Here is a 72,089-nt window from a genome sequence, read left to right on the forward strand (position 1 = left end):
AAAATTATTCGCAATTACAAGATAAATTAACCCCACAGTAAATAATTAATTAAATACATAAATTATCAACTCTGGCTGTTATTATCAGCAAAATTAATCAATCAAATGAATCAATCATATTTATTCTTTTATAAAATAATAAAAATAATAAACTGCACTTTCAGATGTATACTTACTGACATGTTATTTAACGTCATGAAACAATTAGTTGTCATTTTTTAAATCGAACAATTATTAGTCTGGCACTCCTGCGCGTATAAACAAGCATTATCCACTATCCTGCGAGATCAATCAGTCCAGTATAAAATAAATAAAATAAAATAATGTAATATCGACTGCTGTTGCTATTACACACACCATATATATCATAATACATATGTGCACATATAAATTGTGATTGTATCTATAAATCTGAGTCCAGCACTATTTGATTCGATCTAAAATTTTCGTGCCGAAGGCAGCAATTAATGATTGCACGGTAACGCATGCCCACATTGGCAAATTTATGCGACAACATAATAGTATTTCTATACTTATCTATTACCTATCCATACACTGTAAAAAAAACCGGTGTGAGTAGTCCATGCGGTGTACGGTGTTAAAAATTCCGATGTTAAATTCAACACCGAAATCGGTGTAGCAGTAACACCGTTCGCGGTGTAAATATTTTTTTTCGGTGTTAAATCGGTGTTATAAATTTTCCGGTATTGATAATATTTTAACTAACACAATTTTTATAATTAAACTTTTTATGCTTAATAATTAAAAATAAATAATCAAAAAAAGTTCATATTTAATTTAGAAAGTTTAAAATAATAAAATATTCAGTCGATAAATAATGAAATAATGGTGTGAAATTCTCTCGATGTAAATTTTCGATCCGTGTTACTTTAACACCATTATTAAAGGACAATTTTAGAACATCATATAAATAATCGTAAACTCCAAAATAGTGCATTTTAGTAATTATTTCATAACTTTTAAGTATTTTTTTTAAGATTTTCGGAATACTTCTAAAATAATTTTAGAATCAATGCAATTTATTTGAAATTTTGTCCATAAATCTTATGTGGAACCTTTTTTGAATAATCTTAAAACATTTTCTTAACTATTTGAGATCAAATTTTGAATACTTTTGAGACATTTTTCGGATATATTTGAGATAATTTTGGAACATTTCTTGGACAGTTATAGAGTGTTTTTACAACAAATTTGAAACATTTTTAGAACAATTTTACGACAATTTTGAACGTTTTTTAAATGATTTTCATAGAGATAATTTATTTTTGCACAGTTGTATATTTGTCTCGAAATTAATGGATGAAAAATTTTTTGTACAATTTCAGGACGTTTTTAGGACAATTTAAGAATTTACGAATTACCCATTTACGGTGAAATTCAAAGAATTTTCTTTTATAATGATAATATAATGCTGTTGTGTAAGCTATGGGAGATTATGTGTTACAATATGAGTTTATGTGCAAATGAAATATCTGAAAAAAAAAAAGCAAAGTTATCATGTTATTAATTTATCATGTTTAAAACATCCATTATATTGTGAGAAACATCATGGTTACGATAAAAATAATTATTATATTGTTCCCAAACATTTAATATTGTAAATATTATTTAACTTGTTGTATAACATTCATCAAATCGATTTCTGCGTAATTTTATAAATCGAAAATTCTTAAATAAATTTTACTTGTCTCATTTTGATAAATATTGAATATTAATTGTGTTTTATGGATCATGTAATATTCATACTCCGATACGGTGTAAATTTATTCTACTGATACACTGATATTACACCTTTTTCACGCCGGATTTTTAACACTACAAAAGAGCACCGCTACACCGGTGTTAATACACAGGTGTTACATAGCGGTGTTAAAATGAGTCCATTTTAACACCGCTTTTTTTACAGTGTAAACACACAGTTACTATTGCATACTTACATACGTACATGTACATTTAAATATGAAGGTATTCATGAAAGTAAAAGATGAATATTCATGAGTAGAGCGGATTGATATGAATGCATCGGTGCATGTCAAACGAGCTAGCCTCTGTGGCATATGTATCATCTGCTCAAAACACTTATGCTGCATTAATCATTTATTAAATCTAAAATCTGATCTCAAGTATGAGGATGAATATTATAAAGTCTCAAGTCTCAGACATATATGCCTTACGAAAAATATCCCCACGGGTTCTATACGCGGAAACGACGTGCGAAATATCTAATTATCTAGCCCTGGCTCATTAACGAGCGTTAACCTCGGCCTCGGCGTGGATCATCCACGCCTACGGCGACGCTCTTGATTAACGTCGCTAAAACTGTGACCAAAGTCTGACAGCAGAGACAACTATGTCTATAACTTTCCTAATGATATAATGAGATTAAAGTTCCCAAAAATCGGAGCATTTTTGAAAAAATTTTTTTTTCAATATCTTTTAAAAATCAGTTTAGTTAGTCCTTTATTTTACCATAAATACGATTCGATAGTGATTATATTTTGGAAATAATAATGAGGCTAATTTTAAATGTATTAGTCTAGAGGTCTAAAAAAAATTAAAGAGGTGATTTTTATCTGAGGAATTTTTTCAGCACACGCGTGGGAGAATATAAATTCTTTGATTATTTTTTCCTCTTTCAACAATTTATTATATCTAAGATAAATATATTCAATGTTTTCTTAAACACTCCATCATCTCAGCCTTTTAATCTCAATCAATTTTTTATTTTTGTTAAAATAAAAATTTCATTATCAAAAAAATTTGATCGAGAAAAATTTATCTTTATTAAATTATTTAAATGAAATATTTAATATATAAACGGTAATTTTTTCGCTAATTAACACGGTAGAAAAATCTTTTAAATAAAATACAAGGTTTACGATCGATGTAAAATCATTGCGAGTAAAAATCGATAGTACATACAATCGAAAGATAATGCGCCGTACTATTGAGAGATATGAAGTTCAGTCAGCGGCAGCTGAGCGATAAAATCTTCCTTAAAGGTATATTATACACTTATAAAAATTTTTATACCGACTATGCTTGCGATATACAACCTTCACAATAAATATATAAAGATTATATTATATTATATACGTATATATAGCAATCGATAGTAACTTTAAGAGAGCAGCTGCCTCCCACCATCGCTCTAAAAATTTATCAGCCCACAGGATCGCTGTTTAGAACCCTTACACCTTTTTCTTTAACCTTCTAAGAGATTTCTACTGCAGCTATTTGTTCAATTGCTTTGGTAGCAAAACGTTAGATGGCTAAAATAGTTATATTGGATTTTTTATTTGATAGTTAAGATCTCCAATGTCAATTTATAGTCGTATGATAATAAATGCTATTTTTTAGAAAATTAATAAAAAAAAAAATTTTTATCGATTTATTTGTATGTAAAAAAATGTAAATGTATAAAAAATACCAGGACTCGATGGACGAGATTCTCATTACTTTACACTTACGCTCGAGTCTTGTGTGTATGTTTCATACTGCGTATACTTGTTCACTGCATTCCTTACAAAGCGAGTGGATATGATATCTAATTATCGAGAAAATTGTTCGATAGCACTTGCGATAAACTCGCAAACTTAAGACAACTTAACACGTGTTGTACCTCGGGATCTTGTGTGACTGGATTCTCAGTACGCCTTTATAACTTTATTTACCCCTTCGCATTTCAGTGTGTGCGCAAATAAATTGTAAGGAGATTTAAGAGAAGCCTCGAAGAGACGCGAAAAATAAAATAAAATATTGAAAACTATTAATGATTAATATCCCAGCGATTATCGACACTCAGCCTCGGTGATTTATCACGAGTCCAAGTTTAGATCGCGTCTCAACTGAAGATCTACACAAGATAAATAATAAAATATTTTATTTTTAAAAATAAAATCAAAAAAGTAACATTATTCTCACGTTTTATATTTTGCCGGAGGTAAAACTGGCAGCGAGCTCAAGAAGGTTTGCTGAGACGTCAGGATATTTTTTCTACTCTTATTCCGATTCTGCATGGACATATAAATGTGTGTGTATAATTTTGCGGTCGGCGGGAACGTCAAAACATTTGGGGTTAGTGGGGTAAAAAAAATATTATATACAGCAACAGCAACTGCACCCTCGTCATTCGGAGTTGAAATAAAGAGTAAAAGATTTCTTCGGGTCACGAAGTTTTTTTTTAGCGCCAAGAGCCTTCGGGGCTCATCTATGGTAAGAGCTACGTCAGTAATAGCTTAAAGTCAGGGCTGTTATTAAAGGGTTTTTTATTTTATCTTCCGCGATATCTCTTTGTACGTCTGCAGTTGTGATAGGACGCTTAGTTAATCTTGTGTCATAATCTCTTTGTTTTTATGTTGGAATAAATAATGTTTATTATAAAAAAAAATTAAAACTTATTCTTACCTGGCAATTAACTTGTTAATCATAAAATACAAATGCAGTCATACGTATTTTTTCACGAATTATGATCGCTATTAAAGATGAAAATTTCACAATCTTTTTACTAAAAAAACTAATTTGGTCAAAAAAAAAATTTTTTTTAATCAAGGAAAATTTACTTTAATTAATAAAAATTTTGTTTTTAATTCAAGAATTTTTTTTTTTTAATTAAGTTATCTTTTTGTCAATGTAAGAAAATTTTATATAAAAGAAAAATAAAAATTATAAAATTATTTGTGAAGCAAAATTACCAGTAAAACATTATACAATTTGATATTAATTGATTAAAAATTGTTATTAAGCATTTAAGGGGTTATTGACGTTTATTTTTTATATTTAACGCGAGTGTGAGCATAGAAGTTGAAGAGAATTAATTGAAAGACGAGATGAAAAAGCGTATGATAATAATAATGACGTTGATGATAATGATGATGAAGATGATGATGATGAAGAAACAGTCGCGGAAGAAAGAAACCGAGAATTCAGTGTTGTGAACGAGAGAAGTGTACCGAGAATGAATGGACGTGGTAACGTTATACCTAGCCCGGTAATTATGACTCCTCTAATCACCGACAATTACAGCAGTTACCGGCTTTGAAGCGTTATATCGAGCGGTCCATCCCGGATCTCGTTACGATGGGTGACATCTCCAGTTTAAGTTCGGAAAACCTTAAAGCCGAAAAAATAACAATATATTCAGAGTAATTGATTATTTACCTAATTATAAACATTTGGTTGAAAAGTAAATGTTGATTGTTATTTAATAAGAGGGTAATTGAGATTTAAATGTTTAATAGAGTGTTATAACGAAATTAATCACTCAGAACTTACAAAATTTAAATTAATGAGAAACGGGCTAAGAGGGTGGATAGATGCCGGGAAGACTGAGACTGAAGACGAATATAATAAGACTGAGAAAAAGAGATATGGGCGTTACGCTGAAAATACAAATGTTTTTCTCTCTATATCTCTTTAAGCCATTTCTGATGATCCTTGCGAGTTTTGTGCAAGAGCCTACACACTTGTGCTCTATTTTGTTTTCTTATGTGATTCTCTACTTCGTACTACTCTATATCTATATCTATAATACTGCTAACGTCCAACGCATATCGTACACTTCTCATGACGGCCGGCACAGCCCAACAATTAAATCTCTCCCGAACAGACGCGGTCTGCTATTATTATTGCTGAGTTATAGTTTCTCAACGTTGGAATATTATTTATTCACAAAAATAAAAATTATTTCGAAAAAAAAAAAATATTTATATATAACGAATCTATGTTTTGGTTATAATATAAATAGTAACATTTGTTAGAGTAACTATAATAAATTTTTTGTGTTCTTTAATTTGATAAGAATAAATCAATGTAGAATAAGAAATTTAAACTGCATGCACGGAAAAAAGAAAACAGTAATAATTACAGTATAAAATGTAAAATCGGTCCTGTCGTAATCAAAACTAGAAAAATTACAGTTTGAAATAACATTTTTCTAAATTCAATTTTTGAATTTAATTTTCAGAGCTTTCAATGTAAATATTACATTCTACAATGTAATTCTTATAAAATCGGTAATAATTACAATCTGAAACTTTAATTTTTCCAGTATTCATCACGAAGCGCCACGTTACATTATATACTGTAATTTTTTCGAGTTTTTTTTTCCGTGTGGATTGGATCAGAGTTTGTAATTACAGCAAAATTCAACTCTGAGCTAGGTTAGGATTCTCCATAAGTTACGCGAAAAAGTTACACTTGAAGGCCCACCAAAATATGTTGTCATGAAAATTTCTCTGGAACTCTGTAAATCCAAGTGTTTTAATAAAATACACATAAAGTGTTTTGTTCCTATCTTGAAGCATTGTAGTCACTTTTAAAACACTTCCACGTGTTTTAATTTTCTATGTTAAATGCCCATTTGTAATCACTTTTAAAACACTATGATTTAGAGTGAAATTAATGTCAATATTCTCAAACCTTCTTATCAAGACTTTAGCACGGCAGAAAATTATTATATTAGCCAAAATTTTCAGTTTAATTTTTCAGTGCATCAAAGGCACATCCAATTGTTTAATTTCCCTGAAATTTTCCGAACATTTCTGTTATTTTTGGTGATGATTTTCCATAATTCGATCCAATGGCGATTGTACAATACAATCGTTGTCTCTCAATTGACGTGGAATAAAACGAATTAGATGGGTTCAATTGTCATTCTCCATCAGCTATCAGACAATATAGAAATATGGGGGGAGTTTTGTAATGAATAATGATGCTAGTGGAAATAATGCAATTGCATTAATCTGAATTGGCTGATGGTGACTTACAATCAGTTATTGTGGCCTCGGGGCAAACTCTAATTAACCACGCATTCGTCGTTAATTCTTTATTGTTGTCTGTGAGAAAATTTTTTTGCTGCATTTAAGTTATTTTTATTTATTAAAAATTTGATATTGTTAACACTTGGTACCGAGTGTTGTTGACCTGCCGTAGGACGTTTTTAAAGGTCAACAACTTTTCATCCGGTGTTTTTTTTTGTTCCGAAACGAAAGTCATAACACTCATAACATATTCAAGCGCCACATTCTCTTATATGTAAATGCTGTGAGTCGTAAGAAGGACGTGAATGTAAGAGATACGCGGTACATTATGAGGATATTACCAGCTGCTAACGCGCCGGCTAAATCGCTATTTAATAGCGCTTGAAAACCGCACACACCACTCAAGGAGGTCTACGACATTGCGTTGGTAATCAGTCTCTCTGTTGTGTTGTATATATAGCGTATTCTTTGCATCGCTCTGCAGAGTAATCTGTATTGTAGGTATAGAGTAATATACATGAGTGCTAGTGGTTTTCTTATAATACGTCTTACATAGCTATCCACGTGGAACTGTTATTTTATCTCAGCTTAATATCTAAATTCCACTATTAATTCTTATTTTACCTTTATTATTATATCTTTAACTTCATTTATAATCGCAATCTTTCATTACAATTACTTTTTTCCACATTCATTTATAAACGATAAAAAATAATAACTGCTATTTTATACTTTTATAAATATCTTATACAGTCCTACAAAAAAATTATCTTTTATTAATACATACATTTATATTATCCTAATAACACTTATAATTTTTTTATTCATAAATAAAATTGTCCCATCTCATTTATTAAGTCCAACATTTTGACTTAAAAATAATCAAAAATTTTGTTTTTAACCTAAATATTTAATTCAATTATTAAATCTCGAGCTGAAATATTTTTGACTCACTTTTTTTTTAATCATAAAATTAAAATAATAATTTGAGTTCCAATACTAAATAAATTATTATTTTTATTTCTGTATCAGATTGATAACCGAACTTATAAATTTTATTCATTCAAACAATCATAAAAATTAGCATACAAATTTTCTTGATTAAGAAAAAAAACTTAAAAAATTACGATAAAGTTTTCTTTAATTGAACAAAAAAAAACTTTTAAAATTACGATAAAATAAAATGAATAAAAGCATAACAAGTATAACGAGAATAGTTTTATCATACAAAATCGTTGGGAATCTACTGTTACAATGCGGCTTGACGAGGGTACTTTTCAACTACATTTATACAGTTGTAATTCCGCTATATATAATAATACGAGTAAAAGATCCATAGAAAGTGGAGATAGAGTGTACGAGTTCACCCCAGCCGATTTACTTGTGGTAGTGCCAATATAGCGGTGGTAGTTGAGCACATCGATGTCCTCGTTGATGACAGGCCAAAGGTAATAATTATTCCCGCGCGACTCACGATTACAGAGCAACAGTCGTACTACTGTTCTCGACGTTGGTGACAGTATATAGCTGTATAAAGGTTGATACCTGCGTCACTCACCTATACCTTCATTTTCTTCAATATCCAAACGTTCAAGTCTTCACCAATTATTTTATTTTTATTCTCGATATAATATAAAGTTAATTAAAGCGGGAAATTTTTATCCATTATAATTTTATAATTTTATTTAAATAAAAACAAAAAAATAAAATTAAGCATTTTAGAATTAAAATTTTAAGAGCTTTTTCTCGCTTAATGGGTGCATAATGTTTTTAGTTAACCAGACATTTCTGTACTAATTGTATGAATTATTTATGTGATGTCTTTTTGCTTGCACGTGTCGACATCCAGAGTATTATACTCTAATGCACACTAACTATTTTTTTTACTCAAGTAAATACATTTGATATAAAAAAAAAAGAATTTTTCTGTTTATAAATTTTAAACAATTTATTTCTAATTACTCTGGTGATTAGAAAGAAAATTTTCAATTGATTAATGATTAATAATTATTAAAAAAAAAAATCAAGGAAAATCGAAAAATAAATTAAAGGGGTTGTGATTTCTTTGTAATGAGAGAAGAAAAAAAAATTCAGATTGTTGAACAAAAGCTAAAACAAAAAAGGCCTTTGGAGCAAAAAATGGGAATAAAAGTATTGGAGTGAAAGTAAAGAAAGAAACGGCTGAAAAAGGGTGAGTTAAAACGCGTTGTCGTGTAACCCCGAGTAGAGAAATAGGGAGAAAAGGAAATTTCAGTTCGTGAATTTACGACTTGGATTTCCGCTTTTCGCGAACATTATTGAGATTAACTTCTGGGTTCTTGACTACTACTACTCGAATGCTTTTGAATAGAATGGTTTTTCGATCGGATTCTGAGTAATGCTGAAAGACAAATAGTCTCGCCATAAAAAACGTTAAGAAAAATAAACAAATAAATAAACAAAAATACTTGTACAGAATTATCTTGGGGAGGCTGTTTGCGAAATAAAACTAAACTACACGGTCCATAATTTAGTGAGTATTTTTCCTTATACACCAAGGCATTATTTTCTAATTATCAACCCGTTAAAAATTTAAACGAGCATCTCTGAACTCTGAATGACAATAATTTACAGGGCGTTGAAGTTTAAAGTGAACTTTACTCTGATGTTCTCGTATATACATACATATTAGTAGCCTTTATGTTTATCTTTATTTCAGTTCTTATTGTTGATGTTAATGTTACTGTTGTGTTATGTTTCATTAAATGACTTAAGTAGTGCACATACACCTTGGAAATAAGAGGCGAGAGACTACTAAGTAAAACTGAAGACTGAAAACACGAATGGTGCTCAGCAGTAGCGAGTTAAATTTGTTCTTAAAAGAATACCCAGTTTATATTTCTCCTCTTTACCCAGAGCTCTCCTCTCTTGTTCTCAATGGATATTACCTTATACATAATACAGTACTCGTGCTGTAATTGACACACTCGAATAAGTGCCGGGTTATTATTTCGTTATTGTATGTAATTTCAAATAGAATACTTACACGTGAGGCACAAGTCTGGCTCAACTTTTATGATCTTGTCTTAAATATTTACCGAGCAGAAGAGTTAAGAAGTTAGAGACACGTAATATTGTTTGTAATAAGAATAAGCCTCACTTATACATTAGTTATTCAAAAAAACAGTTAAATTTATTCCAGTAATTTTTTAAAAATATTTTTTCACATTACGGCGATACATTTTAAATAATTATCTTTTTAGTGCATCGTATTTAAATAGTTAACAATTATGTATCTCTGTAAATATTTTACTTGGAAAAATATTAAACAAATTCTTTGTTATCACATAATCTGTAATAAAAATAATAACATAATTGATTCGAGTCGGCTGTTTTCGATGGAAAAAGATATTAAAATATTAAAAACTATTGCAGGTGTTCATTTTGATCAAATCGTTGTATTATAACGTGTCACGAACATCAACATAATAAAAGTACACAATAATATAAATTTAATATTTATAAATATGTAAATACATTTGTATATGTATGTATGCGTGAAAGTATCCAACACTTCCATTAGATATTTACTTATAATGTCGAGGGCATGGTCTGCAGTATTGCACCGCAATTGCAAAGCATATCCAGTAATCCGCAATCGAATATAATACAACAGACGGCTTAAATTTACGCACGGAGCGAAATAATAACGCGTCGACGGTCTCGACCGAGGGAATAGAAATTTATACTAAAATTACCCCGAGGTATTAGTGCTAGTGTTAGTAGAACTTTGTAACCTGGGTAGTGTGTGGGTGTATGTAGATATTTATATGTACACTTTAACAGTGATGGAAATAGTACACGAGCATGTATGTCGGTAAATACGGACAATCCGTATACACTACAGTGGTCACATCCGAGTGGATGATTTATCAGCCAGCCGCGTGTGCCGGTAAAATGATACAAAATGATTCAGACCATTATATTTTCCACTAGCATTACCCTCGCCCGCCATTATTCAAATAAAACTTCTCTATACACTGATAGAAGGATTTATTTGAATCAAAAAATATTTGTTAATAGTTAACAAATCATTTATAGGGCAAACCAATGAGGGCCCAATAGGTCTCACATAAAAATTTCTAGTCGGGTTGTTAGAGACCACTTTTTAGTATTAAACAAATATTTCTTAGTATTTAAAATGATTTGTTTGTATTTAATAAATCTGATATTCATTTATTAAATGTTAATAAATCTTTTTAAATACTAAGAAATATTTGTTAAGGACTAAAAAGTGGTCTCTAATAAATGATTTGTTAAATATTAATAAATATTTTTAACTATAAACAAATCCTTCTATCAGTGTACTAATAGATTTATACTAAAAATCAAAGTTTAATTTTCGTTAAAAAAATATTAATTCATACTTTAAATTTATCAATTCTATAATAAATTACCTTGAAAAAAAGTCATGCAAGCAAAGCATTTGATGCGTAATTATAAAACCCCGATTGGAGTAAGTTTCACCCTTAAGGTTAGCTCAGCTCGTCCAATGATTCACCCGGGTAATGGAGACGAATGCGGTCATAATTCTCAGACAAGACGCGTATATGTATATATATTAAGCGTATTATGAAATATATTTTATCCATAATACCCTCAAGTTTTTCCTCGAGAGCCCTTTTTTTATTCAACTTAAGAATTTTTATTTAATCTTCGTCAAACTTTCTTAACCACGCAATCTCATCTATATTTTTTATCACCTTATAATTATAATTAAAATAACCTTTTCATATTCACAATTCCATTTGATTTCCGTGTATGCAAAATGATAATAATAATATATAAATATTTTTTTATTTTATTCATTAATTTAACTTTTGAACATCATAATTATTATCTGATACCTTTGATACACGCCTTTAAATTAAATCGAGGTCAAAAAACCCATCGACAGTTAGTACAAACTCTCATTCAACATCCACTATCGATTTCTTATTATTTTATCTCTTTTTATTTTTTATATCACTATACATACATGTATACATATCAGGGCAACTAGTACGCGGTTATTTTAAAATAAAGAAGCCGTACGCGATGATGAACTTTCTTCGAATAGGTATCGACAGCCTGTACAGAGAGTGGGCAAAAATAATAGCGAGAGAGTGAGATAGAGAGAATTTATATCGCGGTGCAGAAACAGCGAGTAAGTTAAGCTGTGTCTGGTGTGCATGTGCATCAAGTGGTGTAAATCTTAGCAGGGGGATGGAGAGGGGAGGACGAGCAGAATGTAGAAGAAGATGAGAATGAAAGAGTGTAGAAGCGATTGCACGCTGAGGCATTACCGGATAATGGGACGCAATTTCTGGGCTCTTTGCTTTCGAGTGGTTTCACACCTTACGGCTGGATGGCTCTCCGCTGACTTGGTCAGCAGTGTAGCCGCAGACTTCTTGCTCGCGGGATATCCAACAACCAAAGGGTTAACTTGATAACCACGTGGTAACCGCGAGTAGACTCTAACTGCATGCCTGTACTTTACTCTCTGAAGCGGAGAGAGGAGCGAGTTCATGCCGCGTGATATGTATTACTATATATATATATGAGACGGTCCCGCCAGATACCAGATATATTGTATATTATATATTTTATGTGAGATAGACGAGGAGAAAAGTCGGATGGATTTCAAATAACCGAGCTTCGAGAGTAACTGCCTGATAGAGGAGAGGAGTCGATCATACGCGCTCTTACTCTGGGACGAAATGGTGTACAAAGTTTATACTTGTATGTTGTGTGGATTATAAGTGCCACGTCGTTAACACCCTGATACTTTAGTTGCTTATCGCAATCATTATCTTCATTTTCTCTTTCTCCAAAGACGACCATATTCAACTTCATTCGTCGTCATTACACAGTATTAAATATTTTTTTTATACTGAATATTTATTTTTTTTTTAATATTTAGGCGAGCAAATTATTTGAAACACTTATATATTTTTCAGAATATAGCCGTATATTTTTTCTAAATTAAGTTTTATAAATTGCAAAAAATTTTAACAATAAATTACACGATATTGAAAATTAATTTATATTTTTATTATTTTAAAACGATATTAATTGAACAGTTCCATAAATTATTTTAAAGCGTTTCATTTAATTTTTTTATATAATACAATCTTAATTAAAAAATATTGGAAAGTTTAACTTGAGTAAAAATAACAGCAGTACAATAACTTCCAATTAACAGTTTCACAATAAAAACCCTCGGAAATAAATTAAAAATTTCTATTTAAAGAACTTTTGTCATCTGTTTCGGGAAAATCCGGGCAAAGGATCTTTTGTTGAATTTCTGAGAAAATTCAAGCACTATAAAATTTATAAGTGCTCGAGACAAAATAGGACACTTGTACATTTGTGTTAGGAAACAAAAAGTCTTTTATTCCAAAAAAATTTTTATTTACAGTTATTTTGTTTTGTTCATTTTTTTAGAGTTTTTCTTTGAAATAGAAAACTTTAATTTATTATTTCGATTTCTCTAGTAATGAATCATGTCATTAGTCAATATTCAATCAAAATTTTAATTTACTTTTTTTATTAAATAACATATTGTTAATTTTTTCTGTTAAAGTTTTAAATTTAGTAAAAATAATGATACGAATTTACGCAACTTAATCTGAGTGAGAAATCTGAAATTCAAATACCAGCTCCGCAAAAGCATTACCTGAAGTGAGTCGTAAAACCTCGAACCTCACATTACATTACATAAAAATTTTTTTTCACACTTGTAAGTGCACACGACATCGCGTCAACACACGTGGAATACATTATTAGTTAGCCTATTTGTAAAGTCGTTAACACCCGGAGCTCAATAATATGTCACGGAGGTGTGTGGCGAAGGTTATCTCACAGCGTGCGATCGCAGCGGGCACCTCTCCACACGGGACTTTTTATTTTCTTTACCCTCCTCATCTCTACTTGCTTCTCATCCACTACTATACAGTACATAACAGCGACCCCGTGGCGCGTTTATTCCAAGACTCGTGACTGTGACGTCGAGATCCTGAGCATGAGACCAAAATTAAGTACAAGACCAAGTGAATAAAGCCAAGACTAGACGGAAAAAAGCACAACCAAATACTAAAAATCTCAAGTGGATCCACTAACCTCTCGATACAATTTCAACCGCTTAAAAATCCCGCTGATCGTCACCCCAGGCAACATTTTATTCACTGAATAAAAAAAGACACTCGCCAGCAAAACATTTATGTACAACTAAAAATTCCTTCCACCAGTCAGAAAAAATTAGTACACTGATAAAAAAATTAACTTGATTGAAAAGAAAATATCTTTGACCAAAAAATGTATTTTTTTTTTTTTTTTACATTATTTTCTTGGTTCAAAATTATTTTCTCTTCAATGAATTAATACTTAAACTAAGTGAGCTGAGTCAGAATACTTGACTCCATGACTTTATTAACATTATTAATTAAAGTTAAAATAATCTTTTTAATTTCACATTTTTTAATCACAACCCGAGGCATAATAAAAGTATTTAATTTAAAATAAAGGGTTTTATCTTGGCACGAGAGTTGTTGGGTTATATTATACAGAGGAAGCATGTTAAAACTTTTTGCAATTAACTTTGTATAATTAACGTAGTTTATAACCGTCGAGTAAACGTGATAGGAAGCGATAATACTTGCTTATACATATATCTTACGTATACATGTTTAATCATTGAGTGAATTGAAGTAGCGTCTGAGCTAGCTCTTGGCAAACGCGATAGGTTATCGATTTAAATGGGAAATATTTGTGTAATATATATATGAGCCTGAGTTTGAATGTAAAATATACAGACCGAAAGGTTAACTTAATCAATAAATTTACAAATGTTTAATTGAGCTCAAAAGTTAAGAGAATAAGTCCCTTTACTCAATATATAGGTATATGTGTATAAGTATCGACTTGACTTTTAAATTTAAAATTTATTACTGAGAAGATGCACGCATTATTGCTCCCATATATGAAGAGAATCAATTAATTCACCGTCCAGTTGCGTTAAAGAGAGAGTAATCGACAAGATGAGCCTTAACTTGCATCACGCGTTTTCTAACCCTCAGAGTCTGCTCTGAGGCTTACTTATATTTTTTCAGTGTATCGTAAAATATAAAACATTGCAGATTAGTTTAGATTGAAGCTGCCGCGAGCAAGATCCATTAACGCTCATGAATCCACGGGTATCATGATACACTTGTGTAAGAGTAGGTTACTGTAAACTACACAGGTTATTCGAGTTAGAGATGTTACTTTTAGATAATCGGTGATTGAAGACACGTTACGTTAATTATAAAATTAAATTGTTTGCCTCTAATCATCTCTTTCCATGTATGTTACCGATAGTGTAGAATAAAAAAATTTGATGTAATTTGTAAGTAGCTATTTAATTTTAAATTATATATATTCTATATATTTTAGATCTTCTCTGCAATTAGTATTCGCAAAAAGGTTAATACTTTTTTATTATTTAATTACAGAGTACTTTGATATACTTAGATTTTAAAATATATTAATTAAAAAAAAATGTTTTGACAAATTTTTTTTTTGCTCGAACAATTAGTTTCTCATTTTAATTTATGTCTTCATTATTTGTGATTATTTAATTGCAGGTGTTTAGAAAAAATTTTTATGTTTAATAGCATGCAAATTATTGTTGTTAGTACTGATGAGGAATAATTAGATTCTTATTACGTGAAATTGAATATTATTTATTAATATTCATTTATTCAAATTTATTGACGGTGTACTTTGGACAAGCTACTTAAGTTTTTTTTTTCTTGATTAGAGATATCATCAGGTCAAGCTTGAGTAAATATTTTTATTGACAAATAATACAGAAATTAATTTTTTATTTGAAAAAAATTTTTAACTGGTATGCAGTTAGAGCTTGTATCTTTACATTGATAAAAAAATTAACTTAATTTGCAAGAAAAAAATCTTAAATCAAGAATATGATTTTAAAGAATTTGAAAAATTCTTAAATTATAAAAATCGTTCTTGACTCCACTGAATTTGACTTTATTCAAAAATTTTTCTACTTCACTCAAGATATTTTCTCTTATATCAAGTTAATTTTTTTATCGGTTTAGTAAAAAAAGTCTACCAAAGATTGTAACGGTGATGAGCCTAAAAAATAGCCGCGAAATAAGTGGGAGGGTGATTTAACTGAAAGGCAAAGAGAATGTGGAGAGCAGGGGATGATATTTTAATACGGTGAGGAGCGTGATGCTCGGCCATCCATCTCACTCCTTAGCTGGTCCTTTTTTCCCTCTCGCCTTCTGATAGCACCAAAACCTCAACTGGTAAGCCCCCTTATTTCACTCACTCTTGATCCAGCTCACCCTCGTACTGTCTTGCTATCTGCGGGTGCGTGCGCACGTTCAATTTTGCATACGGAAATCACGATGCATCGCGACCAAGAAGGCCTCCCATCCCTTTCGTACAAGAAATAAAGGTTAAGGGCCCCTTCCTCCACTCGGACGTTCTGTTCAGGAAGGAAGACGGTTTGTTACCATTATCTTCAATCGTGTCCGCCACTACATGCATACACAATCAACCATTTGACTACGAAGTAAGCTGAATCCAAAGTTGTTTCTTCTTCGGTTAGCATACATGCATCCACTCTTTACTCAGGCACGAATACCCGGCCGTTCAACTCTTTAAGCACCGTTTACACTTTTACCTCTTACAACCATCAAATATGACATGTTTTTATTTTTTTTTTTTTTTTTTTTTCTTTAATATCACTCCACATTTTTATTTCATTCTAATATAAAAAAAAAGTTGTGAGAAAGTTGGAGAAAAAAAATTTATTTCGGCAGATCAAATTAAAAAATATAAAGGAACAATCCTTTTAGATTTGAGAAGGATTTTTTGTAAAAGAAAATAAAAATACTATATATGAAAATTTTTTTTTAGCAAACTACGAGAACATCTAATGCATTTCGATCAGGTTCCCACATGTAACTAAGCCACCCCCGCGAGACTTACATACATGTATAAATGTATAAATGTGAATATGTGTGTGTGTGTGAAGGTAAAGTTTAAGACCTACTCGGCTCTTGTAGCAGTGAGTAAAGGAGTAAAGCCGTGTGTTGTGGGATATAAGCAGCGTTCGGACGTTGTTTTTTGTGTCTGGCGGGCCCTTCTCGATGGGTCCAGGGCCCGCCACGATTTAGTGGCCCTAATTGCAGGGTTCAGCTATTTAATTACCGGGTTTGAGAGCCCTCTCTACGTCCTCGCAGTTCCTCTTTTCTCTTTTCTCCGCCAGAGAACGGATACCGGGGACCAGGTACTGCAGGGACCAGAGACTTTTTACCCGCTCCGCTGTACATATTTTTTACACACATGTATTCTTATTTATTCGCATCCATATATATATAAACAAAAATCGAATGCAAGTACATAATATACGTAATAGCATTCATGGACTTTTATAACGCAATATTTTTACTTTCATCTCGTTGTCACTTGCCCAATTTTATTAAACATTAATTTATGATATTTTAATGCATTAAATTTGTTTTTTCCTGAAAATATCTCTCTCATGTGTGTCATCTTCTTCATTTTCGTGCTCTTCAGGATCAGCATAAATATAAGCAGAAAGCATATAAACATAAATAAATTACGACTATTTGTCATACATTTTTTCTGTCGTAAATTTTCTCCATATTAATTTATGTTATTAATTAAAAATAAATCTATTTTAAATATTTTGATTTTATCAAAATTGACAGAATATTTATTCTATAACATACATTATCTACTTCATAGATATCGCGAATATATACCCACCATTTTATTTCTCACCCACGCAATATTTTACGCGTTTCTTCTCCCACTTACACCGAGCTCTTGACGGCTCACACAAGTATGCTCGTATAGTAGTATATATACCGGTATAAAGGCACGAACGAAGCATATATCACCTTGGTAGGCTGCAGCCCACCTTCTCCGATCCGCGACTGGCGAATCCGCCATGTTGGTACCTCGATAATCTTATCTTAAAAATCAAAATGCATCTTCCGTAAAACATTGCTAAATAAATCATTTACCCTTACAAACATGTTTATTCCCACACATACACATACTCACATTATTCACAACTTGTTTGTATGCACTACTATCACATCGTACAGGAAAAAAAACAATAATTTAAAAACATACATATCAATGTAAAATGAGTCGATAAATCATGAATCCTTTTCATCAATGTTTACGTTTGTTTTTGTTTAATTCGCTAGAGTCAAAGGTCACTTGTAAATAAACTTATTATTTTTATTATTATTAACAGCATCATGCAATAATCGTGATGCATGTATGGTAATTTAGTATAATATAATACAATCTTACCGTTCTTCATTATCTTTATTATTATTATTACTATTTATTACTTAGTGCAATAAATAGTCAGCCCATCTCAACGCAAGGTTCGCGATAATGACTCTTATCGTGAGCATTTCTTCCATCTACCCCTAATTCTCCTCTCGCTTATAATACGCTCGTAAATTTAGTCAATGAAGCGAATCAAAAATCTGTTCTTCTAAAGTAAAACTATTTTTCATGCTCAAATGTTCACGGAAAAAAAGATGATTTAAAATTTACACCAAAAATGATGTAAAAATCCGATTGTACGAGTGATATAATTTTTGGTTTGAGGTGATACAAATATTGTCTCACCGTGGTGTAGATTTTACATTACAGTAGAGTAAATTATTCATGCCCTACACGCATGCGCCTGAATATTATATAGGTTATATTTGTTGTTGATGTTTCGTGTCGTATGTATTTTTTTATTTATTAAGAATTTGTTATAAAAAAACGTGAAAATAACATGGCCGATGATTTTGTATGTTCAATGCTAAAAGAATATTGCCTTGAAAAATTTATTTCAATGTTTGAGGGTCGCATATCACCGTCAAGTTAGTCCCACACAGAAAAAAAATTAACTTGATTCAAGAGAAAAATTCTTGAATTAAGTAAAATTTTCTTAAATCAAGAATTTTTCTACTCAAACCAAGAATATTGAGCTCTTCAAAAATATATACTTGATTCAAGAAAATTTTTTTTCTGTGCATTTAAAATACGTTAGATACAAAAATTGTATTACCGGGTGATGTAAATTTAGGTTCAGTACCTCTGTTGATTTCACAGGTGACACAATTTTTGTATCACCTGATGAGATTTTAAAGCTACTTTTTTTCCGTGTTGTTACTCGGTTCTTGTAAGAGGCTAATTAAAAGAGATTTAAAAAATCATTCAAAACAATTTATCTGAATGTGAAAACTTTTTTTAATTGCAGCGTATAAGCTCAGCCTCCCCCTCAAGCAAAGCTCATTCTTTCTCTGCAGTATGGTGTGTAATATGTATGTATGTATGTATGTATGTATATGTATATATATCCTCTTTTAGGAGTCTTACCCACTACAGTCCTCTCACGTCTCTCGGAATCTTTTAATCGTCGCTAATAACAGGCTGCATCGGTAAGAACGTACCACGGTCTCAAAAGCGGCTACCAAATGATTGATAAGTCCATAAACCATTCGTTCCTTTTTTGGCGGGTATCCGCATCATCGACTCTTATACACTGTCGGTATTCAGTATAGTATATTTAATGTATACAATACACTGTAAGGAAGACAGAGACACTAATATCTTATACCTCATTCCTATGAAAAATAGTCCGAGTGTAATATACTTCACATTAACTCGAGTCAAATGCCCGTTTGACGTTTTCCTTTCCTTTTCCTCCGCCTGGATTTTTATTTTTGGTCCACATTTGTTATGTTTTGACGTTGAATTATATGTATGTATTTATAAGTCTAAATGTATATGTTTATGTTTGTGTATGACAGGGTCAGGGTGTAATCCCATGGTCCGTACGCCTCTAGCCTTAGGTGACGTAGTGACGAGATGATGACCCATCTGAAGAGTTTGAATCATCGTGATTACCCCGCCTGCGTAACCCGTAATGCCAGTTCAGCCACTGCCACCGTTGGCATCGCACCCTCATCTTCTTCTGCCCTTATACATGTATTTATACATACATACATACATATATTCACATTACTAATAGTCTGTTGTTAAAACCTACCATTTTTATTTCGGATAAAAACATTTATGCATTCCCCGTTTAATCAGTAGTTTCTTCATGATCAGTAATTCCCATGTAACATGTTATGACTACGATGTTTAGTTACATTTTTTTATCACTTTTGGTTACGGCATTTCAATGCTTCAAATTCTTTCGAGTAATTAACAAATGCAATTGTCTCTTAAAACTTTAAAATTTTAAAAATTATCACATCTTATATTAGTTTAATTTCAAAGATCATATTGTTTATTGAAAAAAATTAACTTGATTGAAAATAATTTTAATCAAATAAAGTTTATTTGGACCGAGAACAATTTTTTAGATTAAGAATTTTTCTACTTGATTCAAAATGGTCTCTTTGGTTTAAAATTCTTCTCTTAAATTGAGCTAATTTTTTATTAGTATTGAGTTAGAAAGGATAGTCGATTAAATCAATGTATAATAATAAATGAGAACGATTATTTGGATAAAGATTGTACGAGAAAAGTGTATAATAGGTAGAAGATTTGTATTATGATTTTTTGAATAAAATCGGAATAATATCAAACGAAACGTTGAAAGATGTCGTTTATGGAGCATTACGTCCGCACATTGTGCGTTTTAGCTCACCCTTTCCACCCTTGGACAAAATTTTATCTCCTACATTTCCGGAAAGCAGAACAGAAGTAAAAAACATTTCCCCGTCCGGCCGGTCCGGAAAAAGGGACTACTGACTACTTTGTAGCAGATAATAGTACAAAAACTAGTAAAAAATCTACAAAAAGCTCAGAAAAGTAAAAAAGCGACAAGGGAAATAATCTGCTCGAGATTCTGGATCCTGAGGGCACTTACACTTTCGCTTATTCTCTCAAGTCTCAGCGAAGATTATCGGCACGTGCCGAAGTGAAGGCGCGAATGAAGAACTCTCAAGTATTATTATATACACATCAGCGTGAGTATAAAGAGTGCTGGGAAGAATTTCCAGAGCAACTGAATTTATGACACTTTGTTCAACAGTTTTTATTTTATTTTAAATACCGCCATTTTCTCAAGATCTTTTTTTTTAATCATTACTTCTTCTGGTTCTCCTCCATCCCGACCTATTATATATATTTTCAGCTCTTATAACTAAAGTATCTCCACGCAGGCACCACGACCTTTTATCTTTTTCTTTATTACAAATTTTTCTCGCGAGTTAAATCGATTAGACAGAGTGAAACAAAACAGCTCGCTTTGCTCTGAGCTCTTCTTTGGTCTTTGGTCTTTAGTTCTTCAGCAAGCCCGCGGTGTACGAGGCTGCAGCGGCGCATGATGGCCGCTTACTCCACAAGAGAACCCCAAGAGTATACAACTTTTGAGTTTTAATTGCAGGCTGCGTAGGGGGAGGCTATTATTCTTTCTCTTCTTTCGCGAATGAGCGCGTAACAGCCCGACTTCTCAACTATCTTGCGTTTAATTCTCTTTCTCTAAACATCTACATGCATATACCCTTCTGCTCCAACATACCTACAGAGCATTACCAACTTCCACTTCTCTGGCCGTCAAATAACACGACCAACAGACGAAGAAAGAACACGAGAAAGATATATGTATAATAACAGAGCGCGTTCATCTAAGAGCTCAAAGAAAACGGCCGTTCTTTTCCTTTTCTTTCTCAACATTTCTGATGCACAACGCTGACCGTCTCATTCGCAGCCGTCGTCCATCCAATTTTTTTTTCTCAAGTTCTCACATCTTGAAAACACGAGCCACTATATAAAATATAGCACACACAGAATTCTTTAATTTTTTCCGCCGCCTCTTTCTTATTATTTTTCCTCGCTTCACTTATTATCCAAAATTCTCCACCTCCTAATTTCGATTTTTGGTCGCGCCTGCATCAGCCTATTATATATATAGTAGTTGCAGTTCTTATTCTTATATAGACCGGCTGTATACATAAGCCACAACTTATTTGGCCTACAATTAGACCTCAAGTCATTTATCTTAACGTTAACTAGTCACGTGCGATAACCGCACCCACTTTTACCGATTTCGGCCTTTTTCCAAAAGAAAAACCTTCTTTTCATCTGCACCTGGCTTCTTACTATTTTTGGGTTAGGTGTTTATCAGAAGATCGATCTCATTGGGCACCCGGCAAGGTTTCTCCTCGGTAAAAGTTCAGTAAAAAAATTGTATTATGCTAAATATATACACTACGCATTATTTATATATAAACCAACTGCTCTTGCCTTGCTGTTCCTTCCGACTGGCGACGAGATCTAATATAATGAGAATGCAATTAACGGGCGAAGGTTTCGTTTCAAGGAAATTTTTTAGACGCGCATTAGTATTACTCAAATTATGATAATTTTAGGGCGTAAATTTCTCGTCCTTATTTTCGAGATAATTAATTTAGAAGAATTTTTAATGAGTTTATTTTCAAGTTTAACGTGACGGTAAGGAATTTTTCTTGTCGCTTAACTTTTTTAAAGTGTGTCGTTGAACAAATTAAATATTTTTTTTTCAGAATTCATCTATCATTAGTATAACGTTAACGGATACTTTTTTAAATATTTTTTTATTCTAAACTTTTTAGTTCCAACATGAAAATATTTAACTTAGTAATTGTCTAATGATTGATATTAAATTCGACGATTAAGAACAAAAAATAGAGAATTTTATTTATAATCATTTCCGGTAGAGGTAGAAATGAATGAAAAAATAAATGATTAATAATGTTAGAGACTCATAAACACAAACTCGAAATAGATGAATGAGAATGGGCTGCGTAGGTTCCCAGTGCATCGAGTTACAGTCTATTTGAAGAAAGCTCGACTATTATACGCTCGTTTCTAATAACAATTCACATCCCATTCATTCATTTATTTACCCGTTCACTCTCTACTAAAACTAAATTCTTAAACCCACATCCATCCATTCACACACACAAATGTGGATACACAAGTTAAGAGACATAAGATGAAGTAGAAACGACTAGTTTGTTCTTAAACTCGTGCGTTCATTCATCGCTTCACTGACGAATCATAAAAGACAAATTGTTTTCTATTAACCATCATCAAACATGGAGAACGAGCACCGTAATCGTGGGCGTTACCAATTGCGACATTTGAACATTTAAAATTGGATTTTAACGATTGTATTATTTATTTAGAAATTTTGAAGAGTGGATACGGATTGTTTAATGTATATTGAAAAAAAAGGAAAAAAAAATTAACGGGATCCAAGTAGATGAAATGATTACCTATTAAATCTACTAGAAAATGAACTAGCTTGTTATATTAGATGAAACTTCAAATACACTAACTAATAATTTCAAGTTGGAAAAATTTTTCAATTTTCATTTCATTATTTTCATCTTTGGTCAATAATTTGGTCTTATACCGAAAAATTCAAGTGATCTTTAATAAGCTCACTATTCTTTTGATGAGCAATTAATTTTAAAAATATCAATAAATTTTTTTTCTAGCGTAACGGTAGATAACGACGAAATTATACTTGGGTTAAAAGTTAAAAGAATGTTAAAATGTTTAAGCACTCACACAAATAGTAAAATAGTTAAATAATACATGATTTGTGGTAATATAGTTAATAACTTAATTATGCGTCCTTGCGCGTAACAGGCACGCGTATCGTGTACTTTAAGGTCGTTAGATTTTCCACGTCGGTACCTGAGAATATTCTACACTCATTTACTTGTATACAAGTACTCTTGTTCTTCATACTATTGTACTTGTATATTATTCGTATACATACTCATCGTACTCATCGTCACACTGGACAACTCCAATCAGATATCATACAGTAAACTTATAATGGCTCCTCATTTTCACGGTGAACGAATTAAATACCTTCCATTGAGCATCATCATCATTATAATTATTATTATCATCATGATCATTAGGTCATTGATAATGATTATTACTCAAATTAATTTTCATACAAGGAAAGCAAGGTAATTAAATGATAATACACTGTACATATGTACCGCACTAGTTCATAAATCCAACATTTTATTATGTATTAACTTAACAAGTAATAAATCGTCATGTGATATATGTGCGATTTATTACCGATCTAGACTTTGTTAATATGTACGTCATTTTCGTAACAAGCATTCTGAGTTCTGGTAACAAAGTATGTTCGAAGTTTTAAAGCTAAAACCGTCTACGGCCTGTATAACGTGTTATGTTTTTATCTAAAACCTTTAAACTCAAATTAACTTATTGTAGATACTATTTTATTTTTTATTATTATATGTTGAGTTACTTTTATTTGAAATGTCTTGGCTAATCACGCGTGGCTTTTTGTACCAGTCTGACATTTTATGCTTGACTAAACGAATTATGAAATATCACTTGCCGATATATAATAGCTAATAGCATACATAATGTCTTTGATGTATAAACGAGATTCTGTTTGCCTATTTCAGAAAAGTTAATGCGCCGTATAAATTGTAGTATTATGACTTTTTTATCAATCCATCATTTTTGTTACGATTTTAATCTGAAGCTTTGAGACTTTTATAAATGTTAAGGTTAATAATAAGTTTCTTTCCATTAAAGCTTAATATTTTCTAATCTAAAAAAAACTTTAAAGCATAAACCTTCGTTGACTTAAAGAAAAAAGCGGTATATGAAAAGTAAAAACTAAAACATGTAATTAAGAAAAATTATGCTGACTTTAAAATAAAATTTAACCTTTTTAGAATTTTTTTAAACATCTGCTTTTTTTAAAAAAAGATTTCTAAAATTAATAGATAACCATAAAGCTAAAAAAACAAAGTGAAAGTTAGTTTTTAATCGTTTTTTTATTTTAATCAACCGAAATTACCGACGACAAATTCCTTCGAGTATAATATATGAATTCATTATTATCTATAAATATTTCAAGCTTGTAATTTATCGAAGGTTATTACATATTTGTATTATAATGACAATGGCAATGAAGACCAAACTCAGCCGCTGTTGCATTAATCATACACCGATTACCGATTTAATTAACAGATCTTTAAACACTTTAACATAAACGACTTACTTAAAAAAATTTTCCAAAACATCTGTCAGTATAATTACAGGAGCTGACCTTTTGAAAATTTCTTAACAGTTGAAAAACAATTCCTTTAAAAATAATCTTATCCAATTTTATAATAAAATAACTCGATTAAAATATAAGTCTCTAAATATATTAACGAGAATACTTGACCTAAAAAAAAACCGCGATATGGAAAAAAAAACTAAATATCCCACGTGGTTTGCTTGACTTTTAATTGGTGGAGATCAGACTCACGGTTGAGATAGTTGGAGGTAAAAAAGGGGTAGAGGATATGAAAGGGGTACAAAAAGGGAAGACGGGAAGACGAAGACGGGTTAGAGGGCGGTCTGAGACCCCACCAGTACAACAGCAACACCTTCCCCTGCATAAAAGCTCATATATATTAATATATAACACAAACATGTGTGGAGTTAAAGATTCGTTAAGCGTTCGCGGGTATTAGTGCCCAGTCGTACCGTAACCGGGCCCACGCATCACTTCGCGGATGAATACAAGGCGAGGAACCGGCAAGTGTCCTATCCCGCGCACACGCAACCGCGAATGAGAAATACTGATAGAGTGAAAGAGCAAAAGAGTCTGGTGTATAGCTAAGCACCATGCTGGAAAAAGAGTAGTAAGAGAGAGTTAAATCCTCTACTCGAGTAGTGAACACACGCGAGTCGCGGGAATGATCCGCCTCCGCGCGAGCGAACGACCGCTCAGCTCTCTTCTCTCCGTCTCTCTCTCTCTCTCTCTTCTGAGCTCTGCAGCCCCCGACACCCGGCGCCGTTCGAAAAACCTCAGTTATAATTGTTCCTTGATGAGTGCCGCATCGATATCCAATCTTTTGCTTGCTTTGTTCGCTCGAGATATTGTAATAGGCCCCATTACTGCTCTAATCACCGATTATTAATACGTATCATTAAACTCTTAGTTTCGTACATTGTTATTACACTTAACAACACACGTGCTGGAGCAAAGTGAATTTATTTTTAAATTAAATACTATCAGTGATTTTATTTAATTTTATCATGTAATTTTAAAGGAATTTATTGACAATAAGGGTGATCGAAGCTTAAGTGAATAATAAAAATAAAAATAAAAGTGGATTTATTTAAATTTCTATTTATTATTAAATTGATTTTATAAAAAAAAAATCAGACAGTAATTTATTAAAATGAATTGTGCGTATCAGTATCCTCAGCCGACTCACCCCCAGAGTGTGGTAATGACGCAAATGTCACAGTCGAACCATCTCTCGTCAACAGACACGGAATATCTTGAGGTAAATTTATAAGCAAAGTACATATTTATTTTAAAAACTAAAAAATTAATAAACAAAGCATGGAAAAAAGAAAATAATAAAGTCTGAAGTATTAGTTAAAATCTTGAAAAAATAATTTAGACCGAGAGTTTTGCAATGAAACCGTCAAGATTTACTTAAGACCCGGTACGGTGTTATCAGAGCAGTGAGTAGTGAGAGTGGCCCAAGTATATTTAAATTCTCGCATGCTGTAAAACATTTTTCAATGCACACCCGGTAATTAGTGGCACGATGAGCTGTAAGCCATGCAAATGATTTTATCACGCGTTATAAAGTCTCTAGGGCCGCGTATAAATAATACATATATACGGTGATAGGTTGTAAGACGCAGTATGTAGTATAATATATAGGACGCAGGACGTCCAGTCAATGAGTATTACTTCTCGAGCAAGAAAGAGGTTTTCATGAAAATTTAACCCGATAAGAATCCAATTTTCCACTCGACGAAATTGCTGTTAACACTGCACTCTGCATCGTTGTACCTTACTCCAATTTTTTTTTTCTTTCATGCAGCTTTATTTTTTTTTTCCTCATCATCATGACGCGAATTCTCCTGAGGTTGTTGTTTATAGAAAATTTACGAGGTTAGCGTGTGACTTTAATCACATACGACTCTCTTAACAAAATACCACAGTCATCTTGAGTGAGATATAATATGCGCTCATTATTGTTGTTAATAGTAACTAACGACACTTGAATATAAAAAAAAAATAATAATAACATAAAAATAGCCTGAAACAATAATTAAATCGAGTCAATAATTTACCCGTCAAAGTCGACTCTTATTTAGCGAAATATTTAGACACCCTCGCTTCGAACAAGACAGGCCTTGATAGAAATATCCACGCACACCAGTCGAGCAAGTGCCTTTTGGGGATGGTGTCGACAGACGCCTTCCGCAATTTAAACTTGTAAAGCGTGAGTCCCTAACAATATTTGACAAGATCAACCGATGATCGACTGAATGAGTCCTAGAGCGACGGCGTTCGGGGCGTTACAGAACCACCCCTTCATTAATTGTTCATCTCCCGGCATCCATAACGGCCAATACCGGCATAACTACGTATCATCTAATTCTCCTCTTAGTCCTTCCAGTCTAGCCTTGGTAGGTACGCAGTTTATATGCTGCAAAGCAATGAAAAATCATCCCGGACTTACGTATCGAATCGAACTAGCTGTCGTTTTATTTCGACTACGCATTCTGCCAATTCGCCAATGGAAATTCAATTTATCGGGCAATTTTACAGCTCTAGAGCTGTGTACTCATCGCTATACCTTTTACCTCAACCATCACATGTACACGCATACATATGTGTATATATTGGATAAAAGCTTATATTTATAACTACCGGAAACTTTTACAACTGTGCCTTTATATATAATATGCCTTTTACATTTGTATTCAATCAATTTGTCCAGTTAATACTTTTTTGTTTAACTTCAGTCGACTTTAACTTTTAGCTTATATTTTACAGAATTAAAAATTTAATTTTACAAAGTTAAATTGTTTGCTACATTGAGAAAAAAAAATTGCCCAAAAATTTCTTGACTACAATTTGTTGAAATAAACAATTCAGTATATTAATTTTTTAACGGAGAAATATATTGATGTGTTTTTATTATTTGAATTAAATAGAAATTTTTTAATCAATTTAACCAATTTTTTTATTTCAAGAACATAAATATTCTTGATACAAGTATTTTTTTTCTCAATATAATTTAAAAAAATGTTAATAATTTAAAAAATGGATAATCCACTTAAATTTAATATTTTCCTGAAGACATTATGCGGCTAAGGATAACAGCTCTTTAATACAGATGAATATATATTAAAAAAAATAATATTTAACAATGTTGTAAAAGTAAAATGGACCATAAAAATATACAAGCAGCAGGAGCAGCAGAAGCAACATGGACGTTTACGTAAAATGGATATTGCGGTGTGGAAATGTCGGTCATAAATGCCGAGATGTTGTTCATATAATATTGTATATTGTATGTATTATAAATATGTATCTCTATAGATGTATACCAAGTTGAACCACTAAATCTGGGTTGATAGGTTCGCGTGAAAGGTTGTGAAGAAGTAGCTTTCACGAAGAAAGGCGAATGAACGTCGATGAGGACGAAATCGACAAGGAAAAGAGATGTTGCTGGGGGATATTAATATAAGGGCTCGATACGTAATTATAGTGATTACCGCATTGCCAGGGGGCGGACGAGGGCGTCCCTCAGTTTGCACGTCATTCTGCAATCTCAACTTATTCCCTCAGCCAGGCCTAGGTACATGCGCGTTAATTTAACGCCAGCTTTTTTTTCTTATTTTAACCGTCATTTACCCAATTTTAAGGACACATTATATTCATAAATATAAATAATTATTATTAGCGGCTCGTGTCACCACCACACCGCAAATATTACCGGTAAATATTCAATTTATCGGGCCAGACCCAAACCCAAACCCAACTTCTCATCACCTCGCTAAATAACATACCAATCAAATTTTATAATACCCATTCTGTTATTTTATGTTATTATCATTATTTATTTAACAGTAATTTTATTCAACGATATACCAGATAAATAAACTCATAAATATGTTAATCAACACACCAGAACACATAGTCGCAAGTGCTGAAAGCTAATCTTTAAATATGTCATCACGCTTTTCATTTTATTGGTGTCTTTTAACGTCCTCATGACCTGAGTAAGTAAATAAGTGCAGTAATGCATAAAACCGCGGTTAGTATTTCTTAACTATGTGCGATTTATATATTAAATGAAAAATATAATAATAATAATCATAAATAATGATAATAATACCAACAAGACGGGAGTGTAGAATAAGTGTTGCTGAAAAAAAGTGACAATGAGTTATGGAGTATTCCCCGAGAAGATCTCATAAATCTAAGCGTCTAGTGTGTCCCATCCCCATTACAGCACGACCGTCATCCTGCTCCGGTATGAACGTGAATATATCCGTATGGTACATAGTAGTTTGCCGAGGAGGACGAGACAAGACTCAAGACTCAAGACTCGAGTGTACGTACGTTCGTAGCTGACGAAATCATTGCTGGGCGTTATTATGAGCGCGTAAATCAACCGCGAACGAGTTTTTCCTTTTTTGTTTTATTTTTTGTCAACGTTTGCACATGCTAAAAGTCAAACGAATTTTTTCCAATTTTCTTATCCGCGTTAACGAACGTGGATATTACTTATTTAAAATTTTAATATTGCTTTTTAAAAATATTATAATATAATCAAGACTTGAGATCGAATTTATATTTATAAGATCGAGAGCTTTTAGCGAAACTAAAAAAATGGATAAATTATGAACTGGATGATGGATCTTATATTGGATCTTCAGAGAGGGTGTTTCAGTTAATTATGACCGAGACCAGATCAGCATCTCTCTCGATGACCACATGGCAATGAAAAAACACCAGAGCAAAAAGTCTTTATAAAGCATCAGCATATAGCTCGGATCGGATCTTTATCCTCAGCTAAAAACGTATGTGTGTGTATGCTCTGTCTTTTTCGTGGTAGAGAGATGAATCCTCGGGCGTCTTTGTCTCCGCTCTAAGCTCTACTCAGGTCCTTTCGTCGCCGCTCTGTTATTATCCGCCCCCGTAGCCCATTTCCCTTTCAACCCCGAAGTCTCTGTCTGCCAATCAACGATCCATCATTGAAAGTCGATCACAGCCCGAGTAGTCGATCCATACTCACAGAAGCCGATAAGTATAGATTACGTCGTCCTCCAGAGTGAGTGAATCGGCGAGAATCCTCCGAGCTCCGGAAGAATATTTATTATGTATAACAATAATAGAAAAAACAAGTAAAGGAATTAGTAAATGGATGATGAAGGAAAAAAAGTTATCGAGGGAGACACATTAACTGTGTAAATCTGTCAGCTACTTTACTTCTATGCATTTTTTTTTTCGTCACGTCATTTGCCTTTCTAATATAGGCATAGACAACTTTTATCTTTGCCACTAATTAGTCACTTGTTCCATGTCATTATTTTACACTTAAAATTTTTTTAAATACCCACTATTATTTATAATTTAATACTTACTGGTTAAAACAACCATTACATACTTATTTTAATTATTGTTATTAATTTAAGGTTTTTAAAAATTTTTTTTCAAATCCCTTAAAGATTCAGTTCATTATTTTTTTCCGTTAAGTATGTACTTAACTACTAATTAATTATTTAAAAAATTAAATACTCGATAATTTTTTCATCTTATTAAATTGATCTTAGTTTTTTTTTGCTTATTATTTATTAAAAAGTTAAAATGATAGTTTCTAATAAGAAGAAACTATTGAAATAAATTAAAAAAAATTAAAAAGCATGACAGTAGTCATAAATCGACATAATAAGAGAATAAAAGCGTGAAATAAAAAACATATTTCAATAATAGAAAACTGGAGTTAATAAATCACAAAAAACGAGCTACTATATATTAGTTAGCCTTTCAAATCAGGAACGAGATATCTGTTACACAAAAGAGCCATTTATTTGATACGTTTTTTACCAGTAGACTATTATTGTTATATGTACAGCTATCGTTTATCTGTTAATCCTGTCACGCATCTTTACTCATCGCGTCAAAAATTCACGGTTCTGAAGTAGGTGCGTGGGCTAATATCTATCAGAGAGAGAAGATCATGCGAGTCATTGTAAAACATCCCTTTTCTCGCGCGCAACGACGCCTCGTGTTCGCCGCCCCCTCGTATCCGACGGCGGCTATGCATACCAGGAACAAGCTTCTATCAGCTCGCCCGGCTATCGAACACTACACCTTTTGTGGCAGGATGGCACGCGATGTCCAAATTCATCGCCTTTGCCACCGTCGCTCTACTTGAGGGTGGTTAGATAATGTGATTAATGCATCAAATTTGCTGTAGTTTTCACAGTTTTTGATTTATTCTTCATACATCATTTTTAGTCTCATATATTTTTTATTTTTTTCGTAGCCATAATTGACAGAAAAAATTTATTAGTTTTAAATTAATTAAAAGATAAATTTTTACAAAAATTTTTACCAAATTTTTTTGAATAACTTTAATAATATCTTTAGAGAAAATTATTTTGAGTAATTATATTTCGACGGTCTAATTAGCAATTGTCTAACTCCTTATTTTTTAGAAGGTGATTTTTTAACATTTTGATGTGGCCATAATCAAATTATAAATTATTTGAATGATTCAAATCTAAATATTATATCTCTATTAGATAATAATGATATTAAATTGTTTTTTAAAGTGATAATAAATTTTGAACTAATTGTTTTTTTCGTACAAATAGAATATTATCTAAAATTGAGTTAGACAATTTGCTAATTAGAACGTCGATTTGAAATATAAATATTTTATAATTTATAAAATTATATTTTTTATTTTGATTGGTAAATTTTATTAAATAAAATTGACGGAATATGATCAATAATTATTTTAATTAATCCGAGAATTTAAAACACAAATAGCATCAAACATATTCAAGGTACTTGATTACGTCAGACCAGAAGTACTCAATAGCACCTATCGTTAAGGCAAGAGAGCTTATAATTGACCCTTACTCTTCCTCTAACATTATTACATAGAGCACATCACCATAAGCTCCGTTTTATTACACAGAGTCCAAGTTGAGTCGATAATATTTGAAATTCAAACTCTCCGATTAAAATCATATTAAAACGCTAGTATCCATGTGAGGACATGCAATCTTTTGGGTGACTTCCAAACATATGCATAACATTTTATGTATAATTAAAATTATAATCATCATTATTATGTACATACATAAATATTCTCAACACATACTTCATGTGTCACTTTTTTGGACCAACTGAGTGTAGAAAAATATAATTACAGTTTTCTTCAATGAAAATAACTTAACTACTCCTAAAAAAATTAATCTTGACAAAACTAAATAGCTAACATTTAAAAGTAAAAAATATTAAATTTAAAAGTTAAAAAAAATTTTGAACATAAACTCGAAAAACATAAAACACTTAAGTGTCCATAAAAAATTCCTAGTCGCCTCAAACTCGAGCATAAAAAAAATTACCATACAGCTAAAGCAAATTCTCTTATTTGCATCCTTCAAAAGTTCTCGTACTCTTCGATTTAAGGATCCAAACTCCGGGCCATAAATCCCGAAAGGAGCCAAAAAAATCAAACAGCATGCACATTTATATATAGGTATACATATATCTACAGCAAAAAATTATCCGATCATAAAATTGAGTTTAGGCAGCCGCAGAGGCATCTTGAAGTTATCCAGTTAAGTAGTAGAGTCTACCTATCGCGACACTGTGCAGTAGAAAGGGTAATTCATAGCACGACCACCTTACTTCTCATACAATATCAGCGCAGCAACTGATACAAACCGCGTGAGTATATCTGCGCGCGCATTTCACGGTTTACATCAGCAGACTCTCCTCCACTCTCAATTCCATTTTCCATCCTTGTCAATCCTGTTGTACAGGATCTGGTATAGCTACAAGTCCTTCTCACTCTACACTACCGGTTCTAGCACAAAGCCGTTGATAATCCCCAACATAGTCCGCGTACCACCGTACAGTGGATGTGTGACAATAGTGGGGACTCTATTCGCGGCGACAATCCTATCCCTATCCTCGCTGCCACACCAAACACAGCAAATCCTAGCACGGATAGAAACAGATAGAGATACAGATACACCCAAAACAGACAACAGCTGAACGAGTGGAGTAAATACAGCGTTATCTTATCCACGGGGAGAAAGAGCCTCAGTATTGTGTGTAATCCTGGTGAAGAGTAGTATATAGCCCCACCAGCAAAAGTTGAAGTGGATTTTGCTCGTAGGCGGTCGAGGGCGGGCACCAGATCTACGTTAATTCCGCCCTCCTTGTACAGCCCCCTTTTTCCCGGGCTCACGTGAAGGGGAAAAGATCCACAGTCGGGTGTGCCTGTCCACGGTGTGCCCTTACTCCAAGCTCTATAGTTTGTACACCACCGTACCACCGTACAGTACAGTATGTGGTGTAAAGTGTACAGTCCACATATAGAGAGTGTATAGCATTCCCTACTCTAGTAGCTCGGCATTCCCCAGCTCTTGTGGCGTATCACCGTCGACTCCAAACCCCGATCGGTTCGCCGGCCAGTCTGTCACCGCGCGAACAACGAGAACCACACGTTGCTTGTTTAACCGGTTCTCACCTTCTTTATTTTACAATCTTCTATTGTATTGTGTTGTACGCACCGAACAACTGCTACAATAGGTTCTCAAGTTTTACATCCCGAGCACCGCGGACCGATCGCGGCCGCAAGGCTCAGAGTTACGGCATTAGTTGTTCTACATTTAATTAATTATTATTAGTATTTTTTATTATTATTATTGATATTATCATTCATGATAACGGTGACGTGATTGGAGTGAAATAATTTTTAAATTATTGCCAATTAGTAAAAGTACGAAAACTCAAGGTGTTTTAGTTAGTTAATTATTTATTAATATTTTTTTTTTTACGAGTGTGTATTAATTATTTGACAATAATTAACATAAAAAGCGAGTTCCTCGAGGTCTGTGTGAAGCAAGAACGCACAGATACTATCGAGATGCTGACGGACATGACACCAGCCGCGGCTGGTCAGCTTTATCCGCAGCTTCAGTCCATCTCTAAGTCGCCCGCTCATCACATGGTGAGTGTCAATACAGATAAGTCTAAAAATTCGGTATGGTCAAGGTAAAGATAGAGATAAAGATAAATTAGGAGACTTTAACTCAAAAATAATACTAAAATTGGAGTAAAAATGGTACTTAAATTGACAATTGGCAGTCTCACGCGATAAAAATCTTAATCCGGCAGCTACATTCACCACTTTGGATCTTATAATCTCTGATCAGGTGCTACTGAGGCTTGTCCCGTGGGTTATGCCTTAAATGTTGAGTAATGTAAGGCAACGTCGAGTAAGTAGTAGAGCTCTGAAGTAGCAGCCCTGGTATGACTACGGTCTTACTAGTCTTGGTAGTAAAAAAGCTTACACCCGCGTTGTCATCATCAGATAACATCGCAAGATCTTGTCATTTAAACGACTAAATTAGTCTTCGTTTTGACAATTCATTTCGGTCCTTTGTTCTCTCTCTCTATCTTTATCTCAAGATCGTCATCGGCTAAGTCAACAAATTTTATCTTCACTTTATTTAATTTATTTATTGCTCGTAATTTTTATACTCATCAAACATCAATCATATTCTTTATTTATTTATTTTCAACGATATTCATACATTTAATATTTTTGTATAAATAAATTTACTTCCGGCTATTTATACTCCGTAAATAAAATTTAGTAAGGCTAGAATATAGAGATCCCGGTAATCTCCTATTGTCGAGGATTAGCCGGCGGATCATCCGGGCTTTTCTGGTCTCTGTTTTGACAGCCAAAATACTCTTATACATTTAAATGCCCACACTTACTCATATAAATACATCATACATACTGTGCTAGTTGATGTATACATATATATTTTTTTTTATTTTATTAAATTAAATTAAATACATCCACTCACAAGGACAAATAGTAAAGTTTTTGCCCATGACAGCACGTGGGCCAAAAAATTTTTTACCCGTCGCCAGCTCACACCGATACTTGATCTCTTACACTCCATAATATAAGGCATAACACATAACATCATCAAAACGTTCTTCATATAATATATAACATGAATTTAATATTACACCACACATCTACTCAACTCTTTTCCTTCCTGAATATGTAGGTATATACACTAGAAATTTACTTTATGACTCGACTGCAAAGAGTGCCGCCAGTCTCGACGGATGATTTACGAGACGACGGTAAAAAAGTTATTAAATTCACAGGATTTTTAAAAAAACTACAGCATACAGTGTACAACCTACAAAACCAAAATTTACAAACAAAAAATCTAAATATTAATTACAAGTTTGCTAACTGCAGAATTGCCAAGCGTATTATTTTATTTTAATGTAAATTTATTTCAAAAAAATTATATTAATCGACGGTAACGTCACACGTGCGTGATATTTCTTTCAAACAGAAAAATATAACACACTGACTGCAGATTGTAAATGTAGCTCACATTAAATTGCACGACCTGAAAGTAAAATTCCGTTTTATTAGAATTATTTTTTTTTTCTTTGTTAAACTCTTTATTTTTTATATACATATTTGACATTTAAAGTCACGAATACACTATAACCCGTTTTACGGGTATTCAACATTTTACTCTGAATATATAACCATCGATCCATATTTATATTTTTATTTAAAATATATAGCTTAGAAGTTTCTTGGTGTTGAAGAAAATTTTTTCTTTTATTTTTTACATCAATATCCATTTCTTACACACAAAACTTTTAACTATTTTTATCCATAATGTGGATGAAATTTTTTGTTTAAAAAAAATTCTAGTGTCATACATGGGAATAAAATCTAAATGTATCGAGTATCGTTTTTTTGGGTTTTAAATGTTTGACACAAGGTTTTTTTTCGAGAACAAAGAAGTAAAAAGTATTCGAATATAAATGAAAGAATTGTATAAAATAAAATAAAATAAAAGTGGATGTCGATATAGACGTAGACTATAGACTACCTGCCGCAGAGTAGAGGGTGAGCCAATTATTTATCTCAGATTCTTTTGTGCGACAGGATTCACTTGATAGGATGCGTGGGATATGTAATAGAATACTTACACTTCCTTGATGCGACGCGACACTTAACACTCACTTCTCTTCTCTATTTTCAAAAATATTTTTATTCAATAATAAATTAATACTCTCGTTCATCAATAAAATTTATAAAAATAAAAATAATAATGAGTAATGAATAATGAGCGCGGTAATTTATTAAAAGATAAAAGAGTTGATGGGATTAATGAGTTTTAAATGGTTAGCTGTCAGACGGTGAAGCGAATATAAATATAAATAAATAATACTGTGTAATATCCTTGTCATTATTGCTATCGACTGCTCACGTCTATTCGTACGTACATTCGATGGTTCATACACACGTATTCATTAAATAATTAATCACCAATAATTCCTCGCGACTATAGTTGCAAGTTTAACTTATACCTTATATATATTTATAAAAAAGTCATTGCCTCGTTGTTTGACATTTAGGAAATTATTGTTGTCTTGTTATTATTTTTTTAAGAGCTAGTTGATAACTTTATTTCAAGTGTAACAGAGGAGCAAAATATTTTAAAAATGGATTTTTGTATAAAGAAAATATTTATTTGAGTAAAGTATAGCTCAGTTGTCAAAATACTATCCGATTACGTATGAATGGGGGCTAATTTGTCAAACCAATAACCCAAAATGATGACAGACCATCGGTCACATTGCGTAAAAACCTTGTTTGCATGATGTATCGATAGATAAATAATAATAATAACAATAAAAATAATAATAGAATGGAAGAAGAAGAAATGTTTAAAAACTGATGAGAAAAAACACAAAAGTGGCCTACTGCTCTTGCCTATCGAAAAATCTTCGCTCCACTTCACTTTTAATGGCATCAAGTATAATATAAGCATTAGATAGAAAGTCTGGAGACTGGGACACACAAATAAGTATAAACCTAAAAGCGGCTGATCCCATAATCCGATTCAGCAGCATAGCGTGCAGTAGTGTGCCTTTATGTACGTACTAAACGTTCTATTTTGTATTTAGTTGGACTATCCATCCAGCACTCGAGATTCAGTATTGGAGTATGGTCATGCTCAACCGTGGCTCTTACTCGATCTCTATGCCACTAAACTAGAATAACCGTATAGTGATTGCCGTCGTAGTCGCCCGTTGACATTTTCGAGAGCAACAATGGACTGCGAACGGCCCGAGTGAGCATTTGTTGTAACGTGCCCGTCCGTCGTTCGTCATGGGGGATAAAGGGACCGCATGTCCTTTTTTCAAACAACCAAAACTACACTCTTGTGTAGCGATGAGGACTCCTAGCTCCTGATATCCGTCAATTATTATTGTCGTTTCACATAAAGTGAAAGATTTACCTGAAATTTAAAGGGCTCTTGACATTTTGCACTCGGATATTCAAAGGATTTTAGTTGGTGGAAATATTTAGAACTACCAATTGACATTTTTTTAAATTTCCTCGAAAAAATTTTTATTATTAAATAAAAATTGATAGAATATGAAAATTTTTAGAAAAAAAAATATTTTTTACGCATCAACATTTCAATTTGAACAATTTATATTAATGTATAAATATATAAATGATATTTGTCATATTTACTTTACTTTAACACCTATACTGATTTTCCAACTTCCGGAGTAGTGAATCAAGTTACCAAATGCCAGATGTTCAAAATGTACAAAGCCATGGCTGCCAGAAGTTGTTGTTACTACTATGCACTAGTACATATTAATATGTTAAATATAAATAATATAAGTTATGTACAGTAGTAATGTAAATGTAGTTGAGGCGCTTTTGCCACTCGTTCTTGTTCTCGCGTCTTTCAAGAGTTGCAAGAACCGTGTTTCATGAAGATATGATTGATCGACAACGTACACAGGCACTGCGCTCAGGAAATGTATGTGGATATATTATATACATTTATATATGAATTTCTAACCTAGGCTAAAATGATACCTTTGAGACGGATGGTAGGAAAAACGTATATCATACACACTCTCACACATATATATTCTCTTGACACTTGAAGCCGTAAATGCTTTACATACCCGAGTCAAAATTCGAGTCCCGTTTTGACCGTAAAAATGTCCCAACTCTTTGAAGTCTAATATGCCGCTAAAAATCGAGTTCTGTTTTGACCGTACAAGACGGTATCGGAGAATAAGTACGGTTAAAACAGGCGTACGCAGGTCTGTTTTGACCATAAAAATTTCCAGGAGTATAATATTATCATTATAAATATTATTACTATATTTGTCATCTTGTTGATTATTATTATTTCTCTTGCCATCTTTTAATTCTTAGGCGCGAAAATTTAAATTAATAAAAACATGAAAAGTTGACATTTAAAAATTAAAAATTTAATAATAATAATAATAATAATAATAATAATAACAATAATAATCTCAGAGAAGGGTTTTTCTTTCAAAAATTTGAATTTTTGGAAAAAATATTATTCTTTTCTAAATTCAGCTTAGTTCACATATTTTCACTGAAACAAGTTTTAAAATATATAAGAATCGCAGGTAATTGTTTAATTTCACATTTTTTAAAAGTAATTAATTTTTTGATATTTTTTCATAGTTTTTTTTTTAATCCAACAACTGACGTTTTTCATATTTTTTTTTACTCTAAAATTGAAATTTTTCAAAAAATTAAAAAAAATTTTTCTATTTTAGATTTACTCTGATAAAAAAAATATTTTACAAGTAGAAAAAAAAAATTTTTTTAATTATCGATTTTTCGATATTTTGCTAAAACTTTTTTTTAACCCAAAATTTGAAATTTTTCATAATTTGTTTTTAGTTAAAAAATTGAAATGTTTCATAATTTTTCTTATCCCAAAATTAACATTTTTGAAAAAAATTTTGAAAAATTTTTCTATTTTAGATTTATTCTAAAAAAAAAAAAAAATATCTATTAAGTAGAAAATAATCTAATCATGTTGATTTCACACCCCGTGAAAATAAGCAATTACCGAATCTTACAATTGAAAATAGAAGTATAAGATTAATAATTGAGAATGGATAACTAAATTTCAATTTTGAATGTCTATAAATATAATTATTACTATTCATTTAATTTCTCCGTAAAGTTCTTTTTCAGATTCCACTCAGAACTTAGTTATTTCAAGACGCGTCTTTTAAAAAGTTTATGAGACTACTGAGATTCGCCTTTTACCAATCGGCAGTGTAGCGATGCGGGTAGCGCGTAAGTCTTGACGAGCGATAGGTTCCAAGTTCGGTTCTCGGTTAGGGCAAAGCGATTTTTATTTATTTCTTTATTTACGAAGCGTATTAGGTTAAGTTACCATAAGTAATCCTTTCCTCCTATCTCCTTACTCCTTAATATGTATAAACTGGACAATAAATAACCCCTGTTCGTAAAAAAAAAAATCAAATTTGGGAAATCATCCATTTTTGTTTTTTTTATTACAAAATTAATTTATATATTTTTTTGTGCTCATACACGATTTTGATAGTAGTAATTGTAATAATTGTTAATTACAAATTTTTTATGTTAATGACAATTATTATTAATTACTATTACTTATTTCTTATAACAATAATAATTATTATTCATAATAATAATTATTATTGCAGTGATTAAAGCAAAAAATAAATAAATGGGATTTCAATTGATTTGAACCCGGATCCCTAAGAATTTTAAAATTTGATTTATTATTATTATTATTATTATCATTATTTCAAGCCTGGTTTGACCGTAATCGTGGTAGAATGGGACAAAACTCCACTAGTTACGGTGAAACCAGGCTCAGTTTAAATGAGCTATCAATACAGCGCCAAGTCTGTTTTGACCGTAAAATTGAGATGGGAAAAATTACGGTTAAAACGGAACTCGAATTTCGACTCGGGTATGTCATTGTCAATTCATCAATGTCTCACTGTAAATATTTTCCGTACTTGCAATTTCTGGTATTTTGTTGCATTCCACTTTAATAGACTTTAATAATATAATAATTGGAAAATATTATTGACGGGTAAAATTACTTTAATTAATAGAAATCGTCCAACTTAATAAAGTAGTACTGTCGATACTGCAACACGGAAAAAAGAAAACTCGAAAAATTACAGTATAAAATGTAAAATCGGTCCCGTCGAAATCAAAACTAGAAAAATTACAGTTTGAAATAACATTTTTCTAAATTCAATTTTTTAATTTAATATTCACAGCTTTCAATGTAAATATTACATTCTACAATGTAATTTTTATAAAATCTGTAATAATTACATTTTAAACTGTAATTTTTCCAGTTTTCATCACGAAGCGCCACGTTGCATTATATACTGTAATTTTTCGAGTTTTCTTTTTTCCGTGAAGAGTCATGCTTCAAATCTATGTTTTTAATAATGTAGCTCTTCAAGAAATTAATATGAATATTATTTTATCAAATTTGATTAATATACCAAATTTCAATGTATTTTAAACATTATAAAATGTGAAAAAAAATTACATTTTAAAGTAATATTCATAAAAGCTTGATGCTTCGAACAAAAAAAAAAATAAAAAAATTACAGTTAAAAAATTGAATTCTTACAAAGTCTGTAAAAACTTCATTTCAAAATTGTAAAAAACAATACTTGGAATTTTTTTTTATAAATAATAATATGTTTCTTTGAAACTGGAATTTTTCAAGTTTTTTGTTCGGAGCTCCTTTTATTACTACAAAAAATGTCATTTTTTAATTATTCTTTTTTCCGTGCACTGATGGAAGGATTTCTTAGTATTTAAGATTTCTTTGTATTAAAGAAATTATTTCTTAAACGTCATTTCTTAGTATTTAAAAGACATTTCTTAAATACTAAGAAATATTTTTTAAATACTAAGAAATGATGTTTAAGAAATGATTTCTTAAATACAAAGAAATCTTCTTAAATGCTAAAAAATCCTTCTGTGTGTGATAATTATTAAGAATACATTTTCTTGTCTAAAAAATTTATCAAATCGATCAAATTAATTTTTACTCAATCCAATAAGGTTATTTATTTGTTTACTCAAGAATTCTTCGAAAAAAAAAAAAAATAAATAAATAAATTTAAATAGTTCATTTTAATAAATTCTTGAGCCAACAAATCATTTCCTGGACAATAATTTTTCTTTCTCTCAGTGTAATTCTCCAGCCTACAATATTATCTTTAGTTTAATTTAAAAAAAATTTATTCAATATAATATAATATTTAAACCATAGGAGCCTTTTATCTGACTAAAACCCCGAATAAAAAACAACAATAAACAATTGTTTGTCCATTTTATCAAATCGAAAGGTATCATTTTAGCAAAATAGTTTTTATTTTCCACGAGTACGGATCATGGAGCGTCAATCGTGGCACCTCTGCGATTGACGATAATTGAAAGACTCGAGGGCCTTGCAAACAATGTATGTACTCTACGTGGGTACGTACATTGAATTACCGTGTATTATCATCAGGACTTGGCATCATCGGATCGTCATAGTCGAGTATTTTCTTAAGAGAAAGAAAGAATCAAGATTATTATTCTTTTAACATGCTCTTAGTCTCAACAAATAGCTGGACCGTCGAGACTGGGATGACTCTTGCGAGGGAAAAATTCCTTAAAAAAACTCCTGCAAGATGAGAGCCCCGATCTGTTCGCCAGTGTGTTTAAAGGCAAAGCAAGTCCCTTGAATCTGAATAAGCTCCAGGCGACGACTTTGTGCGCGCGCACGAGTACGACCGTTGCCGAACGGCCCTCTCACGAGTTCCACCGAGGATCGAGGTGCTGCCACGTCGGGAGTCCCTGCAGGGGTGCCAAATCATGTGGCGCGAGCCAAAACATCGCCGACACTGATTGTGAGCGTCATATACATTGCATTCATACTCTTCACCGTTTTTACACAGCAGACCAGACGTGTGTTTGATTTATCGGCTCGGTGATGTGTCTGATCGGGTGTGACAGACGATGCATTTAAATTTATACTTCTCTTCATATCACTCTCCGACTGAAGCTTACTGTTATTTTTATTTTATTTTATTTGTTTATTGACGCAATGTAAATAAATTTATTGACACCTTATCCATCATTAAACTTTTGACACTTTCAAAAATTATTACATTTTATTATAAAAATAATTTATTGACATAAAATAGTCGAAATGTTTTGTCTATCTGATACTTTACATCAAAATATAAATTATAAATGATGTGATTACGATAAAAAAAAAACAAAACATTACTTTATAATAGCAGTAATAAATTTTGTCCAATTATCACGGGTAATAATTAAAAATAATTAATGCGGAGATTAATTATAGATTTTAGTCATTAAAAAAAAAATATAAAATGTAATTAGGAAAAAACTAGTTTGTTAACCTACTGAAAATGAATAATTTTTGACAATTTAATTGGGGAATTGGAGGTTAAATAAATAAAGAATTATTTAAAAAAACAATGAATACAGACATTGAGATTTAGTGAGTACATCGACGTACACTTAACGACTTTTTGCATCGTGTTAAACTTTTTTCTCAAGGTGTTTATTTGTATAAAATTGTTATTGGACAATTTACATCGACTGTTTGAGTTTATGCGGCGATCGTGTTGCTGTTGTTTTGCATTATATTAAAAACTTATATTAGTAAAGTCGTGATTGCTTGAAGCTGCCAGTACAGAGTAAAGATGAGAAAAGAAGAGAACAGGTAAAGAGTCATGCACGTCTACACAACCACTCTCTCGTCTCATTTTCTCTCAACATACACACACTTATATATTATAATAATAAACATATAATAATAATGATAATAATATTTATAGTTGATAAATACACACGTATATGTATATGTGTACGTACGATATATCGTACATATAATAAGACCGGTTCGTATAAATATATAATATAATAATTGCACGACCTTTACGATAACCGGCTGTATACTGCATTGGAAAGTATCATTATCTACCGTTTTGTGTCCGCGAGATGGGTTTATCGATTGAAATCTCATCTATGAAAAGTGGAAGCCGAAAACCCCTTGATTTTCTATTGTCAACAATTACTTTATATATATTTATTTATTTAACTTTTTCCTTTGATACATAACAACCTTTTTATTACTCAGACAATTTTCTTTAACATTATCATGAATCATGATTATTCAATCATTTTTAATCATTCGCAAACGGATTCATTTTTCAATTTATTATTTTATGCACTTTGCAATTTTATAAAATTTAATTAATGCATCTACTAAAAAAAAAAAAAATAAAATACTGATTCAAGAATTTTTTGTCTTGATTCAAGACAATGAAACTCTTCAAAATTATTTTCTTGGATTAAAACTTTTTCTTCTGATTCAAGTTAATTTTTTTTTTCTGTGTGTAGATACTTTAACATGTACATCAATTAACAAAAAACCTACAGATGGAAGACGAAAAGCCAACTGTCAAAGAAGTTAAACAAAAATGAATAATTATCGTTAAAAATTGGTCGTCCTTGCTGAACGCGGCAACAAGCTCGCTCATATATATAATAAGTTAATTTACATTTCGGTGTGTTGACAACTTCGTAGTCCTGACTTTGGTACCCTGCACTGGTAAAGGTACTGAGCGCATATAAGGAGTACTGGATACCTTTTGAGAGCCTGAGGCTAAAAATTATGCAGCTGCGAGTTGCGCAACGGTCGTTCGCCGCTGCTACACATTTCAGTTATTCACTTTTAATCTATCTCGACACCGTTATGAAATTGATGCTATTCATATAATACTTTACCCGTACACTTATTTATTTGTTATGTTATTCCTCAAACTTTTTTTATACAATTTTCTCGATGATTTTTAACCCCATTTTAGAACATAAAAAATATGTACAGTTACAGCTCATTCTTCACAGGATAATCGCATTCTGATCGTTGCATCTAATAGCCACATTATCGCCTATCTTGCCAACGATTCGCTGCATATAACTTATTGTAATTGCGTGTGTTACTTATAACACTTGCTGAGATAAATTACCGAGTCCCAAGTCTTGAATTTTCCATGATATCGCGACGTTTTGCAAATAAACATTAATATTAATAATAGTAAAAAAATAAGACTAAAAAAATTAAACTTGAATGAATAAAATAAAATGTGTGATGAAAATTCACAAGAATGTTATATCAAGTGTACGAAAGCATTTCAAGTGAAATTTATTTACGAGTTTTTATTAACTTGGGGTCTTTTTCGGTAAAAACGATAAATTTATACGTATTTATCCTCCAGAATGTTTCTCTTGGAAAATAAGGGTAGTTGTCTCCCACGACTGTGTCACATAAACACATACATACATATATTTCCAAGCTCACACACATCTACTGGGCACTAGATAGCAAACGAAACAATAAATTAAACTACGGAGTCACCCTCGAGTCTCTTATACGGTGATGATGTCCTCGAGGGGTGGCCTAATATGTCACAGTCTGTTGCAGTGATCTCGAAAAGAGTAAAAGCGTGCGTGGGGCCACGAGGGTTGACGAGGAGCTAGGGATCTCCTAATGGACTGATTCAATACCGATCATCTGATAAACTTAAAACTAATAAATATATTATTTACTGTATCCGAAAATTGCCGGATTACCAATTTATCTTTCAATTATTTTCCTTACTACCTTTATCATTATTATTATTAAAATCCTTAAATTACTTTTACTGCATCAAAGTAAATTTATAATCTAAATTCGCAGTAAATCTTTAGTCAACAAATTATATGTTTATGTAACACGTGGCGAAATGTATCGATTGAAAACAGTCTTTAGTCTTTACTTTCAAGCCTAGAAAAAAAATAGACGCACTATTATTAACTGACATTTCACACCTAAAGCCGATAGAATATTTATTAACTTACACTTTATTTACGAACATATCAATACTTATAAATATATGGCTATTGATGCACAGAGAATGGTTAATCAAGAGAACCAACCATTCGATATACATACTCTGGTGTGTACGTGTCGTGTACAGAAATCACCGTATGAGTTATTCGTATCCCACCGCGAGATTACTAAGAGACGCGATATAGCTATTCTATTGACGATGTATGGTCTATGGTTGATACCGCGCAATATAAACCCTTGTATGTGTATGTGGATGTACACCCCCGAGTGTCGGAGTGTAAAACGCGGGCGCAATACGCGATGAAGCTATAAATTCACTACACCGACGAAGACACGCGAACCAATTCATTTGAGAATTGATATCTGTGTATGGTATATCGCAATAGCTAGTAGCTGTCCAGAGAAACTATCACATCACTAATAAACTGTCAAGTCAACGAGTGTATGCAGATTATTGAGCTAGCTGTTATCTGTTAGCTTTTGTTAATAATTCAATAACTGATTTATAGTTACTCTATTTATTGATTTTTTATTACTTTTAATCTTCAATTTTTTCGTATCAATTCAATTGGTACTAAAAATTTTTTTAATAAATAATTATATGGTCAAAATAAAAAATTTATTTCGAAGGAAATAGAATTTCCTGTTTATAAATAAGTACTAGAATTACAATAATTAAGACTCATGATATATAATTATATGATTTTAGTTACCCAATTTTACGGTTCTCTATGAATCTAGAGACATTTAATTTCAATTTACAGAAGTAATAATCGTCATCAAGGCAATAAAATAACTCATAAACAATAATTAGAAGTTGTACATACGTATTTTGTTCTACAAAATAAAAGGCTTTAAATTAAATAGGACGATACTAAAATAAATGACACTAGTGCACGTGAATCCTGATGCACTTACTTCGAGCCGTTTACTGCGCTACATGTACATAATGCCTATAATCAAGAATATAATTCACAGTCGCGGTAAGCATGTACTTTGAGTCTCGTTAGCTTTAGCGTGAACGAACTCCCGATTGTATTACATATATATGTGTATGTGTATTATATTAAATTATACAGAAGAGACACTTGATATAATACTGCGATGTTCAGTCTGGAACCTAAGAGTCTGTCTAGTTCGTTAGACCATGTATCACTTTCGCAGGCATTCGAAAAATATGTTAGATGTTAGATATGATATATAATAAAATTAAATTATCTTTAATTAACCATTCATAGGTCTTTTAATTTTTAATCGATGAAAAAATTGATTTATCCGATTTTTTATGTTAGATTTTAATATATTCTGCGGTTGTAATATAACCACGTATATTTATTGTAGACCGAGGATTAGACCACTGAAATTAGTTAAATGAGGAAGATTTAGTAGCGGTTTTATTGTTAGTGCTATTTGTAACAGTTGGCTGGGTAAGAATTTCTTATTTAATATTATTGTTATTATTATTATACATTTATAGATATGTATACGTGTAAATGTAAGAGTAAAAATTACACGATTCGAGTATAAATATTTTTGTTCACGCGAAGACTGCAGACAATTTATCTCAAGAAATTACTTTACTCAGCGGAGTTAACCCTCATTGGCCTGCAATATACATATGCGTTTATCTCGCCACAAAGTGACCTTCACTTAGCACCTCACTGCAAAAATATCAATTCATATTACATTACATGTACAGTTCCATCTGTAAATATACATGTTATTATATTATTAATATAATTGAACTAAAGAAAACTTACCATACAATTATTTTTAACATAAATTATTTTCTGGCAATTATCTTTTTATTTAAAGAACCCGACATCATATTTTTATTCAAATTAATTCTAATATTTTATCCTCACATTTTGATATTTATTACCGTGTTTTTTGGGTATTTTTTTTTTAATTCTTATGCACATGCTTTATTTTAATTTTTTAAATTAAATTACTGTAACAATGAAAAATTTTTGTTTGTAAATCAGTCAGAATTCATCAGTTAATTATACAAAACAATTCTTTTGTTGAGTTATTCATTAATTGATTCATCATTGACAAGGTGAGAACAGCGCTAATTATTTTGGTATTGAATGCAAAAATTAAGACTGATTAAAAAAAAAAAAAATTACATGCAAAAAAAAATAAAACATGTCAGTCAGTACAAAATAATCTTGCATAGAAAGGTTGTCATGAGTGACAATTATAGATCAGATAAAGTAAACCTGGTAAGGCAATTGCTGTGATGAGGAAATAGCTGGATTGCGTGTAAAACCAGTAGCTGTTGTTTATCATCAAAATTTTATTTATATATAAAGAAAATATATCTGTGAGGTTAATCATTAGATAACTCAAAATAACCTTGCTAATGTCGAAACAATAATCATTCACAATTAAAACTACAATGGGAAACACATTTTATATAAATAAATAAATTGAAGCCACGTTAATTAATTGATCCATCATTGACGAGACAGAGATAAAGATAAGAATCGGAGTTTTCTTCGAAACATTAATTTAGTTCGTTGTGGTTGTCTTCTGAGAAACAAATTAGTGCATAAGACGATCCGCGACCCGCGTGATGATGCAGCATGTGAAGAACCTGACACAAACACGTCTTTAAAAATACGTACATTTATAAATATATATGTATCTAAAAATACACTTACCACATGTTAAAATTTTTTGTCCGATAGCACCTTCGTTTAAATGCTAATATTCCGCCCAATTTATCTCTTTATAATATTTTTTGATGCCTGAGGATTCGACGCTCCATGGCGGTTAAGTTTTTTCTATAAATAACTATCCACATATATTTATAATAAACATACATATATACGAATAAGAATGCGTCCTTACCTAGCCTGACGCTATTTACACGTCGATGACCCGTTGAAGATTTTTGATAATTGAAAGAAGGCCGCCTAAGAGACCACCTTGGCTGAAAATAACCAAATCCAATAAAGTGCTTGATATATTTCGTCCGGACAATAGATTTAGCAAATTACCAAAAATAAAGCGAGGAGACTTGATTACTAAAAATTTATTTTATTTTGACGTCTGATGTCTCTAGGGTCTCACGAGTAGAGCTGTGAGGTGTTGGACGGTGGGAAATAAATAAAAATGAAAACGGTTGTCGTGTAAATTAGACCATGGGTCCTTAACAAGACGGAGAGAGGTTAAATGTGATGGATTTTAATGTATTTTCGGTTAATAAATATACAAGGACGCGAGCCCTTTTGCTACGCCCGTCGGGCGGGTTTATAACACAGGAACACGGCCTCAGGGCTATTCCCTCTATATGCTAATGCATCAGGCTACCGATATACTCCTTTACGCCTCCACCTATGCATGTCTATACATATATATTTACTCTCATAAGAACTGAACGATCAGTTTTGTTTTTCGATCGATAGTAATTTTTTTTTATTTTTATAAATTCACTGCATATTTCATTTTTATATTAACACTCTTCTTACATAAATTAGTTTTTTACTACCTTATTAAAAATTTCATTCTAAAAGTGACATTTAATTAATAAAAAAAAAAAAAATAAAATATATAGAATTTAATTTTAATTTGAATAAAAAAAATGCTTACTATTTAATTAGCGACAGTGAAGTTTATAAAATATTTTATGAATCGGTTAAAAAAAGTATTAATAGAATCTTGTTATTATTATTATTACCATTAAATTCAAAATTCACGAATAGTAGGAACGGAATGCTGACGGTTTTATTGTCGGTATTTTAGAAGAATTAATCCGAGATGAGGTAACAAATATACAGTATACATATTTGGAGAGATTATAATAAAACACATGCCGGGCGATAGGTTGGACACTCGGGCGCTAATTTGCCGCTGAATTTTATGTACCACTAAATTATCTCATGCAAATGCACAGCCGCTTCCGTCTCACCCTCTACATCCTTTAAATATATATCCATATCCTTTTGCTGCTTCAGTATGTGGTATATAGTTATATAGCAGCTTCCGTTCACTGCTAAAACCAAATATACAGCCGTCTATAGATACATAAAATCATCTACATTCAACATCTGAGTTGAGCTATCCGAGAAATACACTGTATGTTAGTTAATACTCCTTGTGTTTATAAGCGTATTCTGTACAAGATTTATATCGCTCTCATTATCCTAATGAAGACTTCACTCGGTTAAAAAAATCTTGAATTGTTTTGGTAGTAGTATTAGTCGTCGTTCGTCCTACGAGTGTATAGTACTTACTAAAACTTGCTCGCCATAACGAGATGTTACTTGGAAGTCATTTTTCCTCGGGAGTTCTCTGAACACCAATCAACTAATAAATTTTACTCTTGGAGTAAAATGCTGTAATTTAGATTTTTACAACAGATGGTCTTAAAATTTCATTATTTACTCAATTTTTTTAATTGAAGTTTCAAATCATATCGCTCAATATACAATTAAATTTTAAAAGAAAAAAAATCTAATATTTTTTTACAAAACTTTTTAATAAAGAAAATAATTAAATTTTTTTTGCAATAAAAAAAAATTTCATATAAAGTTCATAAATAAAAACCGTGATTGGATTGAGTAAAAATAAATGATTAATTGCGATGTATAGTATCTTATTAATGGAAAATAAAATTTTCATGATAACCAATCACCTAGATACATTGATCGGCACGTCAAGCTCCCGAGAAACAAGTTAATGAAAATTCCAAAGAAAATAAACGAAAAGTTATATATTTCTAACCGCGTAAGTAAAGCGGCGAGTGGTGTAGCAAGTACTGGCAATAATAAAGAGTGAAAGGAAGAGACAAGGGTGTAACCACGTTAACTGGCAAGGAGTTATAGCGGTCAGTAAGTAAAATAACTCGCTTAATATTCAACGTTTGCCAGCGCGACAGATTTACGAGTGCTAATGAATTGGCATTTTTTTTCTCTCTCTCTATATATATTAATCTAACATATGTAGTGTATGTATGTGAATAAGCAGAGGCGGTCTGTAACCCAACAAACTTTCTTTTACTCCCATTCCTCTTTTGTAGCTCCCGGTGTTATCGGAATTTCCCACGTCGGCTTGTACCCGAAAAATAAATTAGCCCCGACTGTAGATAGAGACGATGCAAAGAATTGTTTAAATTACCTTCTTGTTCTTTTCCTTTTATCAGATGCGATGATAAATATTTAAGTAAGAAGCTGGTGGTGGTGATGGTGAGAAGAGAACAGAAAGCTCATCCTCGATTAGAGAAATAAAATAGCGGCGCCCGAGCAGAGATGACCGAATAAATCTCGGCTCCCGTTGGCCCGGGGCCACGCGGCAAAATTCACTCGGGCTCGGGATACTTAGGATGACCACCAGTCTTAGACACAGGGCTGTTTTGGTAACGCATTGCACACTCATCATCATCATCAGTAAATAGGATAGAGTCTACTGATAAAAAGAGTAGAGGAAAGAGGATGGATTAGGATTGCTTCTGATGGTGCAAGTTCACTCTTGTATTCTTCTCATTCTTGTTCTCGTTTTTATTCATCCTCTTCTTCTCCTTCTATTCTCGTGTATATTCACCGTTCAGCTCTCACGATGGATTTAATTAAAAAACATAATTTAGAAGAAGGGTAACAGGTAGCCGGGTTTCATGGTGGGAATTAACAGCGTCGATCCGATGGGCATCCACTACTGCCTTACTGATTTCTCGGCTCGAGAATATATTCTATACTATCTTTTTTAAAAAGGTGTATTGGTGTTGATGCAGACTAGCCTCGGGTCACTCTCTCATGAATAACGTTATTAATACCAATAACCACCAGTTTAAAAATCCACTTTCGAGAATTTTGTATGTCCTTCGTTATTTCTCTGCAAAAACCATCATTTTTTGCTGTTAAAAATCTTAGAACTGGGACTTTTATATATTTATAAGCAGCAACTGGATATGGATGTATACAGGTTTTTATTTTCAACCGGTACTGAGCCAGACACTTTATAAAACTTTAAATTATGTCAATAATTTTTAAAAATTGTTGGATGTGTATCTAAGTAAGCACTTTACAACCTTGCCTGGTTGCTCGACATCCTCGCCAAAGTCATTAACGTTGAGCGACGGTTGCTGAGGACGAGTCCACGCCGTATATACGGTATATATACTGCAATCGCTCTACTCTGGCAATTATCTTTCACGAAAGAAAGTAAAACGCAAAAGCAAGTAAAATAAAAAGCAAAAAATAGACTCTAAAGAAGAAGATGGGAAATAATTTTATTTATAAGAAAATCACAAGCAAGTCGCTCGGATTTTATCGACGCTTATGCATGCGAATGTGCAAATAAACTAAATGCGCAGATAAAACAAATAATTAGCATTAAAATTACCCACATTAATTTTATCAGTTAATCAGGAAAAATATTGTTATGTTTTAAACATCTCTACTCAAGTATTTAATATTAATGAGATTCTTTTTTAAGTTAAAGTAATTTCGTATTTACTACACAGATAAAAAAAATTAATTTGATCCAAGAAAAAAATTCTTAACCAAGAAAATTATTTTGAAGAAATTTTGAACCGAGAAAAATTTCTTAAAAAATTTTCGGTTTTATTAAAAAAACTTTCTTTAAAATAATTTTCTTCGTTCAAAATTTTTTCTAATTAAATTCATTTATTTATATTGACAATTGTCAGAATAACTTTTGAAAGTTGACAAAAATCAAAACTGTAAAGTATTACCAAAAACATGAACTAGATATTCTCGCAATGTTTAGCATCAAAATTGAATAAAAAAATCACCTAATCTTTTTAGTTTTGGTATCGCATCACAATTGACTTGTGGATTCGTAACAGCGCAGGTGAATCCAATCAAAAGCTCGCCCAGCAAAATTCTACAGCAGGTGCTTCGATTCCTTTATCTTTTTCTCTCCTCCCCCTCCTCCCCCTCCTCCTCCTCTTCGCGTTATAACTTCCTCAATATCCTCTTGCTCCTCAGTTACCTCTCCTTCATCATCCAGTCCATCTATTTTTTTAATCCCTGAACCGAGAAAAATACAGCGCACTGTACAGCTAATTTCTGTAGCCCATAAAACATTCTTCCATCCTCTTGCTACGCGTTTAGTTGTTTTTATTATTTTTATAATTCTTTGAACGTATATGATATATACTACAGGTCTGTGGTACGTTGTACGGTGTACGGCGTGTTCATCGAGATCAATTTGCAGCGAAGCGCGTCCTTTTGTAGACTCGCAAGAATCGCATTAGCGTTATTAAGATACAAGCGAAAGGGTGTGACGACTTGTGGACATAGCGTGTATATTATAAATTCTATCTACTCCACTCTACACTCTGGACTCTTTTACATCACACTGAGCACACAACACACAACACAAACGCCGCTTTTATCAAAACCTGTGTAATAGAATATCTAACTGCATGTCGGCTCTGCGCTGGCTTTACCACAATTTAATAAAATAAAAAATATATACTATAATATGAGCATCAAAAAATACATATTAAGTCAAGCAGCTTGAAACGGACAGTAGAGATTACTGTTAACTTTCCTCTATACCAGTACTAGCAATAGGAATAGAAATATATAAATAATATTTATAAGAAAGAAATGTCAGCTGTGGTTCGCCACAACAGCAACCTATCACCAGGGTTTTACTAAACTCACCCTTTGGTTTTTCACCTCGTTCGCACCCTCACACTCTGTCCGTCGAGCTGTCAGTCGTGTCGAGTATTCTATCAAATAAAGTAAAGGGAGTCAAGAGTACTTAAATGAACTATACCACACTGTATAAAACTATACCAGCTATAATACTCAACATTACTGGATAGTATAGCTTCTGATACTATTTCTCCATCACACTTGTATTTTATACATACTTATTTTCATCACCAGCTGTCACTTTACGTGTTTGTGGTAACCCGACGTTTGCCCACTGACGCCAACACTTTATCCTGTCTTTTTTATTACTATTTCAATTACATTCATAATCATAGACATTTACTGCTGCAGTAATTCTAATACAACACAAGTATTTTCTGGAATTAGTTACCGGTTAAATTGCTGAAGAGAACAATCGAAAAGGATATAAAAGAAATTAAATTTTTTATCATACTGATATGGCCTTTTAGTAATGTCTGAATCAATGCTACAAAGATAAGAAAGATATTTTTTTTTTTTCTGAACTTAGTATCAGTTTAACGACGTTATCGTGGATACCATTTTGTTGGTTCGATAGCTGATGGGAAAAGTCGCGTGAGCAGTAAAAAACATGATATGGTTGCGGCATTGATTAAAAGAGCAACGATATCACATAAAATTTCATTAATAATTAATATTAAATAATAATAATAAAGTTTAGAAGTGAATTTAAAAATTAAAATAGAAATGAAGAAAACGTTTGGTTAGATAATGAGACAAGTAAAAAGATGGTATTATTAATTGACTAATTCTTTGGGTTAGAAGGTTTGTGGCTTGATGGGCCTAGGCCTAGGCTAGCAAACTCTAGGCTGGCTAAAAAAGCACTGCGTTATGCCGGTCTTTAACCGTATCCGCTGGATGCTAGTATATCTCGTGGTCGGCAGGTTTCTCAGAAGGCAGATAGATGCTAAGTCTGATGTATCTAGGAGGAACGAAAACAGAAAACAGTTTTCTGGTTTTAATTTATGCTCAGCATCGCCCCCAGGCGTTATTATTAGTCCTAGTCGGTCTCTATGATGCGCATGACGTCATACGGGTCTCTACACCAGATATAATACTCTTACGGCACTGGTAAATGCCATGCTGAGACAAAAGAGTCCAGTCGGCACGTTTTCCAGCATTAGCCGTCTTTACAACCTGCCGACAACTGATTTATAATTATCTAATCCATTTACATATTTTTAGCATTAATTAAGCCTCTAACTCAAACACCGTTCGTGGATTAGTTTGCTCTTATTAATTGGATGTGCTGACTTGCCGGTTTCGCTACTCTGATCACGTAGTAACAACTTCATTTTATAAATTAGCAACCTACTCATTACCCAACTTCATGGTTGAAAGTCAAAAAGTAAGAAGAAAAGCTGAATTTTCATCAAAAACACAATGTTAGGTTCAACTTTCAAGAGAGTGAAAGTCTGTAATGAGAAAATATCGCGTGCGTAAGCAATTACTATGCCGCAGAGGCTCAGCTATCAAAGAGATAAGCCTGTACGAGTGGAATACTCAAGCAACCGCGTAGAGAGTTAACTTGTGAATTAAATAACCCAAGTTATATTATGTTAACGGCGACTAGTAGTCTATAACTTATATACTACTTTAGCACATGTAATACCAGCAAACTATTAACTGCTGCTACTACTACCGGAACAAAGAACAACGGGTTTCTGGTTCTTCAACAATTATTTTTTTTCAGCTCATCTACAATTAAAGCACAAAACTTGATACTACTCGGCAAATCGATTAACAATCAATATCAACAGCTTTGTTAACGCATTTGACATTTGACTTGTTGTAAAGCAATCCTGAATGATCTAAACTACTAGTCGAGTAGTAGTGAGCTTCGAAATCACTGAGGGAGACGGATCTGGAGGCAATTATTCATAATATCGTGGAGTAGCTAGCATTGACTGGATTTATTAGCCGCGTTGTCTATCAGCTCCTCTCTTTGTGGTGTTCATGCATCAGAATCGAACAATCCGGGATAGGAAGGGTTCAAAGTCGGGGAATGTGTCCTGGTCCTCGGGGGTGGATCTAGCTCTTCGATGGCTAATTGAGAGATGTCGTTGTCTCCGGAGGGCACGTCGTATTGTAGTAGTTTCACTGGATCAATACCTACCCTACCTATAACCTACGACCGAGCTTGAAGAGGGCGTGGTCCCATGCACCATCAGCGGAGATACGTTCAACGCCGTGTGTGCTTTCCTATCCTCATCGGTGTTTCACCCTCTTGCCTCAATCGTCAACCCCAATAGGGTGACTTTCTGTCTTTGCGTCTAGTCATTCAAAGCCAGACCAGAGTCACTGTTATATACTATTCTCTATCCTCTATGTACTATGTATTATGTGCTAGCTTACTTTTGCCGTGTGTAATGCATATATACTTTTACTTTATATATGCTTGAACAAAGAAACTTGATCCCTATAAAGTCCTTTTTAGTGTTTCAACTTTATGTCATCAAATTATATTGAAATAAAATGGTGATAAAAAAATTCCAAATGGAATCTTGTTATACTTTTTGAGCTTTTAAAGATCTAGAGAATTTATTATGTAGCAAAAAAATTTTTTAACTAAAAGATCTTCTCAATTGAAAATTCTTAAATATTTTGATAGTTTACCATTGATTGAAAAGAAGAGAACAAGTTACTCCAAAGGTTTTATTAATTTATTAGAGTTGATTTTGTTGTTGTTGTTTTTTTTTTTTTTTTTTTTTTTTTTTATTTTGAAAAGAAAAAATAAATAAATCTAAACAAAACGAAAATTATATCTGTAGTTTTTTGTGATAAATGACATAACATATAAAACAAATTATAAAAACTGGTGAATGGAAGATGAGATGATGATGAAGAGCTGATGCTTTTTGTAACCTCATTTCGTTTGTACCATTCTCAAGTTGGTCGGGGTTGTGGGTTTACATGATGATGAGAGTGTCCGAAGGTAACTTGCCGTGTGTGAGTTGACTGTGTTAGTGTAGATGCTTGGAACCGCGTGGGGGGCGTGTCGCCTCGATGGCGCCGGCTACTAATGGCCGCGGGCCGCCAGACTTTAATTTCCTGCCGCTTCCGCGCGGACCTTTTGGCTTTGGCTTTGGTTTTCTACAGTGCCTTTCTGGTTTCTGTTCTGTTCGAAAGGTGAAGGCAAAGGTATCTTCACTCCCTTTGCTCTGACGAACCTCGTTCGTTTTAACAAACCACCACCACCGGGTTCGGGTCATCCAGCTTTTTACAGCTAGGGCTCGTTCTCGGTTGCTCTAATCAGTCTGCTAGGTTGTCGGTTCGTTTTACTTCTGGTGGAGTAGTAGTCGGTATGGTAGCTGACAACCTCGCCTCGCCCCCGTAATGTTTCCACTGGACCAAACGAGCAAGTCCAGAAGCCAGAGAGAATAAGAGAACAGAATCACGAGGCGAATGATTTGCATGAAACTGGGCTTGATGAGACCGCTCGATTTGCCTCCGGCCTCATTACCTCGAAACTGTCGTAGTCGTAGCCGTAGTCTGCGGGATGGTGGGCTTTAACTTATTCGTAATTCCTTCTTCGTATATATAATAGTTTCTCTCGGTTGCCATCCGTTCCTCATTTCTATCTCAGTCATTTTTGCTGTCTTCTTATTGGCTCTAATTATTATTATTACTGTACTATACTTTTACTATCAGCATGTAGATATAATTATGATTACGTAAATATAAAAAATTTAACGAAATTATTATTCGGTTTTTCGAAACCCTCTATTTTGATAATAGTTTAGGGATTTTATGAGGATGAAAAATGTATTAGTTAATGGAGCTGTAGCTGTCTACTTTGCTTTTATGATTAGTATTTTTCGGAAATGTTAAGCTCAGTTGAATTAACATAAAAGTCGAGATTGAATTGCCCGTAGCCGAGTGTTCTACACATCATTACTTTTCAGTAAATTTCCAAGAGCTAGTCCAACATATAAAAGCTAGTCGGTCTCCGCTATAGTAGAGCCTATACCTTGTACATCAATTTAGTGTCATTAAGCCGAGTTTGATTTTTTTTTGGCTCGTTGCACTTGTTTTAATATGTTTTTTTCTCTGTTTAGCTTTTACAAACTTTTTTAAACTATACGGTAACAACCGAGCCCGACAGAACGGAAGCGACAACTTATTTAAAGATCGACAATTTAGACGACGTGATTACGGATAACGGATCTATGGTAGTTTTACCGGTTTTGATATTAACCTCATTCTTGGTCACGGATGTTGAATAAGTTTAAATTAGGATTATTATCGAAAATAAATGATACAACCATAACGATAACCATAACCAGGAAATCAATACAAATGTATACTAATCTAAATATAATTTCTGATGTTACAGGAACATCCCGGGCTTCGCGGTACCCCACTGGCGATGCTCGCTGCACAATGTAACAAATTGAGCAACAAGAGCCCTCCGCCTTTGGCGGATGCCGCAGTGGGGAAAGGTTTTCATCCATGGAAAAAGAGCCCACAGAGCAGCGGGAGTTCACCACAGCACACCGGAGGCGGTGGCTGCACCACCACAGGAGTCACTCAAAGGCCAACAGCGACCAGCAGCGCGGGAAGCACCGGCGGAGGAGGTGGAGGTGGTGGGTACGCAAGAGCACCAGTAACCTCTTGTGCATCCACCGCGCCCCAGTATGGTAGCGACATGTACTTTCCGGGCACGGCGTCAGTCCAACCAGCCAGTGACCCGCACCACCACCAGAGCAGTCTCTTAGGCAAGGTCGAGGGCGCGACCCTCAGCTCAGTCTACGGCAGACACCCTTACGAGTCTTGGCCGTTCAACACGATGACTGGGGCCACCCACGGTGGCATAAAAGCCAGCGACGGGTGGTGGGACGTCCACGGTGCCGCTACTGGAGGTTGGCTCGACGTAAGCGGTACCGTTGGCGTTCACGCTCAGATGGCGAACTACTCGGCGGACTACTCAACCAGTCTTGCCCTGGCTGGGAATCACTTGCTGAGCTCAGCTACGACAGCCAGCCACAACCTGCTCCAAGACACGTACAAGTCAATGCTACCCGGCGGACCTCCTGGTTTTGGACTCCACGCACACCACGCGGCGAGTTCCGGAGCCGGAGGAGCTGGCAGCCCTCAAGGTGCTACTGGGGTGGTAACTCAAGCGCCCTCACCTCGATCCCAGCGACGATACACCGGGCGGGCGACCTGCGACTGCCCGAACTGCCAAGAAGCAGAGCGACTCGGTCCCGCCGGTGTCCACCTCCGGAAGAAGAACATCCACAGCTGTCATATTCCCGGATGCGGGAAGGTCTACGGGAAGACGTCACATCTGAAGGCCCACTTGCGGTGGCACACTGGTGAGCGACCGTTTGTTTGCAACTGGCTTTTCTGTGGCAAGCGGTTCACACGTTCGGATGAGTTGCAGCGGCACCTTCGAACCCACACCGGAGAAAAGAGATTCGCCTGCCCGGTCTGCAACAAGCGGTTCATGCGCAGCGACCATCTCGCGAAGCACGTCAAGACCCACAGCAGCAGCAGCAGCAGCAGCGGCAGCAAGGGCAAGGGGGGAGCGGGGAGCTCCTCAGCCGAGTCCTGCTCAGACAGCGAGGACAACGGGAGCCAGCAGAGTCCCACTTCCAACAGCAGCAGCTCCACCTCGGTGGTGGCCCAGGGGGTGCCGGGTCAGGTTGTCCAGGGTCAGCAGCAGGGTCAGCACCAGGCTCCGCAGCAGCCTCAGCAGCAACAGGCCTTGGCAGTGGTAGTGGGCCCTCAGGTGGGTCAGGACGCCAACGGCACCTCCCAGACCACCACCGGTCTCCAACAGCCAACAACTCCCATGACCCCAATGCAGATGACACCTCCCCCCTTGACCCCTCACCATCCTCACCACCCCCATCTCCCGCCACTAATGCATCATCCTCATCATCACGCAACCTCTGTAACAGCGGCGGCGCATCATCATCCGCACGCGGGGATGAGCATGCACTGAGCCCGGTGGGGCCCGGACCCGGTTCCTGCAATAACGGTACCACAGCGGCCCTGGGCTCCCCACTATCCTACCCACTCAACCTGAACCTCATGCACCAGCAACACCACACTGTCAATGTCCTTACACATCACCAAATCAATCAACACCACTTACAACAACAACAGCAACAGCAACAACAACAACAACAACAACAACAACAACAACAACAACAACAACAACAACAACAACAACAACAACAACAACAACAACAGCAACAACAGCAACAACAGCAACAACAACAACGACACAATCACTACCAACAACAACAACAACAACAACAACGTCAAAACTCTTACACTCTTACGCAGAATCCTGGCACTCCTCAGACCCCCTCCCCTGCATCTCCTGCACCTGTACATAATATCTAAATCCCTCCCCCTATACACAACTCTTATTATATATAAATATATGATTGATATTGATATTAATATTAATGATAATAATGATAATAATAACGCACTTTAATCACAGAATACTTATTGCCATTTCTGGCACGTCCCAATGCACTCGTCTTTGTTTATTAATTAATTAATTAATTATTAAATTTATTGTTCTAATTGTAAATATTATACATAGCGCGTGAAATATTAAATGATATTATATTTATAGTGATATAATATTGTATAAAGACACACGATTATTAGAAAAGTTTTAAAATTAAATTCTAAATATTAAATACATATATATTGCGTATATTTAATTAAAACACGTACATACATTATTAGTTGTACAATAATTGTCATTGTCGATATTATAGTTTACGTGTTCGGTCGATTCGACGCGAATGTATAATTAATTATCGACCTATATATAAATATATATGTATGTAATATAAATATAAATATAAATATAAATACAAACAAAGTATATAAATATATAACGCGTCGAGGGCCAATCGCAGATGGGCTCTCGACCGGGTGGACGGTTTTAAGAGTTATTTTCTGTTAGACGAATCTTTGTTTCGTATTAGACTCCCCGTTGTTGTAATATTTCAAATTAACGTGGAATTGTACTTGGATGGAGCTTCATATCACGCCCACCCGTATATAAATCTAAACTATCTAATATTATTATTATTATTACTATCAAATTAGTTTACCATAATTCTTATTATTAATTAATTAATTGATTAATTATTATTATTAGTTAACTACTATTATGAATTATTAATTATTATTATTAATGAATTATTATTCAAGTATTATAGATGATTATGAAAATTCATTTGAGAGAGATAAAAAAAAACAAAATAAATGATGCTTTTTGTGAGTACGAATCGAGCTTTTATCATTATTTTGATCACGTGTTTCCCATCATCATGTACATTAATCCCTTAATTTTTCCGGAACTTGTAGATGCATTTATATTAATAAATCTTTCTTTCTTTCTTATTGTACAAGCTTTTACAAACACACATTGGTATAAAATCAAACAACAAGCTCGCGGGCGAACAATAAACATAAAAAGCAAATAAAATAAATAAGTGGGAAAGAAATAAAACTAAACTTCAAGGGGAGCTTTTGCTGTGGTTAATATCACATGGCCCGTTAGCTTCCGAACTCTACGAGCCATGAAATGTCCCATCATAACATATATATAAGCCCCCTTTCATTTCCCATGATGCAACTTGTCTCCCCTTTCAATTTACCCTCACTCTATTCTTTTTCTCTTCCATCCACTGGGATATCACGCTGCTTAACTTACGGTGATGGCATCTTTTTAGTTGTCACTAAAAACTCTTAATATCAAAATCACTCTAGTCTCTAAAACCCGCTAAAAGCCTGAGGATATAAAAAGCATCTTCCATTTACAATTTATTTTTAACAAAACATTTAGTGCAGTAAATTAAATTATTAACTTTTATACGAGAAAATACAAAAATTTCTTATAAATATTTTTATAAGAAACAAATTTATTACTCTGTATTTTCCTGCATAAAAGTTTTCAAAAGAGTTAAAAAAAAAAAAAAAACGAAATAGTTTATTTTTGGAACTTCAATTAATTTAGTTCAGGACAAAAAAAAATTCATTGGCTTTAAAATAGTCAGTCACGGTGACTCGATTCTATTGGTCTTACTAATCATTTCGTCTATTAGATTTCGATTATATGTTGATGTTAATGCTGATGATGGTGATGATTACGGGCCAAGTAAAGCTTGTACTAAAAACCTAAGTATCTAACTGAAGATTATTAGCGGGGATGACTCGGCTCTTAGCTCTTAGCACTACGACTCTCTTGTTCTCATTTAATACTTTATTTTTCTGATCTTCTCTCAGCTCATAAGCTTCCTGACACGTTCCGATGCTCCTAAAATCCCACATGTAAATATATACTTATATATTTATATCTACATTGCATCTCGAGAACATTTACACACCACTTCCGCAATAAATAATATTTTTCACAGCCATTAATTTTATTAGCAAACGTTAAACATAAATATTAATATAAATAGTTATAATTAATTTTTATTCAAGTTTTCATTATTATTATTATCATTATTTATTTATTTATTTACTTAATTATTAAGTTAATAATTATAATTTTTTTTTTAAGTTTGAAATCATTTAGGAATTTTCTTTATTTAGGAATTTAGAGAAAGGTTCTAGCAGATTTCATGTCACGGGTACGAATATTTTCTTACGAGGATCAATATGCCAGAGATTGCGGAGTAAGATCATTATGCAAAGCAACGACCGGAGCAGGAGAAGGAGCAGGAGTTGATTTTGGCTTGGGGATCGCCGCAACGACTCGCGGGGGGTGCGGTTAATGTCGAGCAGCTCGCTAGACGGGGTGCCTATTCGGTGATTTAACTGAGGAGGGTGAACACGTTTGTTATTCAATTTGGAGCCCCATCGTACCTCGTACCAGCCACTGTTGGTCTTATACTTGTATATAAATATATATATATATATATATATATATATATATATATATATATATATATATATATATATATATATGTATATCACACATCAGTCTACGACTAATATAAAAGAGCTGTGAGTCTGTCCTTTTCGCATCGCACTCCTGATGTTATTACCCCTCACAGTTTTAAATCATCTACCATCTCTTTATTCACTTCTTATTATTTTCTTTTATTTTTTCTTGTTTAAAATAAAGACTTTATTGTTTCGTTATTTCTTTCTGCTTCTGTTAATTCTCACACTTTCAAATCTAACGTAATTTATCATAAATTTGTTAAATATACATCAATTTTTTATACTTAATAGTAATTTTTTTTTTTAATTAATTCAAGATAAATTAATAAAAAATTTTTTTAGTGTTAATAATTTAAAAAAATTTTTATTGTTAGTAAATTATTTAAAAATTTGAATGATAAAAAATAAGTTAGAAATTTATTAAAAAAAAAAAAGTTACTTATAATTTATTGAAAATTTTAAACTGAAATAAAAATTTTTTTAACAATAAGTAAATTTATTGAAAAATTATAATAGTCAAAAAATTTATTTTTTAAAAATAGAATTATATAAAATAATAATAAAACTTTAATTATTTGAAAATTAAAATTTAAGTTCAAAATTTCTTTTTTAATTATAATTATTTAATAATAATCAAAAAATTTTTGGTGCTTTAAAAATTCAAAATAAAAACTTTGATTACAATTAAATTATTTAAAAATTATTTTTAAAATTAATTTCATTTGTATTAAAAAATATAATTATATAACATTTTAAAATAATTAATTTTAATCTAAGTAATATTAAATAAATAAGACACAAAAATCTTGGAAAAAAGTACATTAAAATCAACAGTTAATAAAAGAATTAACTTAAAATAATTTAAAATAAAATAAAAATGTGTATCGTAAAAATAAAAGCACTCATTAAAAATATCTAGCCATAAAAAACTCTAAATACATAAAAAGTGACAATCACAGCCACTAACTAGTACCGCAGAAAGACTTTAAAAGTTAACGATAGATATACAAGATACGAATGAATGAGTAAGACTAAAAAGACGTGGGTGGCGATTACTTGTGTTATGGATCCTATTCAAGGCTGTCTGTGTTATGTATATCATGAAATCATGAGGATTTAGTGTAAATTCATTTGAATGTATAAGTACGTATGTGTGACGTCGGCGTGTGACAAAGCGTACAAGTGTACCGCAGGATCGCCACACGATGAACGATGATGAAAGACCCTTGGGTGTAGTTAACAAACCCTGTGACACTCACATGACTTCTCCCACATCCTTATGTACATATACTCATACTAATCCCATATACTCTCGGATACTTAGCTCTCATTTTACCAAAGTCGTACCGACGCATGCCTTTTTTATTAACTTCCCTCTTTTACACGTTTCCCGTCTCTTTCTCCCTCCCACATCTAAATATCCCACTCCCACTTGTGTAACAACACTGCAGCTTTATTACTCAAAAATCTAGTATCACAAGCTGTATCTGTATCACTCGTAGCTGTTCCGCGGCTAGCGGACAAAGTAAAAAAATTAAAAACTAAGAACTCTTTTTTTTCTTAAACGTTAACGTGTTTCCTTATGCCAGCCGAGTGACCCAGATAATATGCGTGCCGGATACAAGCGTCAGAAGTGATCCTTATTTATTACCTTTATATTGAAAAGCATACCATGACATTAAATTATTATGAAATTAAATGCTCAAAAAAAATTTCCTTTCCTTTATTACAATAGTCAAACCATATGAAAAGTTTTTAAAGTGAATTTAAATTAATTTACGTTCAGGGTATCATTATGTCAACCCTTCTGTTTTTTTGTTGTAAAGTTTTGATGTTAAAAAATTAACTGTAGCTAAATATGTAGGTATAAACCTCCGGAGTAGATGGTACAGGATGTACGGTTAAACAACCCCTTTGTTTCAATTTAGACACAAAAAACGCCTGTTTAGCTTTAATATGTCATTAAGTTATTTTTTTCTTAACAAAAATATCCTAATGTTTACTTTTTTTTATGTCGAAAAAAATTTATTATTGAGAAAAAGTTTCTAATGTTCATTATTTTTAATTTCTTATTTCGAGTAATTTATAATTTTTATTTAATAAAATTACTGTTCAGAATTTTATTAAATAATTTAAGAATATAATTTTATTAAATTTTTCAAAGAGCTACTAAAAAATATTAAACTTTTAAAATTTATGCGATTATGATAAATCTATTTCTTTTATTTTACAAAAAGCACCATTCAAATTTTTCATAAAAATTGAGACAATTAATAAAAAATAAATTTAATATTTCCCATAATAAAAATTATAAATTCAGAATATGTAATAGAAATAATTGTTAAAAATCATCTCTTTATAAAAAACAAATCATATTAAAATTTGAATAATTAACATCAATTCAAATAAAAGTTTATTGACCCAAGTCTCAAGCCCTATCATTTACAAAAATAAAAATTACAATAAATTAATTTTAAAAGATAACATCTGGTTGATACGCAATCTAAAATATGTAACTTCTTAATTCGATCTATTTATTCAAAGTATATTTTGTACACCAATAATTTGCATTATAAATAAATACAGTGATCGACTTAGCTCTCTGAACAGTAAAAATGAGAAAAGAAAAATTCATCAAAACTTAACTGACACAAGTTGAGCAAACAGAAACGAGTCTGGCACGCGCGTCTTGTTACCAAAGTGCCACCCTTCAAAATCTCAAGTTTGCTTGTATATACTTATGTTACTCGAGAATTGAGATGAGTTTGTATAGGCTTACTTATGTTGTATTAACTAAACAGTAAGTGTTAGTATTATATTATATATTTGGATTTGGATAGAGTAAGGACGGAAGACCAAGAGCATGGTTCCTGCTAAGGGATAATATGAGTAGGCGGCTCCAGACCATCACAGACCAAATTTGTATAAAGAAGCCAACAGTCAACAGCTAATGTCAGAAGTATCCGATGCCTGATGCCTGATGGTTGCACTTGAAGTTTACTTTGGATTAGAGCTTCAATACCAAGAACCACTTGTATAACATACGAAAAAAAATATATATATTACATATAATAAATCAACAATATAATCCTGCCAGATTCGAAAATATTTTTGAACAATTTCATGAAAATAATGTAATAATTAAAAGAGACAAAAAATAAAAAATTTTAAATAAAAATTATCATGATATTTATAATTTACTATAATTATAATAATAATTACCAAAATGTTTTTTGTTATTTTCAATTTATTTACGAGATAATTATAGTGTATAATTATAAAGACACGACTGAATTAATGTCGGTATTACGTGAAGAAAAATGTCATTAGGTCACTGAATAATTCTCAATTATAGGATTGTACTGTTGGAGGAGGATGGTCAAGCCGAAGAATTTAACCAGGCTAATGATCACCCAACACCGAAATGACAACCCGATGGTCTTAATTCGAACGACGTAGTCGAGTGACTGGTCAGCGGTGGTGTAACACAAAGCTGATATCATTACTGCCACTAGAAACTAATTGATGATCGTTAAAGGTCATTAAAGTGTCTGGTTGTTCACATACATCGCTGGAATGGGAGAGGGTCACATCCCTTACCGACTGAATTATACTCGCTCGCCCTCAGGACACATCAATCGAGCCACCCAGGAGTTCAAATAACTTCTTTAGACACCATTATCTACATACCCGATACTCTGATTGCCTTATTATTTATTTTATTATTGGAAGACTATTATTTTCATACACATAAACGTACATTGCTTTTTTTTTTAATTAATTAATAAAAAGTTTGGTAATTTTTATATTTTTTACTCGAAATTAAAAACAATATTTACCAATAAAAATTTTTATTTATTTGTAAAATTATTTATTACATTTATTTGAACTTTTTAATTTTTAAAAGCTTTTATTGTGGAATTTTTTAAACATTTAATAAATAATTGAAATATGTTTTAAATTTTTAAATATGTTTTAAAAGCTTTTATTGTGGAATTTTTTAAACATTTAATAAATAATTGAAATATGTTTTAAATTAAGTTGTTTATAAATTTTATCTTCATCATTAATTTAAAAAAATTAGTGAAAGAAATCAGAGGAAGGTAATTAAATATAAGAAAATAATTATTAAAAAAAAATTAAATTAATATTTTGTAGAGTTTAACAGTTTAATATTTGAAATAAAAAAAAAATATTTCATTATTGAAAATTGCACATAAAATTATTTAATTCTTTAATTTTTTTATGCATTGTAAATTTTTAAACATAAAATTATTTAAATAAACTTTTACAAAAAAAATCAAAGTTTTTAAATTTAGCCTAATACCAAAAAAGTAAAAAAATGTTTGTTTAACAGACGTGTTAACGACACTACATCATATTTCTGGTGAGTAAAAGTGCCCCGTTGGCATTTAACTGACGTCGATTTATCGTCGTACGTCAACCGTCATCAACAGCAAGATCAAACGAACATTCGTAGCTCACAACCAGTAACAGGACTAGACTAAAAAACCATCTACTTTTATTTACTTTAATTATTTTATTAAGTTAATAAGTAACAACTAAAAAAATACACATGAATGCATAAAAAAAATTTTTTTTAAATATTATTTTTTTAGGACACATGGAAATAATTTTTTGCTGCTTTCATGAATATGTATAAATGTATAAATATTAATATTTTAATAATAATAAGTATTATTGCATAAGTTGAGTAATGCTTTTATTTATAGGTTAATTTATGTTACATATATAATACATCACAACTCATAATTCATATTTATATGATAATAACCATCGTATTTATAATGACTAAAGTGACTTAATAATATTATATCAACTGTATAGAACATGACGCAGAAGGATTGATATCTTATGTATTAATATAATGGAAAATTATTTGAAAAAGAAAAAAATTTATTTTTTTTAAGTATCACAATAATGGTATCATGAATACATAATTCGTCATGCATTCGATGTCTTGAGATGAATTATGTGTATGTGTATGAAAAATTGTTGACAAGAATGACCAGCAAAAATCAATTCAACAATTCTTGTATATCTAATTTAATAATCTGAGAATAATAAAATAAAAGTACAATGAATAAACTTCATATGATATGAATATGATGAATGAAATTTTGATTCATTACATATGTTACATGTGTTTTACATGTAAGTAACACAGTCATTTTGCAACAACATTTATTTTACAGTTCAAGTTTTTAAAATTACTCGTAATAAAATTAATCAAACATTTTTTTATTATAAAAAATTAAACTTTAAAAATTTTTAATAAAATTACTGTAATTAGAATGGTTTTTTTTTTTTTTTTTTAGATGATTTTAGTCTAATATGCATGTAAGTATAAAAGTAGAATAAGTTAAAGAATTCAAATAAAGACAAACAGAGGGAAAAGAAGCTCACAACTTCCGGCGAGTAGACATCTTGGAGTTCTAAATGAATTTGCCAACGAAATATGTTATATATACTTAACACCCTTCACTCCATGCAATGCATCTTTAGCTTCCTAAAAAATCGCGCTTGTTTCGGCACATCATTTCTATTAAAAATGAGTAAGATTACTCAAACTAATACTGGAATTAAAAATACAACCGGAAGTTGAAAATTTTATTTTTATAAATCTGGGTTATTTATAAGTTTAGCTACATTGCGTGTTTTGTGCATAATTCTTAAGCAATTTGTATATCTAAATTTGTTCGATGGTCGGATCGATTTTGAATTGTCAAAGTTTTTTGCGAATTACATCTATAATAGTAAAATAGGCAAGCTTTATAAGTACTGGACTAGTTCTTTACTTTTTCTTTTTAATGTGAATATAAAACTTTTGTAGAAGAAATTTATAAATAATTTTAAGTTTTGTTTGTAAATCAAAATAATATTCAGATTTTATCATTAACTATTAAGAAAACTTAATATTTAATCACAAATATTTTTCACTTTTTGTTTTTTTTTATTTTTACAATCACTTCAAAATTTTATATAAGTGAAAGATTATAATAAAAATTATTTTTGTTTTACACTAAGTTTGTTTAAAAAATTTTTTCATAAAATATTCAATGAAAAATTTGACTTAAAAATATCGGATGATTGAAAAATTCAGTTTAAAAAAAATTAACCCTCTTTAATACAAGCGAACATAATTTACCGATCAATAGTGTAACCATAATAAATGAGAGTTTAATTTTAAACTCTTTATTTAACTTAAAAAGATCAATAAATAATTATAGAATAAATTAAAACTTTGACAAAAAAATAATATATCACAAAGTCAGCGGCTATATTGATCACTTTATATGAATACGCAGTAAACTATTAAAAGTCATAACATTAACATAAATGCAAAACCTAGGAAAAGTACACATAAATATAAGGTAAATGTTAACCCGTTCTAAACTTTAAACCTTACATATTCTGAAATAAGTTTATTAAATTAATGTTAATGTCGGCATATAATTGCTGTCAATAGAAAGTTATTAGGGCAATGGTATTAAATTACTGTCATTTAAACGAGACTATAAGTGTTCTAAATTCGATTTGGTTATAATTTAATCGATGCTCGTGTTGTGTATGTAAGCATATACATGAAAAATATATCGCAATAAAGCTCATCTACTTTACATTTGTCTTTACATTTTCACTAAAATATCAAAAGCATTGAGCGTTGCCTTAGATTCAAGTCATATTCATCTATGTATGGTATAACATACAACAACAATGTAGCGTCAGTAGCCAAAAGACTTAAAGTTAATAAATGACAAAACAACAAGACAAGTGCATTAACATTGTATCGAATCGATACAGAGCGTCTAATGGAAATTATTCAAAGCCTACTGACATGAACTCATAATCATGGCAACATAAATATATAAATAACATATGTGCTTTCGTATATCAACATTATACTGTCATGTTTGTGTTTAACTCGTCAAATTAACGTCACGATTTGTGTAAATACTCAACTAATTTATTTGCATTTGTAAGTTTGTATAATAGACTAAAGCCAGTAGTAAATTCAATTATCATTTTTGTTTTCATTTTCATTTATTACATACGATAATTGAATTTAGTTTTTATTAACCGAGAATAGATTTGATCAGATAATTCAATTACTACATCATTTATTCGAATCAACGGATATTGAACCATCCATAGTATTCATCTTCGTCTTGGTGTAGAGAGGTATATGTGTACTCAATAACAGTTCAATGAGAATTATTATTTATGATGTACAACTCATGAGTTACAAGTTTGTAATGATTGTTAACTGTTTATTTGCTTGAAATGTAAAAATATTGAACAATAAATTTATTAATTTATGTTATGTAAAATATTGAATAATAAAATAAAGGCATATTATTTTTTTTATAATTTGAATTGATTAATATTTATTATAATTTTCTCACATCATGTTTTACATTTATTTATTATTAGCGACTCGATAAATCGATTTACACAACTATATACAGCTATTTTAATTATTCATTAAAAATAAAAATAAAATAACAATAAATTGACTATAATTGTATATAATGATAAAAAAAATAACTAACAAATAAAATAAATCATAAAATACAACAGCCATGTCGTATGTCGTCCAAGGGTTAAAATCAACGGCTTTCGCATTAAATGTCACACTGAATCTCATTGATCCCCTGACGAGATGTCTCTTGACAGATTCATCGAGTTGTAAAATCGCACGTGGTCACTCCGCAAGCCTAAATAAAACTATACGCGTGTAAAGAAGAAAACAAAGCCAAATAAAACAAGCAGGTGATGTTGAACAATGTGCTAAATCCTTGTTTTAATTACTGAACAATAGTCGCCTTAATACACAGCCACACCTCCTTGGAATAGTTATCCACAACTCAAAACATTTCCTCATAATAAAGTCCACTTCAACCCGGAATCGATCTTCGAGAATAAAAATGCAAATTTTTACCTGCTGAGTGCTAGTAATATATTCATCTTATCACTTTTATAGACCGCGAATGATAAAGTAATTAATATTTTGCATTATGACTGCCGTAAAAAATTGACTGAGAAATCAAGATAAATATTAAAACAAATTTTTTTTTATTTTTTCTTTCATATCTTATGATATAAAGTAAAGAGAATGAAAAAAAATTTTTTTTTTATGTGTTGCTTATATTTTATTAACGTACACACAGGATGCCTGACACGCTCTGGTAGCTTTTGTTGTTCCCGGCGTGTGTTTTCTCGCGAATCACAACACATTTCTCAGCCGAGTGATCACATTGATTCTTAATTACCATCAAAATTAAAAAACAATCACCTTAATAGTTGTTGGCCCAATAAAATAAATTCACCGTTTATTTCAATTAACGAAACCCTTTACCCTCTTTTACACAATATATACATACATATAAGCCCAGAAATGTGAAAGGAAGGCGTGGTAGGTATTGCAGAAATTCGTCGTCTTTTTGACTCTACTCTCTGTACAGTCGAATGTACAAACCATATAAAATTCTCATTCATGTAAGTATATTCACGTATTATGCCAGATGTCTCGCATGTGGTTGATGTCGGTCGGAGGACATAAGCCATACACATAACACTCTTTTCTCTTTTCTGATTCCGTTATATTTTTATTTTTCAATTAAAAATTACCGTTGATAATTCAAATTGAATAATGTGAGGGGAAAATTTAATGCACTCTGAAAAATATAAATATCCAAATTTTTTTAAATAAAATTGATGAATTGTAATATTTTGTAACAATATTTGAAAATAATTTAAATAAGTGCATGTTCATTATACTGTATGGTCTATTATGAGATAGAATTGGTGTTGGGTGGGCGTGCAATATTTGACGTTAGCTTTTTTTCATAATACAGAGTGTGTAAGCATATATTTATGTATATTTATATATAGGAGGTATCGAAGGAGGTCCTGAAGGTTTGACACGCTGGCGTGGCAGGGTTGACAGTAAGGCAATACATAAAGACCATAGATATTCAATAACGAGGATCATTAGTCTGTATGAAAGCTCTGACCTGAAGCGGGTGTGTCGTTAAATGATATCCGACACTAGACACGTGCTTCACTTTTAGTGTATTAACTTTGATATACAGAAGTAGAGCTACAGAAATTTTTCTTTTTAGTTTTTAAAAAAATATTATTTTTTTAATATTCTCGTAAGCACAGGCAAAAAAATCATATGTTAAAATTTTATGTATATGGTAAACTATCAAATTTACAGGTATGAATAAATAAAAATTATACAGTTAAATAATATCATATTTAGACCGAAAAATTGTTTATTAATTTTTACAATTTCATATAATGCATTTTTTCAATTAAATATAAAATTTACATTTTAATGCTCACAATTTTGAGAATGTAAAAATTAAATTAAAAGTCGGATTTTATTTTCGGCGCATATTAAGCAAAAATTATAAATTATCGATAATTTGTTCTTAAAAATAATAATTAAAAAATAATTTCAACTATCAATATTAAAAATTATAGCTTAATTTATGTGAGCAAGAATAATAAGGGAGTGTTTTTAATAATTAAAATTATAAAAAAATAAATGGAGCGTATATCTCATCGAAATTAATTATCTTAACAGCAAAGACCAGAAAGAATCGCGTAGCCTGTTTTAGACATAGCATTTTTTACTGCAAGGTAATAAAACGAGTGTTTGTATTATCAAGGACCGAAACAAAGAAAAACAGACAAAGACAAGCGTAAATAGTATTTTTAATTTAAATTAGCATAATAGCATTGGCGAAATAAGTAAAGAATTCAATGGGTTATTATTTCTGCTATTATATATACATATATAATAATGCTGTTAGGGTTTCTTAGAGTGAGAATACTCAAGAAGCTCTGAATGAGGGTTAAACTTCTTAGAACAGAGCGTTTAATCACTTTGGCAATTAGTATGATTCACGACTGACGTCTATATCTTTAAATTCTTTAGCGGCACCACGGCAGTAGTTATAAACTGGTGGGTGAGGAGTATAAAAGAGAATTGAGGATTCATTTCTTTATTCAATTTGACTCGCTTTTCGATGCTTGCGAATTAGCAATTCATTCGACGATCGTCGACGCACGAGTTATTAACTTCGAACGGCTTTATTAACTTGCTCATTGTTGATTGTGGTATGTATAGACCCGAAACTATTAACTTTACACCCTCAAAGGGTCTCTCTGTTTAAAACTTTTTTCACCAATTTTATGCGATGTATTTCACAGTAATTTTAACTGGCCGAATAATTCAAAAAAATTTTTTTCTTTAAAGAAAAAAAATCAAATTGATTCAACAAAATAATTTTAAAGAATTTTATTGTGTTAAATTAAAGCAATTAAACTCTTTAAAATTATTTTCTTGGTTCAAGAATTTTTCTCTTAAATTTTCTATTTATCAAATCTCAATATTCTGTTTTCACCAAATTAGCGAAATCTCTTTAACATTGTTATTTTTCCAATGGGAATGCAGGATTACATGAATAACTTAAACCGTTTGAAATACATCCATCTGTTCATAGTTTACCTATATAATATATGTATACTACACAGGCAATATATATGCAGATACATCAGTCGCAAGATCAATAGACTGCATAATATATGACATTATAAAATGGGATAAAAAATGTTTTTTTTTGTAATCTTTATTATCCGAGGTTATTTTGCACGGACGTTATGTTCGGTTGTATGTAAT

General features: G+C 32.0%; 1 protein-coding gene across 1 annotated transcript; it reads left to right on the forward strand.

The window, feature by feature from the left end:
• The first annotated feature begins 33,187 nt into the window (after nt 1-33,187).
• LOC123275415 (transcription factor Sp9-like) lies at nt 33,188-59,558 on the forward strand. Its single transcript, XM_044743522.1, is given in 3 exon segments — nt 33,188-33,934; nt 56,781-58,058; nt 58,061-59,558. Coding segments are annotated over 3 exon segments (2,103 nt in total). The 5' UTR covers nt 33,188-33,850; the 3' UTR covers nt 58,802-59,558.
• The last annotated feature ends 12,531 nt before the right edge of the window (nt 59,559-72,089 follow it).

Source organism: Cotesia glomerata, linkage group LG1, assembly GCF_020080835.1.
Source record: "Cotesia glomerata isolate CgM1 linkage group LG1, MPM_Cglom_v2.3, whole genome shotgun sequence".
Lineage (NCBI taxonomy): Eukaryota > Metazoa > Arthropoda > Insecta > Hymenoptera > Braconidae > Cotesia > Cotesia glomerata.